This window comes from Gobio gobio (assembly GCF_949357685.1).
Source record: "Gobio gobio genome assembly, chromosome: 1".
Lineage (NCBI taxonomy): Eukaryota > Metazoa > Chordata > Actinopteri > Cypriniformes > Gobionidae > Gobio > Gobio gobio.
In genome coordinates, this window is record NC_137097.1 from 36169558 (window position 1) to 36232211 (window position 62654).

The 62654-nt window shown below is 38.4% G+C and overlaps 3 protein-coding genes across 5 annotated transcripts in view; all 3 read right to left on the reverse strand.

Moving 5' to 3' along the window:
- Positions 1-429: 429 nt before the first annotated feature.
- LOC307126969 (uncharacterized protein) lies at positions 430-26285 on the reverse strand. Of its 3 annotated transcripts, XM_079817867.1 has the most exons (3): positions 25130-25200; positions 24881-25031; positions 430-3293 (listed from the first exon to the last, which is right to left on the reverse strand). In XM_079817867.1, the coding sequence occupies exons 2-3, from the start codon at positions 24957-24959 to the stop codon at positions 1681-1683; spliced, it is 1692 nt and encodes a 563-aa protein (XP_079673993.1). In that variant the 5' UTR covers positions 24960-25031; positions 25130-25200; the 3' UTR covers positions 430-1680. The 3 variants fall into 3 exon arrangements, with proteins under 3 accessions (XP_079673993.1, XP_079673992.1, XP_079673994.1); XM_079817866.1 differs by having other exon boundaries at positions 24881-26285; XM_079817868.1 differs by lacking the exons at positions 24881-25031; positions 25130-25200 and adding an exon at positions 6578-7001 and having other exon boundaries at positions 436-3293.
- LOC307126990 (uncharacterized protein) lies at positions 26253-41573 on the reverse strand. The gene is made up of 2 exons (XM_079817909.1): positions 41254-41573; positions 26253-30035 (listed from the first exon to the last, which is right to left on the reverse strand). The coding sequence occupies exons 1-2, from the start codon at positions 41330-41332 to the stop codon at positions 29038-29040; spliced, it is 1077 nt and encodes a 358-aa protein (XP_079674035.1). The 5' UTR covers positions 41333-41573; the 3' UTR covers positions 26253-29037.
- A 10050-nt stretch (positions 41574-51623) lies between these two features.
- Positions 51624-62654, reverse strand: part of LOC307126983 (uncharacterized protein) — an 11805-nt gene continuing 774 nt past the window's right edge. Inside the window, exon 2 of the mRNA XM_079817897.1 lies at positions 51624-53788. Within this exon, the coding sequence (XP_079674023.1) occupies positions 52419-53788 (1370 nt within the window). The 3' untranslated portion in view covers positions 51624-52418. The remainder of the gene's footprint in view (positions 53789-62654) is intronic.

Here is a 62654-nt window from a genome sequence, read left to right on the forward strand (position 1 = left end):
TGGGAAATTGATGCTGGGCCTGGGTTGTGGCTAAAAGTCATCTGTAGTTGTTGTGTTTCTGCTTGTCTCTTTTCCATTTTCTGTTCTTGTTGTTCCTCTTTCATTATGCTTGTTAACAGCAGGCGTTCATCACTAATGTACAATCATCACTCAATTTATCCCGGAATTCTCTCATTAACTCAACACTCAGTCAGTGTTCGTTTTAACACACTGTAGTGTGCACACTGATCAGAGTTCATTTCAACTCATCTGGTCAAACCCATGTGGGGCCTGCATGGAAGCTGAGGACAAAACTATCTGGGTCCCCGTTAGAGAGGCCAGATGCAATCCATTTGGGCCCCACATAGCTTTGCTGGCTGGAAGATTGAACGGTAGGTAAAAGTTTACTCTGAAATGTCAATACTATACTAGACAGAGAAAGACACATTTGTATGAATACAGTACATTTATTTGTGTAGCAATATGTTACATGTAAAAAGAAAATTCACATTTGCATGTCTATTTTTACATGTTTCTTTCATGTGAAGTCGTATATATTGAATAGAAAATAACGTAAAACGTTATTATGCATTGATTATGTGCTTTGGCTCTTCTGAATGGATACATTTGATTGCCTGTGATCACTAGAGTTGATCTGTCTAGCTACCATTAGCTACTAACTAAAAAATGTTCTTCTCACCAGGGTGCTAAGTATGACACGACACATGACAACAATGTACTAAAAATGTAATGTTATTATTAAAAATTAACGTTTTTCACGTATCTGTGCAACAAACTAAAAACAGTGTATTATTCATGCCAGGCCAGTAGTTGGCGGTGTCACTTTGTAAAGCCTATAGACTGAACACGTAATACACATGAGCATGATGTCACTGTTTTCACAAATTCACATTTTTGTAGTTTACATGGAGAGTAGACGATTACAGAATAATAATAATAATCTTGACTTTGTCACTGAGGAAAAATGACATTAAGTTGATTCTGGCTCATATGATTTTTAGATGCCATTTCTATGGTAGCCCTAAATAGCAAAGTGGAAAATACCTTCAAGTCTGATTCTGTCATTGTTATTATTATAGAAAATATACATCTAAAAAGATGTCTTTGTATTTTTAATCACGTTTGTTGGCATATTTTCTGCCCGATTTAACAGAAACTAATGAATCAATTAATTCTATATGCTGTGAGAACAATGCTTTTCTCTATGATAGCGCAGATATGTTGCTGAGATGAAACAGTTCCCACAGGTGTTATGGCTTCTCTGCAGTATACAGTCTTTTTTTCATATTTCTACATGGGTAGAAATATGAAACACTCACAGCACACAATATTTCACACTAATGTATTTTCTGGTGCCTTTTTAGAGTCCACCCACATAAATATCCTTCCACAAACAGGACAGACATACAACTTTTCATTTATATGAACTTCCTGGTGTTTCTTCTGTAATGAAAAGCAAAGCAAACACAGTTTTTACACAGTTAAAGGTGCAGTAAGTGATTTCTGAGAAACACTGTTGATTTCTGAACCCAACACAAGCAAACAAACACACCCCTCCCTCCATTGCTCCGCCCCCAAAATGTACAAACACTCAATGCAAGAGTGAAGCTCCCAGTTGAAAAGCTTTATTCCAGCATGAATTAACATGTGATTCCCAATGGTTTCTTTCAAAGTCTTTTCTCACTGAGGGCAGGTGAAAGGCTTTTCTGGAGTGTGAATTAGTACATGCTTATTAAGTTGTCTTTTCTGTGTAAACCTCTTTCCACACTGAGAGCAGACGAAAGGCTTTATTCCAGCATGAATTAACATGTGATTTATAAGGTGTCCTTTCCGTGTGAAAGTCATTCTACACTGAGGGCAGGGGAAAGGTTTTTCTGAAGTGTGCATTAGCACATGCTCATTAAGGTGTGATTTCTGTGTAAAACACTTTCCACAGTGAGAGCAGGTGAAAGGCTTTTCCCCAGTATGAATTAACATGTGAGTCTTAAGGTATCCTTTCCGTGTGACAGACTTTCCACACTGAGGGCAGGTGAAAGGCTTTTCTTCAGTGTGAGTTACCAAATGATCCTTAAGGTGTGCTTTCTGTGTAAAACTCTTTCCACACTGAGAGCAGGTGAAAGGCTTTATTGCAGCATGAATTCTCATGTGATTCGTAAGGCTTCCTTTACATGTGAAAGTCTTTCCACACTGAGAGCACGTGAAAGGATTTTCTGAAGTGTGAGTTACCAAATGATCTTTAAGTTGTCTTTTCTGTATAAAACTCTTTCCACACTGAGAGCAGGTGAAAGGCTTTACTCCAGTATGAATTAACATGTGATTCTTAAGACTTTCTTTACATGAGAAAGACTTTCCACACTGGGAGCAGACAAAAGGTTTTTCTGAAGTGTGACTTGCCAAATGATGATTAAGTTGTCCTTTAAGTGTAAAACTCTTTCCACACTGAGAGCAGGTGAAAGGTTTTATCCCAGCATGAATTAACATGTGCTTCTTAAGGCTTCCTTTACGTGTGAAAGTCTTTCCACACTGAGAGCAGACAAAAGGTTTTTCTGAAGTGTGAGTTACCAAATGATGGTTAAGTTGTCCTTTAAGTGTAAAACTCTTTCCACACTGAGAGCAGGTGAAAGGTTTTATCCCAGCATGAATTCTCCTGTGATTCTGAAGGCTTCCTTTACGTGTGAAAGTCTTTCCACACTGAGAGCAGACAAAAGGTTTTTCTGAAGTGTGAGATACCAAATGATCCTTAAGGAGTCCTTTATGTGTAAAACTCTTTCCACAGTGAGAACAGACGAAGGGCTTTATTCCAGCATGAATTAACATGTGATTCTCAAGGCTTCTTTTTTGTTTAAAAGTGTTTCCACACTCAGAGCAGGTAAAAGGCTTTATTCCACTATGAACCACCATGTGAGTCTTAAGGTTTCTTTTGTATGTAAACCTCTTTCCACACTGAGAGCAAGTGAAAGGTTTTTTTCCAGTATGAATCATCATGTGATTCGTAAGGCTTTTTTTATAGTTATAAGTGTTTCCACACTGAGAGCAGGAGAACGGCTTTATTCCAGTATGAATCATCATGTGAATCCTAAGGCTTCTTTTATGTCTGAAAGTCTTTCCACACTGAGAGCAGGTTAAAGGTCTTTTGACTCCTGTATTTTGAATGTTGCTTTGTGAGCAACTGTTTTCAGTTTTGGAGCAACTCGATGATTTTTCTCCAGCATTGACATCATGAGCTTTCTGATGCTGATGTTTCTCCTCCACTTCATTCAGATCTAGTCTTTCCTCTTTCACTTCGATCAGGCCTAAAATGAAAACATTAAAATGATAATCAACTGGGACAATTTCATTAATTCTTTCTGTATTTAACCAGGTTTAAAAACTCATGAAACTAATTGAGATTAGAATCTCTTTTAAAAGAGTGACCTGGCCAAGAAGGCAAGTAACATAAGTAACAGTAACATAAACATACAAAAACACATAAAGACAGAAAAACATAATCAAGGATCACAACATCAGTTTGCCAAAGGAGAAAACACAATCTGTTAAAAGTAACTTAAATTTGTTTAGTGATGGAAGCATAGTCAGTTTTAAGATCTTTTGTAAATTATTCCAAGCAGAAGTATTATATTTAAAGCCTCTTTTCCCTAGCTCTGTTCGTACCCGAGGAACTTTAAAGCCGCGTTTCCACCGCAGGAACTTTACCCCGGAACCAGGAACTTTGGGGGGGAACTCGGTGTGTTTCGACCGCAGGAACCAGGGTCTAAATGAAGTTCCGGGTAAATATTTCCCCCTCCAAACGGCCCTGCTTGCGAGGTGGGACTTTTCAAAAGTTCCCGAACTTTCGGGGGTGGGACTTGGGCGCTGAACATGCTGATTGGTTGAGCTCTCGCAGCTATTTTTTTTCCACCGCCATATTTACAAGTCTTTTGCGAGGTGGGTTCCGTGGGTTTTGCGTTCAGTAAATATTTTTTTTGCAACAATGGAGTTCAACAAAAAATTCGACCGATGGACCGACGACGAGGTTCCGGTTTTATTGAGCATATATGCGGAGGAGGACATCCAGCGGGAACTGGAAACGGCGACCCGCAATGAAAAGGTATAACTGAAGATATCGACTCGGTTCCAGTCACACTGGAAAACAGTGCAGAGAGAATTTGAAGAAATTAGACAAGATTACAAGAAATTAAAGGATCATAACAACCGGAGCGGTTCCGACCGGCGTATCAACAAGTGGTATGACCGCCTGGACGCGTTGCTGCCGGGACACAGACCGTCCTTTTCTGGCGCAGCGGTAACGAAAGACTCGGCTAGTGAGTTGTTGGAAACCATCCAGGAATCCGAGTGGGTTGAAGGTAAGTTAAATATATCATCTTGGTATCATCTATTAAACTCGTTGCAGTGTTTAAACACGTTGTAGTAACTTTTTTCAACGTGCTTTTCCAGGTGTAACGAGTGGCCCTGATGAATCGCAGGCAACGGAGACCAGCGTGTTTTCCCCCGCGGTCACCAGTACGTTATAAAGCTGACAAAAATGTGTATATATTTAAAAACTGATGTGTAATCCTTAATGGTTTTGTTGTTTTTAATTGTAAAATTAAATTGCCCATGATAAAAATTGCACACTGGGCATTGTTCAAGCTGGGCAAACAATTGTTCATTATTTGTAGTGAAAACACTTTAAATAATTAATTGATGGTTTCTATTGTTTCATGGTTGCCTTGTGTATTAATTTCCATGTGTTTCTGTGCAATTTTTCTACTTAGAGAAAAGGAAAAGGGACTGTGACTTTCTTGATGCACTGAGGGACATGGAGGATGCTAACCCTGCAGCATGGACAAGAACTGACCAATATATGCAGCTGTTACTGGAGAGCCAGGCCGAGGAGAGATGAGGAGGCAAGAGTTGGCATTCCACCAGTCAGAAGCGGAAGAAAGCTGACGGCAGCAGAGGGACTTTCAGACCGGGTTTCTGTCTGTTCTTGGATAGTTTGTCCAGTCGTTCAAGAAGTAGCCACAACGACCAGCCGCTTGAATGAAGCATTTGCTCTACCACATTTGTACTTTATATATTGTACGTGTTGGCACAGCTCTTGGACAGGTTACTGAAAAATACACTTTTTTTATATTGTTGTTTTCACATTTTATATTTTCATTTTATTGTTCTAGTAATTTATTTGTCTTTGCGCACTTTTATTTTAATTTTGTAAGAACTAATCTGTCTAAAATAAAGTAAAATGTGTAAAATGTCACTGTGTCTTTAATTTCCACATTCTAACTATATAACCACATTCTAATTGTATTCATATAGTGTAGGAAGCAAATAAAAGGGCTGCTGCTCGCAAGTCTTTCTGAATATGCAGATAAACATATCTAGAAAACCCAAATATTATATTTTTAAATGTATAACTATGTGAATGTAGTATAATAACTTATAACCACAACTTAAGTGAAGCCATAAGTGTGGTCCTGCTTCATTTCAAATTTGAGGAAGAAGTCTCTAATATTATGCATTTAATGAAGCATATTGTGATACTAGTCATGTGATTTTTTTTTTTTTTTGTGAATGTTAAGAGATGTTATTGTGATAAAAAATAAAATACTTGCAGTCTAGTACCTAATCTTTCAACCGCTTAATTCAGTCTATTGTTTTCATTCAATTAACTTTTCACACATCTGTCATGAATGACTGAAACCTCATTATCCTTTTATAGAAAATGTTTTGTTTTGGAATTGAGCTATTACAACACATTCAGATTTTGGATTGCCCATCATCCCATTTTGCATTAAAATGGTCAAACCAGGTGAAAGTGCACGTTTAAATAAGCAGTGTTGGTAATGTGTGTACATAATCAGCAAAAGCAGCGCTGCTTGCATCTTCTCCACTTGTTATTGTTGCAGACAGTATCGCGCAAAAGTGATTACTGTCCGTCGGTGACTGGGAGGAGCAGTCGCGCGCATTCCCACGTCACCGGACTAATTTGCCTAATCTCCCCGGTACTTTAGACCGCGGTGGAAACGCAGATTGTAGCAGGTCTGGGGGAGAAAAAGTTCCTGGGAAAAAAGTTCCTGGTACAAATAGTTCCGGGTAATTTCGGTGGAAACGCGGCTAAAGATGCAACAAGTCATTTGAACGAAGATTGTAACAACAGACATTTATATTAGAAAAACTGAGAGACAAGAAAGATGGAATTAAACCACAAATAGATTTATAAATAAAACATTACCAATTAAAACTTATTTGAGTATACAAAGATGGCAACTCAGCTAGGGCTGCAAAAACTAGAAGATAAAATTGATAATGAAAATCATCGACAACGATTCTCATGATCAATTAGTCAGCGATGAATGGATGCAGCGATTAACCGGTTTCACGATAAACCACGCTTAAAAACGCCACAGTTAATGAATCATAAAGGCTCTATTACACCAAGTGTAGGCTACTACTTTACTAGATTAACTATGGCAGAAGGACCGAACAGCGAAGCTTTATATCCACCAAAGAAACGCCTGAAGTCAGCAATAAGGGAGCATTTTGGGTACACCAAGAATGACCAGGGTGTGACGGATAACCTGTTTGCAAAACTTACCGTAAAAAAGTTTCTGCTAAAGGATTGAATCCATCAAATTTGATGCAGCACCTGCGGGATAACCACCCAGGAGATTCGGCACTCTTTTCTGCTCTTTTCTAATAATTTTTTACTAAAACTGCAAACAGACAAACCAATATAATAGACATGCTTTTCTCAAGCCACATGTAAAATTAGATGAATTATTAAAAAGATTAAAATGAATACATATTAATGACAATAACAGATCAGTTTATTCCCCTCATTAGTAACAATTTCCCCTGAGGATAAACAAAGTTAATATTCGTTTTATATTAATAATAATACTTAAATGTTGTAGAAATATAAATGTTAATGTAATCAAATATTGAAAAACAACTAAAGTCATTACTGCAAGTCCAGTCAAAGTTAATCTTTGTATGGATTATTTATTTTCATTTTTCTTATGCTCTTTTAATTTAAGACTGGTGGTGCTGTAGCTGCAGTTCAACAACCAACTATTGCAGAATCCTTTGCAAAGTGTGGGACCTGTGCTCCCACTTCAAAACCAGCCCAAGATTTGAATAAAGCAGTGGCCCATTTCATCTTGGGTGAACAAAACACCCAAGATGGCGGCGCGAATACATTGCGAGGCTCTGGGTCTCTCCAGATTCTGCAATTTTGCTCTATTTTTCTTACTCATCTCGGGTCTGTTCGTGCAGAACAGTTGTGCCTTAACATCGTACACCCATGGTGAGATTTTGGATATTGGTTTGAGAATTTCCGACAGTTTTATGGACAATCTTCGACTCCTTCCTGAGATCGCTAGGACACCCGAGGCTATGCACTCTACCCGGCCGGGCGGAAGTGCTCAGAGGCGGCGTCGAGACCGTAAACAAAGGCGGGGGAAGCGCGGATGACTGAGAGCTAAGCTAAGGCTAACACCACACCGGCTCTCTTTACCCAGCATTTTCCTTGCCAATGTACGGTCGCTAGTGAACAAAATGGAGGAGATTCGACTCAGCATCACACACAGGAAGAAACTTTTGAACTGTAACGTCCTAATCTTCACGGAAACCTGGTTAAACAGCGGAATACCGGACACTGCTATTGAGCTAGCGGGATGCCACACGCCCCGGGCGAATAGAACATTAGATGGCTCCGGTAAGACCAGAGGTGGTGGATTGTGCATTTACATTAACAAAGCTTGGTGCACAAACTCTGCTATTGTTGGGAGTCATTGTTCAGAGTTGTCCTTGAGTTTCTCATGGTTAAATGTAGACCGTTTTATCTACCGCGGGAGTTCACTTCCACCAGTATAACTGCAGCCTATATTCCCCCGGATGCTGATGCCAAGCTTGCTATGAAAGAACTTCACGCAGCCATCAGTAAACAACAGACTGCAGTGTTTCCCCTAGAATTTTTTCCAGCAGCGGTGCTGTTATGTGCCGGAGGTTGTTACCAAGCAGCTCATCGGGCGCTGCGCATATAGAAGTTCACCAGGATAGCCGCGCATACAAATACATTGTAGGGGAAACACTGGACTGAGCACCCGGAAGCTGCTTTTATTGTTGCGGGTGACTTTAATCATTCAAACTTAAAGTCAGTGCTACCCAAGTTTCACCAGCATGTTTTCTGTCACACCAGAGGAAACAAAACCTTAGACCATGTTTACACAAACATGGCTGGAGCTTACGTTGCGGCACCCCTCCCCCACCGGGGACAGTCAGATCACCTCTCTTTGTTCCTCACCCCCAAATATGCACCCCCCCATCAACTGTGTGAAGCCATCAGTGAAGACCATCAAGGTGTGGCCTGCGGGAGCAGATTCCACACTCCAGGAAAGGTTTCTACACAGACTGGAGTATGTTTGCTTCTCAGGCCACCAGTGGCACTCACATGGACATTGACTCCTACACCTCCTCTGTATTGGATCATATCAATACCACCATTGACAGTGTTACAACCCAGAAAAAGATCACATACCCAAATCAGAAGCCATGGATGAACAGGGAAGTGCGGCTCTTGCTGAAGTAACGCAATACTGCCTTCAGATCAGGAGATGCACAAGCCTCCAGCACATCCAGAGAAAACCTGAAGAGGGGCATCAAAAAGGCCAAGCACTGCTACAAGCTAAAGATAGAGGGACACTTTTCCAACTCTGACCCTCGACTCATGTGGCAGGGGATTCAGGCCATCAGTGACTACAAACCCACCCACTGATGTCAACTTCCTGAACGAGCTAAATTACTTTTATGCTCGCTTTGAAAGAGAAAACAGAGAAACTCCCACCAAGCTCAAACCCTCATATGACCACCCACCAATCACACTCCAAGCACAAGGCTGCTGGACCAGACAACATCCCTGGTCGTGTTCTCAGGGCATGTGCGGAGCAGCTCGCTGGGTTTTTTACAGACATTTTCAACCTGTCTCTTGCCCAAGCAGCTGTGCCATCATGCTTTAAACGCACTTCCATTGTGCCAGTGCCAAAACACTCTAGCCCGAGGTGCCCTAATGACTACCGCCCTGTAGCACTCACACCCATTGTTATGAAGTGCTTTGAGCGGCTGGTCCTGGAACACCTAAAAGACTCTCTACCATCCACATTGGACTCACACCAGTTTGCCTACCGCAGCAATAGGAGCACAGAGGACCGTTTCCATGGCACTGCACTCTGTGCTCACTCACCTGGACAATAAGAACACTTACGCACATATGCCGTTTTTTGACTTCAGCTCAGCATTCAACACTGTGATCCCAACCAAGTTAATAGCCAAACTTGGAGACCTGGGCATCAACACCTCAATGTGTAACTGGATTTTGAACTTCCTAACTGACAGACCCCAGAATGTTTGATCAGGATTCACCGGTTCCACATCCATCACTCTTAACACTGGTGTACCACAGGGCTGTGTGCTAAGCCCGTTTCTCTACTCCCTCTTCACCTCCGACTGCAAGCCTGTGTATAGATCTAATTCCATCGTCAAGTTTGCGGACGACACTACGGTGATTGGTCTCATCAGCAACAACGATGAGACTGCCTATAGGGAGGAGATCCAGCACCTGGCCACATGGTTTACTGAAAATAACCTGCTCCTCAACACCACCAAAACGAAGGAGCTCATCGTGGACTTCAGGAAGGAGTCAAGAGGCACACACTAGAGGTCTTCACGGAGCCCCCGAGACCCGTGGACCCGGGTCTGTTTAACATTGTGTGTAATACCGGAGTCGATACGGACTCGGAGAACACCTGCCCGTGATCAGAGTCAGTCAGTCGTTATTATAGTTCAAAAAGGCAAACAGTCAAAGTTATTATGCGAGTTAACATTTGTCATCCGTCACCGTGACATAAAGTGGACTTTTAAAGCTGAAATGATGAGTGAATTAAGCATGCTTGGAATAACAAGAGAGGAATAACATGGATTTAACTTTTTGGCAAGGATGTAATGCATCACAAGTAAGTTAACGTTACAAGGAAGGGAGACGACGGCTAGGTAAGACAAAAAGTTATATTTTTCATAACTTGTTTATTGACTTGTTAATATCAGTTATTGTGGAATATGTGACAATCGGGTCCAGTCGGGTCTGTGTCTTCGCGCCGGGTTCGGTTTCAGCTTTTAAATAATAGACAGGTCCAGGTCTGTTCCGGGTACTACGTTTTACAGTTCCGTTAAGCACATTACAGGTCTCTTCGGGTTCGGGTATGAATTTTTGGACCCGTGAAGACCTCTAGCACACACGACACCATCCACATCAATGGAATGGCTGTTGAACGTGTCTCCAGTTTCAAGTTCCTGGGGATCCACATCTCGGCGGACATGTCGTGGACGACCAACACCTCCAGCCTGGTCAAGAAGGCTCCCCAGCGCCTCTTCTTCCTGAGGACACTGAGAAAGAATCAGCTCTCCTCGGCTATCCTGGTGAACTTCTATCGCTGCGCAATAGAAAGCATCCTGACCAACTGTGTCGCAGTATGGTATGGGAGCTGCTCTGTTGCGGAGCGCAAGGCACTGCAGCGGGTGGTGAAAACTGCCCAGCGCATCACAGGGTTGTGTGTTTTCTCTCCTGCCCTCCGGCAGCCGTTTCAGGTGCCACCGGACCAGGACCAGCAGACTAAAGAAATTTTTTTTCCCCAGAGCTGTCTATTTATAGAACTCCAACCCTTGTTGATCCACTCCCCTGATATACTGTTAACTCTCCTCTCCCCCCTCACATCTGCCTTCACTTGTTATTTGCACTACTGGAATGTCAATTTGCACTACCGACTGTTTATATAGTAACCAAACTGTTTACTTATGTATATTGCACTACCATACCTTAACTGTATTATGCTCATTTGCACTGCCGACTGTTATTTACAGTAACAACTGTTTACATATGCATTTTGCACCGTATTACATATTACTTCTAACTGTAATATGCAATCACTTTCCACTGCACTTTTACACTTTTTTCGGATAGCTTCTGTCCATAATTTATTGCACTACCTTAAAGGGATAGTTCACCCAAAAATGTTTATCTGCTTACCCCCAAGGCATCCAAGATGTAGGTGTCTTCGTTTCTTCAGTAGAACACAAATTAAGATTTTTAACTCCAACCGTTGCTGTGTGTCACTCATATAATGCTTGTCAATGGGGTCTAATTCTATTAGAGTAAAAAAAACATGGACAGACAACTTCAAATTAAACCCCGCGGCTCGTGACGAAATAGCGTCCGGGTCATAGATATATACATAGACACCTCATTAGTGCCTGCGTGGATCGCTCGAATGAGGAATCTACGTATACAACCCCAAATCAGAAAAAGTTGGGACAGTATGGAAAACGCAAAAAAAAAATAAATGAAGTGATTTCTAAATTTACTTTGACTTGTATTTCATTGCAGACAATATGAACACAAAATATTTCATGTTTTGTCTGGTCAACTTCATGTCATTTGTAAATATGCATCCTTTCCTGTCATTCAGACCTGCAACACATTTAAAAAAAAGTTGGGACAGTAAAGCATTTACCACTTTGTAATGTTGCCATTCCTTTTCACAACACTTAAAAGACGTTTAGGGACTGAAGACACCAAGTGATGAAGTATTTCAGGTGTAATTTTGTCCCATTCTTCCTGCAAACAAGTCTTAAGGTGGGCAACAGTACGGGATCTTCGTTGTCGCATTTTGCGCTTCAAAATGCGCCACACATTCTCTATTGGAGACAGGTCGGGACTGCAGGCAGGCCAGTCAAGTACCCGTACCCTCTTCCTCCGCAGCCAGGACTTTGTAATGTGTGCAGAATGTGGTTTTGCATTGTCTTGTTGAAATATGCATGGACGTCCCTGGAAAAGATGTCTTCTTGAAGGCAGCATATTATGCTCCAAAATCTCTATGTACTTTTCAGCATTAATGGTGCCTTCACAGAAGTGCAAGTTACCTTTGCCAAGGGCACTGACACAACCCCATACCATGACAGACCCTGGCTTTTGGACTTGTTGCTGGTAACAGTCTGGATGATCCTTTTCTTCTTTGGTCCGGAGCACACGGCGTCCATTCCTCCTAAAAAATACCTCAAATACTGATTCATCTGACCACAGTACACGTTTCCACTGTGTGATGGTCCATCCCAGATGCCTCCGAGCCCAGAGAAGTCGATGGCGCTTCTGGACACTGTTAACATAGGGCTTCCTTTTGGCACAGTACAGTTTTAACTGGCATTTGTGGATGTAACTACGTATTGTGGTACTTGACAAAGGTTTGCCAAAGTAGTCCTGAGCCCATGTGGTGATATCGCTTATAGATGAATGACGATTCTTGATGCAGTGCCGCCTGAGGGATCGGAGATCACGGTTGTTCAGCTTAGGCTTGCGCCCTTGTCCTTTACGCACTGAAATTCCTCCAGATTCCTTGAATCTTTTAATTTTGTTATGCACTGTTGAATGTGAAATATCCAAATCTCTTCCTATCTTTCTTTGAGGAACATTGTTTTTAAACATTTCAATAATTTTCTCACGTATTTGTTGGCAAACTGGTGATCCTCGGCCCATCTTTGCTCCTAAAGGATTAGACCTTTCTTGGATGCTGCTTTTGTACCAAATCATAATTACAATCACCTGTTGACATCATTTGTTTCAAATCACATCATTATTTAACCATTTTACCTCATTACTAGCCCTAAATTGCTCCTGTCCCAACTTTTTTTGAAATGTGTTGCAGGTCTGAATGACAGGAAAGGATGCATATTTACAAATGACATAAAGTTGACCAGACAAAGCATGAAATATTTTGTGCTCATATTGTCTGCAATGAAATACAAGTCAAAGTAAATTTAGAAATCACTTCTTTTTTTTTATTTATTTGCGTTTTCCATACTGTCCCAACTTTTTCTGATTTGGGGTTGTACATATCTATGACCCGGCCGCTATTTTGACCTCACTCACGGGAAGTGATGGCAGTCTGGAGAACTGAACACATACGTCTGATATGAGGTGAATTATCTCTCAGAAACCGATCGTTTCGTGTCTTAAGACATCAATGTGTCGTCACGAGCCGCGGGGTTTAATTTGAAGTTGTCTGTCCATGTTTTTTTACTCTAATAGAATTAGACCCCATTGACAAGCATTATATGAGTGACACACAGCAACGGTTGGAGTTAAAAATCTTCATTTGTGTTCTAATGAAGAAATGAAGACACCTACATCTTGGATGCCTTGGGGGTAAGCAGAAAAACATAAAATTTTCGTTTTTGGGTGAACTATCCCTTTAATCCACTGCTATATTCTTCATTTTAGCCTAACATATCATTGTATACCTCTATCTGTAAAATTCTGTTTATAGTAATAGCCATCTGTATATTTATTCACTGTACATATTCATCTGTAAATTATGTTTATAGTAATAACCATCTCTCCATATATATATATATATATATATATATATATATATATATACAGTACATATCCATGTCTTGCACTTATTGAACCATTGTATATCCTGCACTTGCTGCTATTACACTTCTGGTTAGACCTAAACTGCATTTCGTTGCCTTGTACCTGTACTTGTGTAATGACAATAAAGTTTAATCTAATCTAATCTCCAAAAATATGATGCCATTTCAGATTGTGGAAAAACCTGGATTTCTTCATCTGATGATGAAGTAATCCACAATAAAAAGTTCCAACCAGAAGCTACTTCTCCGCAAACAAAATCCCAGCCATGTACAAGGAGGTACGAGCAAGTGTGGAGGAACAGATGGCAGAGGGTGTGTGGTTTGGTGCAACCACAGACCTGTGGACCATACACTGGTGTTGGAGGAGAACCCTTTATGAGTTTTACAGTCCACTACCTCTCTACTGATTGGAAGCTCAAGTCACACTGTCTTGAAAGTCTTTATTTTTCAGAAGACCACACTACAGATCATATCACAGAAATTATGGAAAACATGCTCCTGGACTGGAAGATAAAGAAAGAAAATCTGTCTGAAATTACAACAGAATGCCAGTAACATGAGGAAAGCCTTTGCGTCATTCCCCTGGGAGTGGTTTCCTTGTTTTGGTCATAATTTAAATGTGGCCATTTCAATAGTCCTCAAGATGCCATGGGTGGAATCCGCTAACAGAACATGCAGACATTTGGTGCAAGGGTTTTCTCGAAGCTGGAAACGTGAGCTTCAAAAGAAGCAGGCAGAATTGAACATCCCTGAGCATTCACTGATACACGATTTGGTCACCAGATGGGGATCCACATTTTAAATGATTTTCAGGTTCTTGGAGCAGCAACAGGCCATCTGTGGGGTGCTAGCAGGAGACCTAAGCACCTGGCATCTTATGCCTAAAGACAATGACATCACCGTCCTGGAGAAAGTAAGCCAGCTCCTTTGTCCTCTCCGTGATTTCAGTGATGTCCTGGCCTCAGAGAAACAAGTCACACTTTCCTCCCTGAAGCCAGTCTTGCACATTAACAATGAGATACTTCAAGATCCAGAGGAAGATTGCACTCTCACTAAACACATTAAACATGTAATAAGAGAAGACCTGTTAATGCAGCTGAGGTACACAGATGAAATGAAGAATGTTCTGAACATATCCAGTTTTGTGGATCCCAGGTTCAAAGGAAGCTTTGCTGAGAATCTGGATGACATAATCAAGGCATGCAGTCATGAAGCAATGACACTTCCATCACATTCAGACTCAGACGATCCTCCAGCAGCCACCACACAGAGCACCTCCTCCACCACCACCACCAAAAAGAAAAAGAAGAGCCTGTCTGGGTTGTTACAGCACATCACCAGTGCAAAGAAGAACAGGTCACTAGCTTCAAGACATACAATGCCATCAATCCAACAAAAACTTGACTCAGGAGGTGAAACTGTACTTGTCCCTTCCTGCAATCAGTGCTGATGCTGACCAACTGGCTTGGTGGAAGGCACATGTGGAAGAAATGCCAATGCTTTCAAAAGTTGCCAGAAAGTATCTCTGTATCCCTGCAACAAGTGTACCCTCGGAAAGCGTGTTCAGTATAAGTGGCCATATCCCGTTTCCTCAGCGGTCAAAACTGAGAACTGAGAATGTGAACATGCTCACATTTCTGCACTTTAATATGAACTAAAAGTAGGGATGCACCGATATGAACATTTTGGCCGATACAGATAACCGATAATTCTTAATATTTGAAAGCCGATAACCGATATATTGGCCGATAAATCTAAATACAAATTTTAATAAACTCTGAGAGCCTGATTACAAAAACAAAAGGCTCACCATTAAAAGCCATGTCCCAAACACTTCAACATAAATCAAACCTATACACTACAGTAGCCTATTTGAACCAGTGTGAGATTCCTTACCTTTTCAAATTAATTTTACACTCCTATGGCCAATATTTTTTTTTTAACACTTTACAATAAGGTTTAATTTTTGTTAGTATTAGTTAACCAACAATGAATGAACAATACTTCAACAGGATTTATTCATTTTAGTTCATGTTAATCTCAACATATTCAGACCCAAAGTTGTGTCTTTTAACATTAGGTATGAACTGTGAATGGACTGTTACAAAACACAAACATTTTATTACTAAAAGAAACAAAGGTTATTGCTCTCTGTTTGTTCATGATAGTTAATGCATTAATAAAATGAGACCTTATTTGTAAAATGTTACCAAAAATTATATTGTCTAAAAAATAAAAATAATATACCTAAATAATGCAAACAAGTAATTGAACAGCATTACTTAGGCTGCATAATAAAGAATCAGAATGCAAGTGCATGAAATAACCTCCGCACAGACGATAAAGAAATGGTTTTAATCAAACCATATTGTTGATGGAAATGATACGAGAACAATAAAAGTGCTAATTATAAAAAATAATGCTTCTGTGTTTTTGAAAAAAAAAATATGTTTAATATTACAGTAATAGTAAACATCTGTAATAGTCTAGTCTATTAGGAATAATGTTGCTGTTTGAGAGCGCGCTGAAGCTGGAGAGAATGAACGAACAACCATAAACTGAAGCGCTTAGAAGTTTAATTAACAACTAAACGCATCATATATGAGAACAATCAGATATTTATACCAAATAAATATAATACTACAACTAATATTAGCACAAAATCACGCATAGGTGAAAGGTTATAACTCCTGTGGATGCTCTTCCCCTGTTTGAGAGCGTGCTGAAACTTAAGATGATCACCGGTACAGTGAAGCACTGCGGGTTATTGACTTAACGAAACACATCCTATATGACTTTAATCAGATGTTTATACTACAAAAACGTAATATTACGACTTACATATGCTTAAAATGACGCGAATGCACAAGCGAACTTGACTGTGCTGGTCAGAATGCGTTGTTGACGCTTCCCACAACAGCGCGCTGAAAAACAACTAAACCCAGAGAATTCACTACGTTTTATAACAGAAATATTCTCATTGCAGTGTTATGTATAGGACAGTCCCAGTAGTTATTAATGCTGTGCATTTCTGTTTGAAATGCGCGCGCCGGTACAATGAAGTGCTTTACTGCATCGTTAATTAACTCAACCAAACGCATCCTATATGGGATTATATACACAAAATAATAAATATAATATTACAACTTACAATGGCACAAAAGGCTGTGAATGCACAAGCAAACTTGACTGTGCTCATCATGAAGGTGTAACTCCGTGGGCGCGCGCTGAAGCTAAAGACCGGTACAATGAAGTGCTTTACTGCATCGTTTATTAACTCAACCAAACGCATCCTATATGATATTACATACACAGAATAATAATAAATATAATATTACAACTTACAATGGCACAAAAGGCTGTGAATGCACAAGCGAACTTGACTGTGCTCGTCATGAAGGTGTAACTCCGTGGGCGCGCTCTTCCCTCAACAAACGCGCTTCACAACGCTCTTTTACAGCCTATTCTATTCTCATTATCATTTTATGTAGATTATAGAAGACTTGCGCTGCACATGTTGCACATAACTGTATTTTCCTTTTCGAAGTGATTCCAAACATATTTAGAGCAATTCAAACCCATCATGGTGGACAGCGCGTCCGTCTCAGCTGAAGGAAATAATACATTATCTATCGGCTTGACTATATCGGTCAAATTTTCTTATTGGACCGATAACATCAAAAATAATCATTTATCGGCCGATAACGATATGTTGCCGATATATCGTGCATCCCTAACTAAAAGGACTGGAAATAAATGTGCATTTTGTAAAAAGGCCCTGATGTCCAGCAGCCATTGATTCCTTGTTTTGTTCCAAAAGGATATGCATAGCTAGCTCGTATTTAATTGCAGATATGTGCACCTTGTTTCTTTTTATTTATTTTCACTGTACTGTTTTATTTCTGTTTCAAAAGGCAGCTATCCTGTCCAAGTCAAAAGCCAGCAAGATATATATTTTTTTACACCATTGTTTCCAAGTTCTCTACCCCAGGTCCAAAAAGAATGTAGATTTTGATTATTATTTTGTGCTGAATTTTTTTTGGCTACTGTGCTCTTTCTGTTTCAAAAGGCAGCAATAAATAACACTTTAAAATCTAACGAGTGTTCATGTGGTTTTATTCATTAGTAGTTTTGTTAAATGAATGAATGCATAATAATCGTGAAACCGTGATTATTCCTCAGACTATAATTGTACCAGCACAATCGATAATCGTTGCATCCCTATTAGTAAATTACAGCACTGAATACCGCATTTCTATGGACAAAATGCATCTAAAAATAGTGGAGTGGAAACAGAGTGAGCTGCTGCGGGAAAGGTATGTGATCCAAGCGCCCAAAGCATGACAATTCTTTAAATTAAGCTTCAAGCTAATGCAATAGTATTTAGCATACCCTGTCCTGCGCTTTGACAGATTGTGTGCGTCCTCAGTGAAAAACGTTCATTTTACAGGTTATATCCACTGATCTATATAGAGAACAGTGGTTATATCCTTATCTGTAAATGTTATAAATACTTCTCGCAAGTATTTCCATTTTGCATGAAAGCGCGTCCTTACAGTCTGCATTAAGCTTCAAACTTCAATGAACGAGCACCGGGCGGCGGGCAAACAGACAGAACGCAGTAGAGAGGGAGACAATTAATATTCAGCGCTAAAACATTCCTTTAGCTGAAATATAAGTTTGCCAAAAGGCACCTGAAGGACTCTCAGACCATGAGAAACAAAATTCTCTGGTATGATGAAACAAAGATTGAACTCTTTGACCTGAATGGCAAGTGTCATGTCTGGAGGACACCAGGCACCGCTCATCACCTGGCCAATACCATCCCTACAGTGAAGCATGGTGGTGGCGACATCATGCTGTGGGGATGTTTTTCAGCAGCAGGAACTGGGAGACTAGCCAGGATTCAGGAAAAGATGAATGCAGCAATGTACAGAGACATCCTTGATGAAAACCTGGTTCAGAGAGCTCTGGACCTCAGACTGGAGCGAAGGTTCATCTTCCAACAGGAAAACGACCCTAAGCACACAGCCAAGATAACAAAGGAGTGGCTACAGGACAGCTCTGTGAATGTCCTTGAGTGGCCCAGCTAGAGCTTAGACTTGAACCTGATTGAACATCTCTGGAGAAATCTGAAAATGGCTGTGAACCGACGCTCCCCATCCAACCCGATGGAGCTTGAGAGGTCCTGCAAAGAAGAATGGGATAAACTGCCCAAAAATAAGTGTGCCAAACTTCATACTCAAAAAGACTTGAGGCTGTAATTGGTGCCAAAGGTGCTTCAACAAAGTATTGAGCAAAGGCTGTGAATACTTATGTACATGTGATTTTTTCCCCCCGTTTTTATTTTTAATACATTTGCAAAGATTACAAACAAACTTCATTCACTTTGTCATTATGCAGGGCTCTACATAGCGACCATTTTGGGCGCATTTGCACCTGAAAATTACTGCGTGCGACTGTGAAAAAATATTTAGGCGCACCGGTGCGAGTGACCCGATCGATTCTCATGAATAAATGTAGCCTATAATACAATCGGAATAAAAACTACAACTGCCAAAGTGCATTAACACTGACTGAGCAACAGTTGCATTTCGTTCTGCGATCGACTGCCCTTCATGCCTTCTGTCAGCAGAGCATGTGCAAAAAACGTGTGCAACGGACTACACTTCACAGATTGTTAACTAGGTGAAACGGGTGTGACGCGGCCATGCACACTTACCAGACCGCCTCGCGCTGATGTTTATTTGCAGCCAAATCCAAATTAACTAGAAATACCACATTTGGATTATCATAAACAAGGTCGGAAATTAACGGGGGCTTGGGGCAAAAATGCCACCAAAAATTAATTACTAAATCATTTTAAAAAGTCCCTGTATGAGTTCTTGATTTAATCTTTAGGCTATCAGCTTCAGTCCACGACTTTTCTCATGTTTAAAAAATGAGAGTACATCATGAATCCATTTTCCAAACCGCAGTGTTTCCCACACATAGACTAATTCGTGGCGGTGCGCCACAGAATCAACACCGGCCGCCACATATTGCGTGTCGTTATTCTTTTTTTTTCCTATTTAAAACACACAGCATATTCGTTCAGCTACACTTTCTTTCCCTGCTCTCCCTCCGTCTCTCTGTCACGCGCGTCTCTCGCTCTCAAACCTCAAACGCCAAACCTGTTTTTGTTATGAAGCAAATTCTAAGCTTTTACATTTTTTTAAAAGTTTTAATACGGAATTCAAACGATAAATAGCGTTTTGGCGCTAATGTGGCATAACAGTTAAGGCCAGAGGCGACATGCTCTCATCTCGGCGGCGCGCACGGTCACGTGGTTCACGGAGCTCTGGGTCTATACAATTGAATGGATAGACGACAGTTTCACTATTCAAGTATTTGCAGCAAGTTTTGGTAAACAGTACAGCATAGTGTGCATTGCTTATTACCTCAACCACATTTACATTATCATTTTATTATGGAGAGTGATGGAGATGCAACATCTTAACATTAATGTTAATGTTTTTCTTGTATTTAGCCCTCAGGTATTCCTCACTTATTGGTTACACTTGTACTCATTGGTGGTCAAATGTGACCCTACACCTTAACTATTTTTCAATTAAATAAATTTTCTACATTTTAGTTTAATAATATTTATTGAATATTTTGAGGAGATCTTTTGGTACTAAATAGGCCTATTATTTGTGCAATAATTATGGTCCATTAATGACCATTTAATGAATTAAATAAAAATAAATACTTCTAATATATGTTTTCTTATTTATATTACAATTAGTGTAGTAATTAATGTTAAAATGGAGTGCCATGGTTTTCCCACTATAGGTGTCTGTATGGCTCTTTAATCAATATACATGTATCTAGTCTAGTTGCTCAAAAAAAGTATTGCAGATCATAACTGCTTACTTATTTTTAGGTTTTGCATTTGAATAGATTTAGACATGATCAAACACTAGATTTCTTTAAATGTGAAATTTGAAAACATGAATAACTTGCATCCAAACATTTTTAATGATACTTACACAAGCACACACAAGTGAATATTAATGAATGTGAGCAAATATCATTTAAAATAGTTTGAAATAGTGCTAAAAAGGCAAACTTATTTTTCCTTATATGTACAGTAGGCTATATACATATAAATTGATACTGAATCAAGATCGAAATAAATCGAAATTTGTGCCAATCACCAACCCCAAATACCCCACCCTAATCCCCGCCGCCCGCCCACCACCACAAATTGGTTTCTAATCTGTGGGAAACACTGAACCGTGTTTTTATCTTACCCTGAATCACTACGGTACACATATAATAAGTGTTTATATTCTGACTATTTTATGCCAGTTTGGGTCGCAGCACTGCTGAGGAGCACAGTCCCTGTGTGACTCGCCATAGACATAAACAGAGAGAAGTAGATCCGGCTGCAACGCCAAAAGTTACTGACTGCTATTGCTCCGAGTTGGCATGATTGCAAATGTTATACTGACCTTGTACAGAAGTCCAATAGACAAGCTGATGTTAAGTAACAACGTTTTTGCCACAAAACTGTTTATTTCGTGAAAATCAAACCTACACCAGACCTGTTGCGCATCTCTAAGCGGTCCGATTCGAATGAATCTGCGTTTGAATGATTGAATGAATGACTCACACAAACTTGACACGCCACCTACTGGCGGTTTTATTTTCATATTTATACTTTGCATTAACTTTTTATTTAAAAGACATAACCCATTTCTAAATTCAAAAACTTATATTTAAAACATTCATACAACATTATTTACCCATGAGCTGCGCGCGTCCCGTCATCTTAAACAGTCTAAACACCACTTCAGATAGAGCTGCTGTGCCACTTCAACACGTCAGTCAGCTTAATGAGTGACGATGGCCAAGAGAACTACTACACAACAGTTTAGTCTGCTTAAACTTTAAGGATGTGCTGTGATATTAAATAATTTTATTTTCGATTTCGGCTTCCAATAATTATAAAAAGAAGATATGAGGTAAAACCTCATTATTCCTATAGCCGTGTTCGTCGAGCGCGACATCCTAACCTTCACAGCCTTGCGCTGTCATTTCTCCCTAAACCTAAACTTAACGTCAGAATCAGTGATTGTTGTAAACTGCAGTCTCTACTGTTGCCAAACTGCGGGATGTGTTTGATAATAAAGAGCTATTAAATGCACAATAATCCATGCAAGAGACGCTGTTTGCAACTTCAAGTCGGCTTATGCGTGTGCTGCGAAATAGACAGACTTGCACTTTAGACTTTGTGTGTGCGTCTAAACCATCAAATAAACAAATAGTCTGTGTCAAAATGTCAATTGGAGAGTAGTTACTTTAACAGTTTATATCTTAAATGGGCGTAAATAGTTTAGAGAAATAGGAGATTATTATATTATTAGTTCTGCATTCGGTCTTAAAGGGGCAGCGTCTAATAAACCTGCTGACGATTGAGCCATTAATTCGAATCAAACAAAAGGCAAAGAGAAAATATTCACATCTCTTGAATTAATAACTTTAGCTTAATCTATCTAATCTATCAATTTATACAGTGAAAACTATGCAGTGTTATTTTACATTTCATTACTCAATTAGATTTATTTGTAGGTTTGTTCTTTCTAAGTAATTTTAAAGGGGTGGTAAACCACGATTTCACTATTCTAACTTTAGCTAACGTGTAATGTTGCTGCTTGAGCATAAACAACATCTGCAAAGTCACAACGTTCAAAGTTTAAAGCAAAGGGAGATATTTGCTTTTAAAGAAATCAGTTTCTAAGGACTACAGCAAACGGCCAGTAGGCGACTACACACATTCTTCCAGGTTTTGCTGACATCAGCAGGCCCAATATTTACATAAACCCCTCCTCCGAGAATATTAACTAAGGGGGGGTGAGGCCATTTTGTATCGCGGCGCTGTTGTGGTATAAGTTAGTTAGGCTGGAGTGTTGTTGCCGCGATGCCAAGGAAACGCTGTTATTTTCATCCGGATTGCAGGTCTGGGGTACTTGCTCTGTTCAGCCTTCCTTGTGGGACGGGGGTTCGTTGCAGAGCGTTTAACATACAGCATGTTATATGCACGTGTGTTTGAGTCAGCGGGGAATCAGGCGCGCGCAGGGCTCTCTGCAGCACAACAGAGGAAAACATCTAAACATCCACCGTCTTCGCGATTTCAATGCCAGATTTGCACAACGTCAGCTGCGTGAGACAAACACTGCCGGTGCGTGGATGCACGACGCGCGCGCTGCACATTTCACGGAGGACAACACAAACTTCGCGAGTTCAATACAGGATATGCACAACGGCTTGTCCTGAAAGCTGGATTTACAAACAGAAGCTGTTCACGGGCCACAACCTGTAAGTCTGATTTATTTTTCATCGATGTGTTTTCCTGTAATATGTTGTAGCAAGGAAGTAAACAAATGACAACGCTGTTCTGCAAACCAGTCTGTTAAATGCTCATTCATACTTAACGTTATCCGACGAACTCCTAACGTTACAAACACTAACGTTTAAATCTCAACAGCGAACCTGGCATTAGTGTAAATGATTCTTTGATTAGAGCTTTTATGTATTGTTTATCTTCAGGCATGCTAAACATGGTTCTGTGTGTGATTTGGCTAACTTACTAGTTAAAGCCAGTGCTTAGTGTTCGTTTTGGGTTAGTTCTTGGGACAGATATTTGGCTATAATCGTTCTAAAAATACAAAAGTTAAAGTGCCATTCAGTAGCGATCATTATAGATCCGCAGTCTTTACTCTTGAGGACTGAACAGGTTCTGCTCGATCATCTTCACTCAAATGTTCTGGGTCTGATTCGGGCTCAGATTGGTATGGTTTTATTGACGCCGTTGTTTCTAACACTGACCAAAGAAAGCACAGTCTACCGGTGAAGGGAAGGGGCGTGACGTTTCCGACATACGTGCACTAGGCGTTTAGCGAATCACAACACACTGGGCCAGCTAACCAATCAGAGCCCACTGCGTATTTTTGAGGGACTGGCTTCATACAACCCGGAAAGCATCAGACCGTTTTACAAGGAGGGACAGAGCAGTGTAGAATAAAGGTCAAATATATGAAAAATAAGGCAATTTTTTTTTAAACGAAGCATGAACACATGTTACAGTGCACCCCACAAACACAGTCAAGCCTTCAAAAGAATGTGGTTAACCACCCCTTTAATGTTAGCAGACCTTCCGAATGCCTGCACACTGGTCCATTTACAAATAGATGTTTTATATTTTTGTTCAAACATTGCTGTTGCTTTTGCTATATATATTTTACTTTTCAGATTATAAAGCCATTATGTTAATTACGTTAATTATGTTCTTAATTATGTTTTTTTTTTTTTTTTTTCATAAAGAAAAAAACAGTATAATAAAAACAACCGATAAGAATACTGTTAAAGTACCGGATCGATAAGCAGTATGGGTTAGAGTAGTAATACCATTAAAACCTTAACGATACCCATCCCTATGAGTAATACAGTGAAAATTAGTAGATTTGGTTAGCATGTTGATTTACGGTGTGCGCCCCTAAAATTTCTGGTTGTGCCCCTAAAATTTTCAGTTGGGGGCCACTGTGCTCCTAGTGAAAAAAGTTAGTCTTGAGTCCTGTACACACGCACACACACATATACACACAGCCCGGCCAAATAAAAAGTAATGCTGTCCAATGACTTGTTTGAATTAGTATTTGGGTATCTTATTTTTATTTTTTGTAAGGCAATATCATTTTTGGTAACATTTTACAAATAAGGTCTCATTTGTTAATGCATTATGAACAAACAGAGCAATAACCTTTGTTAATGTTAGTAATAAAATGTTTGTGTTTATTAACAGTCCATTCACAGTGCATTACCTAATGTCAACAGACACAACTTTGGATCTGAAAATGATGAGATTAACATGATCTAAGATTATTAAATCTTGTAGAAGTATTGTTCATTCATTGTTGGTTAACTAATGCTAAAAATTAAACCTTATTGTAACGTGTTACCATTTTTTAAATAAAGTAAGTTGGCCATAGGAGTGTAAAATTTATTTAAAACGTTAAAGATTCTAACACTGGTTCAAACTAGGCTACTGTATAGGCTTAATTCATGTTGAAGTGTTTGGGACATGGTTTTTAATGCCTTTTGTTTTTGTAATCAGGCTCTCAAAGTTTATCAAAATGTTCAAATATTTTTTTTAAACTTAGTAAAAACAGCCTATCTGTATGTCGCTCCGAGTTCAACACAGTTCTGAGATTCCAAAAAACAACGAGCGAAAATCACATCTAAATGTTATCACTGCCTGTTCAGTTGCAGACATTTTAATGTTAATTAACGCCTTGTTTTTACATTAAGGAATTTAAGACTTAATGCACCACTACGTTACAGTAATTAACTATGAAGAATATATACCAACCTCCTTGTTCCTCGTGTTTTATTCTCCAGGTTTCTGGTTCACTGGTGTCCTGCTCACTCTCCTCTTTAACAAACTCCATCTTCACAGCAGCAGTTCTCAGTTCAGTTGATACTCCTCCAGATATTCCTGAAGCTTCAAAACTTAGTCACGTCTATGAGGATAGGAATATTACAGACACTTATTGACCCGATTTAAAATGTGTATCTTTCTTTTTAATACAAGTACAACAGTTTGTATTAAGAATCGTACACATGTATGTTAAGAATAGTAACACGAGAGCTGAGATCATGCTGAAAAAAAAAAAACATTCTTCTTCCTCTGAGGTTTAATGGTGGTTGGTAAACAAACGTATTTGCACCTTACCGCCACCGACTGGACTGGAGTGGGAACTTTCAATAGCCTAGCTTGGAAGAGGAAGAGAAAAGAGAGATTAATTTATTCCAGTCAAATATTTCAGTGAAAATCACAGAACGTTCCCTAATGGTTAAATATGTTTCATAATAATACTTTTTTTTTATTTATAATAATGAACTACTTTGACAACAAATGTAAAATGTTGGCTGTGCAATAATTTTATTTATTTTGTCTTATCATACCAACACAATGAAAAATAGGCTAAATCAAATACGACATCTGTCACTCAAAATGATAAGCCAAAATACAAAATAAATTGCACATAAAAAACTGTTGGCTTACCAGCTGTACTGCAAAATGAAGTTTTATATTAATGAATGAATGTTGCTCACTGACGAAGGTCCCAGTCTCTAACCTGACTAGCCTGGGAAAACCCAGACAACTTCCGGCAAATTTAGATTTGCTCTGCAAGTAGTCTGGCAAAGAGCACATTCAAGCCCATTTCTAAACCCAAGAAATCGCGGCACCAATCAGAAACGTTGGGGCGGGCTTTAGACGATGACGACAGCGCAGCGACATTGAAGTAGATTTGTGGAGCATCACTCGTTCGAATCTAGCCTGGCGTGGCCATACTCAATTCTAGTCAGAAGTTTACACTGTTGCTGTGGGTTGTTTAGTCAGCATTGTCTTTACTTTAGCAATATTTGGGTGTGTTTTGGCCACGATTCCGCTACTTTTGATTTGCAATTGGACGTATTTTGTTGTACAGACCTGGCAACCATGTCCCTCAGTTCGGCCTTCTTGCACTTCGAAGTTCTGGCCTGGGAAACTGCTATTCTTTGTTATCCTGGCCAAATTTGCCCATTGGCTTATGTCCATTATGGTCTCCTGATCATGCCCATATACTGACTGTATTGTCTTTTTAAACCCCTGAATCTTATTTAAGAAGAAACAACAATCTTCTTTAGAAAAAAGGGATTTATACAAATTACAATAAAAAGCTTTGTTTTTTTTTGTTGACTTCTTCTTGATTTTCAACAATATCATTGATATTTAACTTCTGATTTTTATTCTTCGTCTGTCTTTGTTTTTCCAGACTAAAAAAAGTTTTCCCCTTCTTCAATCCAATGAGCCCTTGAATGAATATATGCTCCCTTGTTCTTTTCCAGATATAAATTATCAAAATGGGACTGTTAATTGTTTAATTCAGTCTGCTCTTCCAGTGTCAAATCATCTTTATAGCACAGCGTATTAATGCGTCTAACGATGTACCTTTGTCTTATCTTTTTAAGTATTAATGATTGTTTACTTGTCTTAATAGCTGTTTAACTTTAAATTTGAACTATTCCCATTTACTCAGAAAACACATTTCCAATTAATTTATTTCTTTAACCAGTTGTTTAACTAAATTACAAAATTCAGTATCTTCCAAAAGGGTATTGTTAAATTTCCATATGGAGTTTATGTCATTCTCTCTTCCACCCGGAGAAAGAGTAAAAAATATTACACAATGATCAGCCAAAATTTTGTGTCCGCCTCAGCTGAGTGGGTTAAAACACAACTAGTCCTTTGCTCCTTATAGAAAAGAAAAATCTTTCAACCCCCTAGTATTTAAAGAAATAAAGGACATTTAGGTGATAAGTAACCTATAAACAATGCACAAAAGAGTGTAATGATACTCAGGAATAAGTAATTGGTCCTAAATCAACATGTTAAGTGCAACTAACCCTCTAAACACTGTAGAAGGAAAAAATGGAAAACTACAAACCGAACAGCTACTGTATCAAAGATCTATTTATATATGAAATCAACTTGGCCTACTTTGTTGTATTTGTCTTAATTTTGGCAGCTATTAAACAATAAAGCTATTGTTAGTAGACTACTAAAAAAAATATATCAAAGGATGACCAGTTTTTAGAACTTTTGAACAGGTAAACAAAGTAAACATTCAGTATCTGCCATATGCTGTTGTGCAAAAATATTTGGAGTCATCAACGTATCATTAACCATGCTCCTATCGTAACATCGGGTTATTTAACCGCTGATGTTTGGTGATGCATTAAACAAAGTGCTGGTATTGTTAATACTTGCATATCGGAGCGTTTATGTCAACCAAACAAATAACATTTCTCAGTCAAACGTGAGTGCAGGCTGGATTTCTGACAGCCATTGAGATGATAGCAAAGCAAGGGTTGAATTTGGGTCCACTCTCCGGTTATCGATCAGTGCGTACCTTTCCTTCCCACCCTGTGAACAGTGTCTCGCAGTCTCTCCACGGACATTGGAACAACTCTTGTCAATATCCCGATGACAACTTCTCTGGTGTCCTCTCTCCATCATTTTCAGGGAGACCAATCCTCCTCTGATTCCACCTTCTTTTGTATCGGGTTTGCTCTGCATATGCTTCTTTTAATTGGCTGTTTTCTCTCTGAAGGCCTCCTATTTTTTTTCTGAAGCACGCAGATTTCTTCACGGTTTTCTTTAGTTGTGGTTGTGTTATAGCTTCAATACGTCTGTCGAAACTTTTCAAAAGTTCCGTCTGCGCGTCCATTTTTCTGGTCAGAGCTTGTACTGCAGTACTGCATGTAGAATTGCAGTGCCAGTATTGCGTCCTCAATTTCACTTTGGTGTCTCTGTTTCTCTCGATTCATCGGTTTAATTGGTGCATGTTCTTTGTTAATTTTGTCATCTTTGGATGAATGTTGCTCCGCTTCCATTTCTTCCTCAGTGTCAAAATCGTCACATGCCTCGTGGAGAGCAGCCAATTTGTAGTTGTGGTTGGACATGATTCCAAAAAACAAAGAATAAAACCCCAGAATTTTGTGATAGCTTAGTTTTGTCACTTAATTTTGACACTACATTAAATATATTTTTATTAGAGGGGTTGTTTCACTTGTTCATCACATTTCAAGGACTAAAAAAAGTACTTTTTACCAGAGCCTGCAAAAGTGCTGTCACTCACTCCGCCACTTTGAAACCCCCCAAAACAAGAGTTTGTTGTCAATTCCCAGAAGGACAGCAGCTCGACATAGGGCTTGGCCATATGTCCAAAAAAATTACATCTCTGTATTTTTTTTGGCTAAATGGCGATATAGAGTAATATTTCTCTGTATTTTCTATATTTTTCTATTTGGTTAAAATATCTGTATTTATTTCACATCCTGCCCAATGATGTCCTATAAACAATGTTGATATTGAAGGCTATGAAAACAAATATAGTGAATGTAATGTCGGCTATGCAATATATAATGTGAAAAAAGGGAAATAAAATTACATTACATTCTAACATTGAAACTTAACTAAAGGTGAAAATAAAAAGTAATGTTACATTTAATTACCCCTTTATCATGGTCATTTTCATAAAAATATACTTACTTGTAGGTTTAATTCCACATATGGCACATTTATTGTCCAACAACAAATATTTTAGCAACATATTTTAGTATATATAATGGGCACACCCTTTACTGCTAATTGGCTATAAAGTGTGTTGTGCTGCTCGGTCCGATCAACTTTCAAGAAATCGCTTGCTGCTCCTTTAAATTGCCTCCCTGCAGAGTGAGAATAGTGTAGATGAGCTTTGAGACTCGTCTTCCATTTAAAACTCTTTTCACACAGATGACATGCGTAAGGCATCACTTCAGTATGAATTCTCATGTGACTATTAAAACCTTGTCTACAGGTGAAACTCTTTCCACACAGAGGTCAGCAGAAAGGCTTTATTCCAGCATGAATTAACATGTGATTCTCATGGGTTTCTTTCCATGTGACAGTCTTTCCACACGGAGAGCAGGTGAAAGGCCTTAAGTATGAATTAACATGTGATTCTTAAGGCTTCCTTTATGTCTGAAAGAGTTTCCACACTGAGAGCAGGAGAAAGGCTTTTCTGAAGTGTGAATTAACAAATGACCCTTAAGGTGTGCTTTCTGTATAAAACTCTTTCCACAGTGAAAGCAGGCGAAAGACTTTATTCCAGTATGAATTAACATGTGACTCTTAAGGCTTCCTTTACGTTTGAAAGTTTTTTCACACTGAGGGCAGGCAAATGGCTTTTCTGAATTGTGAATTAGCACATGACCATCAAGGTGTCCTTTCTGTTTAAAACTCTTTCCACAGTGAGAGCAGATGAAAGGCTTTTTCCCAGTATGAATTAACAAGTGAGTCTTAAGGTTTTCTTTACGTGTGAAAGTCTTTCCACACTGAGAGCAGGTGAAAGGCTTTTCTTCAGTGTGAGTTACCAAATGATCATCAAGTTGTCCTTTCTGTGTAAAACTCTTTCCACACTGAGAGCAGATATAAGGCTTTACTCCAGTATGAATTCTCATGTGATTCTTAAGGCTTCCTTTACCCATGAAAGTCTTTCCACACTGAGAGCAGGTGAAAGGCTTTGCTGAAGTGTGAATGACCAAATGATCATTAAAGTGTCCTTTATGCTTAAAACTCTTTCCACAGTGAGAGCAGCAGAAAGGCTTTATCCCAGCATGAACTAACATGTGCTTCTTCAGGTTTCCTTTACGTGTGAAAGTGTTTCCACACTGAGAGCAGGAGAAAGGCTTTATTCCATCATGAATCATCATGTGACTCTTAAGGCTTCTCTTATGTTTAAAAGCATTTCCACACTGAGAGCAGGTGAAAGGTCTTTGGACTTCTGTATTTTGAATGCTGCTTTGTGAGCAACTGTTTTCAGTTTTGGAGCAACTCAATGATTTTTCTCCAGCGTTGATATCATGAGCTTTCTGATGCTGATGTTTCTCCTCCACTTCATTCAGATCTTGTCTTTCCTCTTTCACTTTGATCAGGCCTAAAATGAAAACATTTAAAATTATTAAAAACATTTGGAAAATAAAAAGGAAATTGGGGCATGTTTACACGACAATGTATTAAAAACGGAAAGCGTTTTTGAAAAGTTTCAAGTACCGACGACAATATTTGTCAAAATGATCCCCGTTCACACAGATCCGTGACAACAATTAAAAACACTGTATTTATCAGGTCAGACCAGTAGTTGGTGATGTCTCTTTGTAAAGAATCATATCGATATATATTTTAGTATTTATATAGGTCATATAATTAGAATATCAGCGTCCAGAGATGGCTCCAGCCCCTGACCAGCATCCAGTGAGGGCTCCAGCCTGTGGCCAGAGTCCAGAGACGGCTCCAGCCCCGGCCGCAGCCTGTGGCCAGAGTCCAGAGAGGCCTTTGCCTCCTCCTGTCACGAGTCCAGAGAGGACTCCGCCTGCAGTAAGAGTAAGAGTCGACTCTGAGTCAATTGAAAGAATCGTTTTTCAAAAAAGTTTGTTGTGACATCAAGACAAAACATTAGCATATTGACAGTCCACTTATTGCGCGTGCATGCCGCGCAGAGACCAGGGAGACCTTGAACACTGCAGCGGATACTGGATAGCATCATGTCGAGAAGACGCTGTGCTCTACAATGTGTTTATTGTGTTTCATATTGTGCAAGTATCTGGCTAACTGACGTTATTACTGTCTTAGTGAAATACTACTGTAAATCAGCTGTGGGCTGCAGTATAACCTAAAACTGTGTCTATTAATGCAGGTCATTCTTGCTACTTTGAGTAAAGGGTAACACTTTACAATAAGGTTGTATTAGTTAGCATTAGTTAATGCATTAGTTAACATAAACAAAGGAGAGAACGGCGCACACTTCGACTTAACAAGCCGAAATCTCCGGAGTTTCTAAAAATCTTCACCCTGGGCGGAGTTTTCAAAAAAGTCTGATTTCAGTAACCGGATACTGCGTTTGCGTGTGGACGAACAGCCAAACCGTGTAGAAAAAGATTTGGTTTTGAAAATACCCGTGTTCGTGTGGACAGGGCCTTAATTTCCATGTGTTTCTCTACAATTGTTCTACTTAGGGAAAAGGAAAAGAGACTGTGACTTTCTTGATGCACTGAGGGACATGGAGGATGCTAACCGGGCCGTCCTGCAGCGTGGACAAGAACAGTGTGACCAATATATGTACCCTGAAGAAGGCTGTCTGTGCAGCTACGCGTGGGTTGTATTTCCAGCAGGAAAATGCACCATGTCACAAAGCTCGAATCATTTCAAATTGGTTTCTTGAACATGACAATGAGTTCACTGTACTAAAATGGCCCCCACAGTCACCAGATCTCAACCCAATAGAGCATCTTTGGGATGTGGTGGAACGGGAGCTTCGTGCCCTGGATGTGCATCCCACAAATCTCCATCAACTGCAAGATGCTATCCTATCAATATGGGCCAACATTTCTAAAGAATGCTTTCAGCACCTTGTTGAATCAATGCCACGTAGAATTAAGGCAGTTCTGAAGGCGAAAGGGGGTCAAACACAGTATTAGTATGGTGTTCCTAATAATCCTTTAGGTGAGTGTATATCGTTAAGTATATGCTACAATATGTAGTACAACATGTAAAAAGACACATACTGCTTGTTACCACATTCTAATTATATTCGTAGTGTAAAAAGCAAATAAAAGGGCTGCTGCTCGCAAGTCTTTCTGAATATACACATAAGAAACATATATCTAGAAAGCCAACGCTTAAGAGTTTACAATTAAAGACTCAGAAATACTCAGACAGTTATTAATATGGAGATATATAGGCTCAAACATTAAAACAAAAAAATATATATTTTTAAATGTATAAAATATTATGTGAATGTCGTATAATAACTTACAACCACAACTAAAGTGAAGCCATAAGTGTGGTCATGCTTCATTTCAAATTTGAGGAAGAAATCTCTAAAATGATGTATTTAATAAAGCATATTGTAATACTAGTCAGGTGATTTTTAAGTGAACGCTAAGAGATGCTATCATTATGTTATTGTGATAAGCATCTTATCTATAAAATACTTGCAGTCTAAACAAATCTTTCAACCGCTTAATTCAGTCTATTGTTTTCATTCAATGAACTTTTCACACATCTGTCATGAATGACTGAAACATTATCCTTTTATAGAAAATCTTTTGTTTTGGAATTGAGCTATTATAACACATTCGGATTTCTGGATTGCCCATCAACCCATTCATCCCATTTTGTATTAAAATGGTTAAATGGTTAAACCAGGTGAAAGCTCACGTTAAAATAAGCAGTGTTGGTAATGTGTTTAACAATCTGATAAGTCACTTATGATGTTTTATATTTATGACAAAGCCATGTAAAAAGAACAATGCAAAAAGATACAACTTGGCTTTAGCTTCATTATATACAAATATGTGTAATATTTATGTATTTGAACATTTCAATCATATAAACAGTCAGTCTACAATTCTGAGTCTGATACCTTGGTTATGTGTGTTGTCACAAGAACACATGAGCAGCAATCATTTTAAAAGCATATCATTTATGCTCTCTCTGCCCAAATGGGGGGTGACTGTTAACAGAATGATGTAAAGCGTGATGCAGCAGTAAACTTTTTTTTATTAAAATAAAATGGTACACTTTAATGTACAACAGGTGTATACAGCACAGAAAATGTCCATTGCAGCCTCTAAAGGTTCTTTTTCCCATTAAAAAAAACCAAACTTTTCATCTCTATAACTTGTGCCACTGATGCTTACTACATTGTAGTCAAAAACTTAATTAGACCTGTACGTGCGTCGAGACCCTCAGCTTCTACAGTGGATGACAGAGCTCCGTCAGGCTGGTTTAAAGTACTCGTAATCCATTCTTCTCTGAACTCATCACCATTCATTTCGCAGAGGTTATGCAGAACACAACATGCTATCACCAGGGACTTGACCTTGTGTGTACTGCAGTCAGTTCGTTTTAGCAATGCCCTCCATCTGCCCTTCAGTCTGCCAAAAGCATTCTCAACCACCACCCTGGCTCTGCTTGTTTTCTGATTGTACACAAGTTGTTGGGGTGTCAGTCGTCCGTTGTCAGTGAAAGGTTTCATCAACCAGCTTTTCAAAGGATAGGCTGCATCACCAAGGACATAGTACCCCACATCATGTCCACAAATGTTCTGTGTTACATCTGGTAGTAACAAACCCCTGTCCACTAGGTCCCACAAGCCTGACAAATGCAGCACTCTGGCATTATGCAGGCTCCCTGGCGCTCCAACAAAAATATTCCAAAAGAGACCCCTTCCATCCACAACAGCCTGCAGGATGATCCAATGCCAGCCCTTTCGGTACTCTGTGTGGTACTCCTCTGGTCCAAGAATGGGGATGTGTGACCCATCAATTGCACCTACACACTGTGGCAACCCCCATCTGCGCTCAAAATATGTCGCCATTTCTTTCAGCTTTTCAGTGTTTGGTAACTGAATAACTTCTTGCATGAGTACCTTCTCAACAGATGAGCAGAAATCGTGTACACAGTGACACACAGTAATTCCAATTCCAACTCAAAATAAATGAGAGAAGCTTCTGTACTCTGAGTTGGTTGCAAGTTTCCACAGTGCAATGGCAATTCTTTTTTGAATGGGTGCACAAATGTCGGTAGTTTGTGTCATGTCTCTCCAGTTGAGGTTGCAAGCAACGACAGAGGTACAGAAAAGTATCCTTAGACATCCGGAAATTCTTTATCCACTGTGCAGGGCTTGACATAAGCAATGGCCCGATGGCCCGGGGCCAGTAAAGGAGTATGTCGAGCTAGTTGAATGGCCGGGCCAGTGATTGGCCATCCGCAAAGGCAAAACAAACGTCATACCCAGTGGCGCAAAGAGTGTCAATGTTACTTCAATTTTTTTTATTACGTATTAAAATGGCAAAGAACTGTGAGACTGATAAGAGAAAGATAACTTTCCTTGTGTCATGGAAAAAACAGTACACTTGGGTGGATAAAAGCGACGAGGGCATGTACTGTTTAGTTTCTTCTCAAGAAGAATGGCGAAGACGTTGGCTCTCAGTACCTCACCGATGTAGCATGTCGAAGGTAAGTTACTCAACTAGCTAGCTAATATATCACCGTAACTTTGCTCATAAATGATAGATCCAAAGTGCGAGTGCTTGACTTGTGTCATGAGTGAATTTGGGTGTCATTCCAAAGGCAGCGTGCGCACTCCGAAACAGGCCGAGAAGAGACGAGTAAATTATACTTTCGGTTTCATGTGCACGTCAGGGATGGCTGACGCAAAACTGTAGTTCCGAAGCTTTGCACGATCCGAAGCGCAGATGTTTCGAGTCGAACGATCCGAAGCGTGATTCAAAACACCTATGTCACGTGACTACGGCTAAATGAAGCCAAAAATATATTATACAATGTGTATCTTTGTTAATTGTTTATCTTTTGTTTTATTTATTTATTTATTTATTTATTTATTTATTTATATATATATATAAACAAAAGATAAACAATTACCAAAGATACACATTATATAGGAAAACATTATATATATATATATATATATATATATATATATATATATATATATATATATATATATATATATATATATATATATATATATATATATATGTTTTCCTATATAATGTATATACATATATATATATATGTTTTCCTATATAATGTGTATCTTTGGTAATTGTTTATCTTTTGTTATATATATATATATATATATATATATATATATATATATATATATATATACAGTGAGGAAAATAAGTATTTGAACACCCTGCTATTTTGCAAGTTCTCCCACTTAGAAATCATGGAGGGGTCTGAAATTGTCATCGTAGGTGCATGTCCACTGTGAGAGACATAATCTAAAAAAAAAAAAATCCAGAAATCACAATGTATGATTTTTTTAAAACTAATTATTTGTATGATACAGCTGCATGTACATTGCATACAGTATATGAACACCTGTCTATCAGCTAGAATTCTGACCCTCAAAGACCTGTTAGTCTGCCTTTAAAATGTCCACCTCCACTCCATTTATTATCCTAAATTAGATGCACCTGTTTGAGGTCGTTAGCTGCATAAAGACACCTGTCCACCCCATACAATCAGTAAGATCCAACTACTAACATGGCCAAGACCAAAGAGCTGTTCAAAGACACTAGAGACAAAATTGTACACCTCCACAAGGCTGGAAAGGGCTACGGGGAAATTGCCAAGCAGCTTGGTGAAAAAAGGTCCACTGTTGGAGCAATCATTAGAAAATGTAAGAAGCTAAACATGACTGTCAATCTCCCTCGGACTGGGGCTCCATGCAAGATCTCACCTCGTGGGGTCTCAATGATCCTAAGAAAGGTGAGAAATCAGCCCAGAACTACACGGGAGGAGCTGGTCAATGACCTGAAAAGAGCTGGGACCACCGTTTCCAAGGTTACTGTTGGTAATACACTAAGACGTCATGGTTTGAAATCATGCATGGCACGGAAGGTTCCCCTGCTTAAACCAGCACATGTCCAGGCCCGTCTTAAGTTCGCCAATGACCATTTGGATGATCCAGAGGAGTCATGGGAGAAAATCATGTGGTCAGATGAGACCAAAATAGAACTTTTTGGTCATAATTCAACTAAACGTGTTTGGAGGAAGAAGAATGATGAGTACCATCCCAAGAACACCATCCCTACTGTGAAGCATGGGGGTGGTAGCATCATGCTTTGGGGGTGTTTTTCTGCACATGGGACAGGGCGACTGCACTATATTAAGGAGAGGATGACCGGAGCCATGTATTGCGAGATTTTGGGGAACAACCTCCTTCCCTCAGTTAGAGCATTGAAGATGGGTCGAGGCTGGGTCTTCCAACATGACAATGACCCGAAGCACACAGCCAGGATAACCAAGGAGTGGCTCTGTAAGAAGCATATCAAGGTTCTGCCGTGGCCTAGCCAGTCTCCAGCCTAAACCCAATAGAGAATCTTTGGAGGGAGCTCAAACTCCGTGTTTCTCAGCGACAGGCCAGAAACCTGACTGATCTAGAGAAGATCTGTGTGGAGGAGTGGGCCAAAATCCCTCCTGCAGTGCAAACCTGGTGAAAAACTACAGGTAACGTTTGACCTCTGTAATTGCGAACAAAGGCTACTGTACCAAATAATAACATTGATTTTCTCAGGTGTTCAAATACTTATTTGCAGCTGTATCATACAAATAAATAGTTAAAAAATCATACATTGTGATTTCTGGATTTTTTTTTTGACTATGTCTCTCACAGTGGACATGCTCCTACGATGACAATTTCAGACCCCTCCATGATTTCTAAGTGGGATAACTTGCAAAATAGCAGGGTGTTCAAATACTTATTTGCCTCACTTTATATATATGTATGTATGTATGTATGTATGTATGTATGTATGTATGTATGTATGTATGTATGTATGTATGTATGTATGTATGTATGTATGTATGTATGTATGTATGTATATATATATATATATATATATATATATATATATATATATATACATACATATATATATATATATATACATACATATATATATATATACACATACACATATATATATATATATATATATATATATATATATATAGAGAGAGAGAGAGATAACCCTAATATTGTAGTTGTCCTAACTTTTCTTTCTCTCTAGCTCTTAATTCATGTACTCCATTTGCTGTATTGATTAATCCTAATGTATACAATACATACAGCTTAATGGAAAAGTTTTCCTTATATTTCTTTCAGGGCCAATAAAAATATACAAGGGGCCAGCGGGATTTTTTTTTTAATGTTGAGCCCTGCACTGTGCTTCGGTGAAAGTTGGAACCACGCTGTCCCACCATTCCGTTGTTCTATTGTGTACCCAAACCAATGGCGAAACACGACGCATTCGATAGTAGTCGCATGTCTAAAACACATAAAGGTGGCAAAAAACAAGTTGATGCTATCTATAATAACATTATTCACAACTCTGGTTTATTTTGATGTATTAGTTTCTTACCAGTCTTGCCGATGGCGCGCGTTCGTCTCAGCCATCTCACGGTCAATGTTCGTAATAGCTGATAACATACGTGGTCTTATTTTAAATCTAGCTTTACGAGCTTTCAGAATACGCTTTAGTATCAGTGCTCGTCTCTTTTCCCCCGTTTTGTTAATTACCTCTTTAGAAAACCAATACATAATCAGCAAAAGCAGCGTTGCTTGCATCTCCTCCATACTTGTTATTGTTGCAGACAGTGTCGCGCAAAAATGATTGCTGTCCGTCGCTGTCCGTCTTCACGGTACTTTAGACCGCAGTGGAAACGCAGACAGTAGCAGGTCTCGGGGAGAAAAAGTTCCTGGGAAAAAAGTTCCTGGTACAAATTGTTCCGGGTAATAACGGTGGAAACAGGGATCTAGACTTTGAAAACCCCTGGTTTAGATAAATCGTTCAGAGGGGTTTGACCTGTGATGCAGTGACTAGGTTTTGTACAAATCATCCAAGCACCCTGTTACATTCCATGTAGGGATGCAAATTATAGATTAATTCATTAATTGATAGTTGATTGACCTTATAGATCAATTAACGATTAACTGATAAGCGGCTATTTTCCTGAGAATGTAAATTTCTCACGCTATCAATAGTGTCTTTAACATACATAAAAAGCTAAATATTGCTTATATACTGAATAAAAATGCATGTTATATTGCTCAATTGATGTTTTTTTGTAACAGTTGGGATACGGTACAGATAATGGAATTTTTGTAGTTTAACAAAATAAATTATGCACAGAAAATTAAAATACATTAAAAAAAATTTGTGCACTGGCTCACCTGCTGCATGTGAAACAATAAGCAACATAAAATACATTTTAAATAAAAATCTATATATATGGGTAGGCTTGGCCTACACTATATTAAGCCTACATATAATAATCTGGTAAATTACTTATATGAAAAACTTGAACATTAGCAGCAGCACTTATAATCCCCCTTGGTCTGAGAAAGGTAACAGTAAGATTACTAGACCTGAATATTTCAAATATAGAACTGAACACAACTTAAATCATCCCTGAGGAAGGTGACAGTAAAATTAGAGGGCATCCCTTAGAACAGTCAAATGCCGTCCAACAATCCGTCGTCAGAGCCACATTAGCCGCGGCTAACTGTGTTTTTAGCTCAGCCTTCTTGTTTTTGTAGCGTGCTTCCAAGTGGGTAGCTATGGTCGCTCGAGAAGGGATATTATATCCTGGCTCTATGAAGTGTATTAACTCCCGAAATCCCTTATCAGTGGTGCTAACTGGCATCATATCTTTTTCGATCATGCCGCAAATTGTCTGAGAAATGCCCTCCGCTTTTCTGTGGTCACATACTCGCCTTCCTACCACAGCAGCGATTGTAGGTTGTGAAGGCGACAGACTTCCTCCCTGCAACCCGGCTGCATGCAAGTTAAGAAGGTGGTATCTTAGCGAACTCGTAGAGCTGTTGTACTTTATCGTAATACCGCAAAAGTTTACAATGTTGCGTCTTTGTCATCATTAATTAATTTGAAATGCTCCCACACTCCACTCCATTTTTACCGCCTCATGTTTGGTTTCTTTTTTGCCGCCTCAAGTTTGTATCGGGTCTCTCGCCAATGTTCAATCAACCAACCGACAATTAATTTAATTTTTATTGAGTAAATTCTTGTCGACAATTAATCGATAATCGATTAACCGTTTACATCCCTAATTCCATGTATGTTTTGTATTGTTTTTGGGTTTGTTGTTTCTTTTTTCCTGTTTCCTTAGTTATTCTCGAAAGCATCGGACCAACATGTCAATTATAGCGTCATCACACTATACACAAACAGTGACGAGCAACTTAATGAGTGACATGTGAAGCATCACAAGTGATGAGCGACCAATCCGAGGAAATGCCGGCATGTTAAAAGGCCCCAGCTGTTATGAATCGGCAGTGAGCAGTTTGGTGCGAGCTCTCACTCATTTCTTGTGCTTCCGAAATGGCCAGTTAAGTCTAGAGTACCATGATTAACTGTTAACGGTCATTTTGATATTTCCGAGTTTGTTTTCCTTTGGGTTTGTTTGATAGTCTATCACTATACCAGTTCTGTCTGAGAGTATGAGTGTTTTCGCTAGAGTTGTAGGTTATTGTGTGCACAGGTGTTTTGAAATCAAAGTGTCACACAACGAGGTACAGAGACAAACACAGTGTTAGAGACCCGGTAAAGTTGAGAACCATGTTTAACGTTCGTTGTTATTTTGAGTTTGTTTATTCTGTACTATTTATGTAGTGAGTTTTTTCCTTGTTAGTTAGAGAGAGAGAGATCGCCCTTAATTGTATTTTGTTTTGGCAGTCAGCATAGTTTATTTAAAGCGTAGAATACGCTGAAGATCTCGGTTTTGTCTCAACATTTATCTTTGTCAGTTAGCTTAAAAGGTTGGGTTAATAATTATGGGGTTTTCATTTTGATTATTTCATTGATTTGGGTGACTCTTGTTATCATTGCATTTGGTTCCTTTATATTCTTGTGTCTTTATTGTTGGTTTGTGTTAATTTTCTACACTTCCTTTAATAATAGATAATTTAAAAAGCATTATTTTCGTTTAATTTAAAAAGCATTATTTATGTTTTGTGGGTTGTTCATCCGCCCGCACACCTCAACATTCACATCTCACGTAAATGTTGCATTCTCATCCCCTTTTCCATCTTTTAAACACGTAACAACCCCATTCTGGGTCATTTCTACAATACATTTGACAGGTTTGCCAACTTTCACGCATTTGGTGTGAGACACACGCTCTGTCTCACGCTCTCACTCTGCCCAAGTAAATCTTTTGAGGAGATCTTTTGGTACTAAATACTATTTGTACAATAATTATGGACCATTAGTGACCACTTAAAATAATATTTTTTGTATTATTTATATTACAATTAGTGTAGTATTTAAGGTTAAAAGGGAAAAGGGTTGTAAATTCTAATGCAAAGAGGCAAATTAGAGTCATTTTGTGAATGGAAAAATAATAATTTTCATTTGTAATGCCATGGTTTACTAGACTGGGTAAACCCAGCCTGATCTGCCAGCGATTTGATTTCACCCTGCAGGTCAGACTGGAAACTTGTACATTTTTCTATACTGCTTCCGTTACAAATCTGCAGGGACCACAAACTGGCTTATCCATCTGGCACGCTATTGGCAGGTTTAGCACAATGATGATAGAGAAGCGACAGCAAGCAGCTTTCTGTTTACATTCAACATGGCGGCCACTGAAGTGCAGCAACCAGTGGATGTGGCAAGTTTTCTTTGAAAATGGAACAGCAACTTGCCCTGGAACAATTCCTGCAAAAGAAGGATGTGTTTGCCTTACTATCGACCGCTCTGCAAAATAAGTCACCCGGATCGTTAGTCTAATTGGTTGAAGGACTATCCAATTGCGTACAGAGTCATTTGAACTATGCCCGTTGATCATGCCTCTTTTGCAGTAGAAAATACAGAGCAGACTCCCCAGACTAATGTTCAATAAATATAGATGTATCCACTAGTCTGTTCATGAGTTTTGCAGGTCACAACTGCTTACTTATTTTTAGGTTTTGCATTTGAATAAATATTTAGATATGATCAAACACTAGATTTTTTAAATGTGAAATTTAAGAAAGTTAATAACTTGCATTCTATTTTTTTCTAATGATACTCGTACAAGCATACACAAGTGAATATTAATGAATGCAAGCAAATACTGAATTTAACCCAAGAAAAGTTTAAAATAATAAATCTAAAAAGGGCAATGTGCATTCAACAAATGGTTTCCCCCTTATATGTACAGTAGGCTATATAAATATGAATTGATACTGAATCAAGATCAAAATCGAAACCTGTCAATATCACACGCAATATCTGAGCGAGGGGAGAAGCAGTTCATAAGAGAGCAACATAATATTGCTGAGTGCCCGTCCGTACAGTTTTGTGGTCGAAAACAAAAAAACAAACAAAAAAAAAAACAGTCTGAATGAGTCGCACGGGCTCCGAGTTCAACACTGTTTTCCGATTCCAAAAACTCGTATTGCTGCCTGTTCGGTTGCATTTTTAAGACCTTTGAAATGTGTATTTGATACTTTTTAATGGCAATTAACGCTTTGTTTTACATTAAATAATTTAAGACTTAAATGTAAGTTAGGCTACCACAACGGTCATTAAAATGAATGAAGAATAGACACCAACCTCCTTGTTCCTCGTGTTTTATTCTCCAGGTTTCTGGTTCACTGGTGTCCTGCTCACTCTCCTCTTTAACAAACACCATCTTCACAGCAGATCTCAGGTCAGTTGATACTCCTCCAGATATTCCTGAAGCTTCAAAACTTGGTCACGTCTATGAGGATGGGAATATTACAGGCATTTACTGACCGAATGCAAACATTTTATCTTTCTATACACTAAAAGTACATTATAACAGTTTGTATTAAGCCAGTAAATCGACAAAACACCAGAGATCATTCTGAAAACTAATCTTCTTCCTCTGAGGTTTAATGGTGGTTGGTAAACAAACGTATGCGCCTTACCGCCACCCACTGGACTGGAGTGGGAAGCGTCGAGGGGAGGGAGATAAATGGAAAAAAATTACTTGCTTAGCACAAGTATGTAGTGCACAGATTTAATTTTCCCCTTTTAAAAAAAAATTGAAAAAAGAAATTTAAAGGACTTTGGGAAATTTTGTTAAAACGACAGCATATCTCACACAGAATTTGAGTTACAGGGAAAACCAGTAAAAATAGATTCAGTACGTCCCAAATAGTATGTTGAAATGAGTATTCCAAAGATATCCGGATGGCATACTTTTTAGGCAAATTGGGACGCAGCAATAGAATACATTACTGGGAACGGCCACAAAAACGTCATATGCCATGAGGGAAAAAGGCAAAGCATGCCTTAACCCAATAAAAAAAAAAATTAATAATAAAAAAAACATGCCTTAACTCAGATGCTAATTTGCACTGGTAGATTGCATTGTTCATTATGGAAATGATCCGGCTGTGTCTGTGCTCTATTTTTTTAATCAAAAATATTCTAAGGTTGATTTCAGTGTTTAAAAACTTGTAAAAGGCAATAGCATTAATCGCAAATAATATTTAATTTTAAATATAAAAAAAGCCCAAACATACCCTGAAGATACTTTAAATTGGACAAAGCTCAAATCAACATAACACACCTCAGAATATAAACAAGTAGGCTACAACAAGTGATGGTCTCATTCAGAGATCCTGGAACAGAATTCTCAATTATAAAACAGCTTTGATAGGGATGAGAACCATAAAACTGTGCTTTTTATATTTACAAATAACTATAGCCACTAAACTACTTAACTCATCTTCAGTAAGACCCCAGAAGGACATACAGATGTTTGGACAAAAGACAAGAGAAACCTGAAGATTCCAGATTGTGCAGCTGGAGACTGGAGAGAAGATGCAGAATAATCAAATGGATCAAGTGGACTCTGGTTCTCGGGTCAGAGGAGAATCTGCAGCACCGGTAGGTCCATCTCCTTTTTGTGTACTCGTTTTTGAAGGTCAATTCATCTGTCACAAATGTAAAGGCTTTGTTAAATACATAAATGACTAATGATTATGAATGATCACGATGTTAAATATATGCTTTCTTAAAACAGGTTGTTACCGAAAACCCTTAGATCCTTCAGGGTTTTCAATTTCAGGTTTTTCAGGTGTCTACTCTGTCGTCCTGTGGTATCCGGCACCAAGATCTTAGCAGCAGAACCTTCAAATCCTGAAGGTTGTGAGGTTGAGCCGTCCTGGATCGAACTTGTTGGTCCAGCACATCTCACAAATGCTCAATTGGATTGAAATCTGGGAAATTTGAAGGCCAGGGCAAACGGCGCACACGTATATGGCTATCCACGTGAAAGAAACGGGAAAAGAAAACGGGACTCATCGGACCAGGCGATCATCTTCCACTGCTCCAAGGTCCAATTCAGACACTCACATGCCCATTGAGCTTTTGACGGTGTTCAGTGGTCATCATAGGCACTATGATTGGTCTGTGTCTACACAGCCCCCTACAATGTGATGCACTGTGTGCTGTGACACATTTCTCCCATATCCATCATTAAAGTTTTGGTGACTTGTGCCACAGTAGACTTTCTGTTGGCTCAGATCAGACGGGATAGCCTTCCTTGCTCTTGTGCATGGATGAGCCTTGCGTACCCAACACCCTGTCGCCGGTTTGCGGTTTGTCCCTCCTCGGACCACTGTTGGTAAATTCTCATCACTGCTGACCAGGAGCAACCCACAAGCTTTGCCGTTTCGTAGATGCTCTGACCCAGTCGCCTTGCCATAACAATATGGCCCTTGTCTAAGTTGCTCAGATCTTTATTCCTGCTCATTCGGGGGTGAACATTTTTTTTTATTTCAAGATCAAGGTAAATTTTACTTAATTTTTCTTCCAGGAAACATGTATCTTCTGTTGCTTACAAAGAGCAGTACTAAATTGAAATTAAAATATTTGGACATCTTCAACCTGTTCAAAAGTTTTCACCCCCAGCTCTTAATGCATCGTGTTGCCTTCTGGAGCATCAGTGAACGTTTGAACCTTTTTTTTTTTTTTTAAATAGTTGTGTTTGAGTCCCCCAGTTGTCCTCAGTGTGAAAAGATGGATCTCAAGATCATACAGCCACAGAAAGGGTTCAAATATGCAAAAGATAATGTTTTGCTATTTTTTGTCTTGTGGATTATATGTAAACATCTTTTATGTATAATATCATACTCAGGACAGTACTAAATATAAAATATGCATTTTGTACAATCCATCTTATTTTGTTAAAATAATTAACATTTTCAGATTCTGCAAGAGGTATGTAAACTTTTGAGCACAACTGAGGAAAACAGAGGGGACTCAAGGACAGGCTAAACACAACCTAGAGAGCCTTAGGACTACACAGAATACCATGTGAATTCACTCAATTCATGCAAAACGTTACCTGTTCCCTAAACTCTCGCAGTTTCAGTTTAACCCACCCTTACTATCACCCTCTGTATTTAAAAGAAGCACAACTTATATAATTTATTAGAACTAGAAGACGACTTAAAACCACTTTTAAGTGGACGATATTGTTTCTATATCGTCATAAATATCATTATGGCAAATATTCTTGACACATCATGATATGATTTTGAGGCTGTATCACCCACCTCTACTGACAACAGTACTGGATGAAAAATTCTCTCATGCCTCCTACAAGAGACTGAAGACTATGTATCCTGTGGTGCACGTTGCCTGTTAAAGGGGTAATAGGCCTTTATCACACTTCCTATTTCCGGTAAGTGAAGCAGTGCACCTCTACTTCCGGTCCCATCGCGACTCAATCAAAATGCGGGTGTAACTGCAGCGATCCCGTGCTCTAATACTAATTAATGACATCCTTACCTCATATTTGACCATTTCCTGACACTAAAAGAATAGAGGAGAGCACGGGTGAGACTGATATGGTGGGATGAAGTTGTATGTTTGTGTGTTGTAGGCCTATGCATTTCCAAACTGTGGATGTTTACGTCTCATATCGTCAGCCTGCTGAAATGTTCCCATCCAAATTTGCATTCTGAATAATAAATACATTAACCTGCCGCAGTCCAGTGATTGTCTTCTCATTAACAGTGTTTCTCTTGCTAATCATATTTCATACCTTTTGTTACATTTTTTTAAATAATTTGACTGATAAACACCCTTACGAAAGTTAACCATGGTTTTATTATAGTAAGAATGTAGTAACCATGTTTTTTTTCGTGGATTGACTACCATTTGTATTAGTTTTACTACAAATACCATGATAAACTACAATAACCATGTTTTATTTTATTTGTAATAAAAACCATGGTTCATTTTCATGTAATAAATAGATGAATGAATGCGCGGTAACTGAACATTGTTAAGCATTTAATTAATCTTAAACAGTAATACGTTAACAGCGTGACTGAATTTTGGCATAAATGTGTGAATTACATATACTGTAGGCTACAGAACAATGACTAAATATTAATACAAATCAATATGTTTATTCAGATCTTATTCGTCAGGTCTCACACACTTAATCGCGGACACTATTTAGACGTGCACTGACACCGTGTGGTGAAATAATCACGTATGTTTACGACTCTCGGCTTGTGTCGGATTAAAAAACTACAAGTTCAACAGAGTTTGGAAAATCCTGTACACAGTAATGATCAGTTTATCTCTTCTCCTGTCTCGGAAAATGTCCGGATTTTTAAATCATCCTCCAGATGCTTATTTTAATTGTCGTTTGTTCAGCTAGGTGTTCACAGCACATTGAAAACATGCATAACCGGAAGAATCAGCACACTGCTTCGACGCGCACTTCCGGTATTCAATTCCTCTGTGATAAAGGCCTATACTTCTGGCGCTGTGTCAATACATTTGAATGGCTTGATACACAACAGTTCCACTTTACAGGTGTTTGCAGCAAGTTTTGGTAAACAGTACAGCATAGTGTGCATTGATTATTACCAGAGGTGGACAAAGTACACAACTCCATTACTCGAGTGAAAGTAAAAGTATTACTGGTCAAATATTACTCTGTTACAAGTGAAAGTTGTTAAAAACAATTTTTACTTAAGTAAAAGTACAGAAGTACTTGCTTTTAAAAGTACTTAAGTATCAAAAGTAAATTTCCTTTTTTATGTCAATGCATTATTTTATTATTATTATTTTTTGTATAAATGCACGCTATGCCATGGTAGTTTAAGCCAGTTAGTGATGCTCCATATGACTACCTTGAACTAATTTAAATGCTTAAAAGTTAGAAAGCTTTTTACAAAGCTGCTGTCACTTTAAGGCAGAATGCACAAATCCTACACACTGATACACATCCGATATTCCCCCAACTGTTTACGTTCACTTAAGACATAATCAACTTTGTTTACGTGAATACTTTCCAAAATGAAAATGTTTACATTTTGTGTGTATTGGTCTGTTTAAGTGCGAAAAAAACACAAAAGAAAGCTCTATTCAGTACTCGTGCTCTGGCATTTGAGAGGCACAAAAAAACAGACTGAACTGAGCTCTTTCATCATGCTTTTTCAGATTCATCCATATGTCTATGCTTCTCTTTCTCCCAGACATTTACATTTTGCAAAAAAAAAAAAAAAAACTTTTAAAGAAGAAACAAAATCATCCACTGACTTGCAAAGCTGCTACAGAAACGACTTTTGACTTTGAGGACCTTGATAGAAATGTAGTGGAGTAAAAAGTACGATATTTGTCTTTCAAATGTAGTGAAGTTAAAGTAAAAGTTTCCCTAAAAAATAATACTTCAGTAAAGTACAGATACTCAAAAAGTGTACTTAAGTACAGTACTCAAGTAAATGTACTTCGTTACTGTCCACCTCTGATTATTACGTAAACCATACAGGATCATTTTATAATGGAGAGTGATGGAGATGCAACAATGTTAACATTAATGTTAATGTTTTTTATTGTATTTGGCCTCAGGTATTCCTTACTAATTGGTCACACTCATTGATGGTCAAATGTGACCATACACCTTAACTATTTTTCTATTGAATAAATGTTCTATTTTTTAGTTCAATCATATTTATTGAATATTTTGAGATATTTTGGTACTACTATTTGTGCAATAATTATGGTGCATTAATGACAACTTAAAATATTTGTCTTCTAATATTTTTATTATTTATATTACAATTAGTATAGTAATTAAGGTTAAATTAGAGAATTCTTATTCAAAGAGGCAAATTAGAGTCATGTTTAGAGTCATTTTGTGACTCGAAAAATAATAATTTCCATTTGTGATGCCATTACCCACTGGTGCCTTTATGGCTCTTTAATCAACATGTATCTAATCTAATGCTCAAAAAAGTATTGCAGTTTTGCATTTAAATAAATATTTAGATATGATCAAACACTAGATTTCTTTAAATGTGAAATTTTAAAATGTTAATAACATATATCCTTATTTCCTTATTATGTACAGCAGGCTATGAATTGATACTGAAATCGAAATCGATATACCGTCGTATACCGTCAGACCCTCAACCCCATTTGGTCTTAACCCATTTTCATCTGATCTGTCTTCTCTTCTAACCTCGCCTAATGCTTCGTTTGTGTCCTGAGTTTTTAAACTGAGGTGTTTGTCCAACCCTTAATCGAAGTTCTACCAATCAGATGCTGTCTTTAGTTCAGGGTGTGACTTTCTCATCCCCTTATACAAATTACATGTTCTTAGCATGTATTGCTTAAAAATAAAGTAACAAAAGGAACGTTGCCCAGTGTAACAAAGTAAAAGTACAGTTTTTTTGTACTTGAGTTAAAGTAAAAGTACCCACATTTAAATCTACTCTTCTAAGTACAATTTTTCCAAAAAAAATTGCTCAAGTAAATGTAACCGAGTAAATGTACTTCATTACTACCCACCTCTGTGGATTCTTTGGTGTGGTATCAAGGCTGTATTAAAGATTTTCCCACACTCACAGCACATACGTTTTCACACTATCGTGTTTTATTTATTTATTTTTTTACACTCCCACACTTTATTTTCTGGTGTCTTTTAAAATTGTCAACCCTTAGAAATCTCCTTCCACAAACAGGACAGGAGTACGGCTTCTCACTTGTATGAACTTTCTGGTGGTTCTTCAGTAGCGATGGTAGAGCAAACGTTTTACTGCATTGATCACAGTTAAATTGCTTTACGGCAGAATGAGAGTGGTGCAGATGAACTTTGAGACTTGTGTTCCATTTAAAACTCTTCTCACACAGATGACATGCGTAAGGCATCACTTCAGTATGTTTTCTCATGTGACAGTTAAATCCTTGTTTACTGGTGAAACTCTTTCCACACTCGGAGCAGCAGAAAGACTTTATTCCAGCATGAATTAACATGTGATTCTCAAGGGTTTCTTTACGTGTGACAGTCTTTCCACACTGAAGGCAGGTGAAAGGCCTTAAAGGTCCCATGGCATGGCATTTTTCTATTATTTTATAATGTTTCCTGAGGTGTACTTATATTGTTAGTATGACTTTTACATCATAAAATGTCATAATTTAGAAATAAAAGGCATTTTGTCTATACTGCTGTTTGCCCTGTGGCTGAATGCCCTGCTTCAAGAGGCGTGTCTGCTGTGAGACTTCAGTAAAAACGCCCACTGTTGCGATTGGCTGACATCTTTGCATTTTAAATGAGCGGAGGGGGCGTGGTTTAACGAGGTCTACGAGGCACGAGCAGGCACGAGCTGCTGCCAGAGAGACGGATGGACCTGAGTTCACTTCACATCAGTTCTCAGCATGTCTGAACTGTTGTAGTTACAGCATATACTTCAGGTTATTAGTCTATTTCTAGTCGGAGGGGCTGTCAGTCATGTCAGAAAGTTAGTAACTTTAGTAAATTATGGATCAGCGCTGACTGGAGACGCGAACCGTTTAGAACGATTCAGTCCGATTTGGTGAACTGATTCGGTTCACTAAAAAGAACTGGTTCAAAAGAATGATTCGTTCGCGAACCGGACATCACGGAGACGGAGCTCAGCGATTGCTAACAAAGTTATTTATAGTAACTACTGAGTTATGAGAGCGCTGTCAGTCAGCGCGAGTTTATTTTGTTTGTATCTGAGAGTTCTGAATAAACACGAGTCCCAGTCACACCGAGTCCGTCTTCATCATTATTACCAACTTTGTAACACATGCAAAGTACCATTACAGCTGTCGAGATGAACGAGTTAAAAGTAAGTGTTGATAATAGCATTATTTTTAAAATAAAATAAAAGCATCAGTGACGCGCGTTGAGTACACAGCGCAAACAAAGACACAACAGCAGTAATCGAATGTAATCCAGTTTATTGTGGGGCTAGGCTGGCTACAGATACCCTCACGCTTACCCCCCTTCTGCTTAATCTCACGCCGCGTTTGGTGCCTCCGCTGTGGGCCAGATGCAGTACTGGGGGTCGGGGATGATGAAGGCCGACCGGTCAGCCCGAGCCTCGGCGTGTGTGAGGTTTATCTGGATGTGTCTCTGCCGATGTTGAGCAGAAACTCATGACTGTATGCACATTTTAGAACCGATAGACGCAACGAGGACGTACAAAAACACTGACTCACAAGATAGAAAACACGAAAACACCGTTCTGTCGGGAGAGAGAGAAGCTGCTGCGTGTGCAGAATAATAAATAATTAGCCTACACATCAGAAATCACTGATCACAGATCAGAAGGAACTGAAAAAAGACTTCTGTTTTCAATTGTACATCCAAACACTGAGAAACTGCCAGCGTTCACTCGTTCACAAGCCATGAGCGTTTGCATGGGCGTGCCAGATTCTCTGGGCGGAGGAAAGGGAGGTAACCGTTCCTGCTTGGACGTCAAACCAGGAGACTTCAGGATTGGCTCGTCTGGCCTGTCATTTTCTCAAAGGCAGAGAAAGACAGCCAGAACTCAGGTTTACACTGATCAACATTTCTATCCACTTGGGGACAATATTCAGGCTAGGGGAACTCATATTAATGTTGAAAAACCTCATAAAATGAAAATTTCATGCCATGGGACCTTTAAGTATGAATTAACATGTGATTCTCAAGGGTTTCTTTACGTGTGACAGTCTTTCCACACTGAAGGAAGATGAAAGGTTTTTCTTCAGTGTGAGTTACCAAATGATCCTTAAGATTTCCTTTATATGTAAAACTCTTTCCACACTGAGAGCAGGTGAAAGGTTTTACTCCAGTATGAATTAACATGTGATTCTTCAGGCTTCCTTTACGTGTAAAAGAGTGTCCACACTGAGAGCAGGAGAAAGGTTTTTCTGAAGTGTGAATTAGCACATGCTCATTAAGGTGTCCTTTATGTGTAAAACTCTTTCCACAGTGAGAACAGATGAACGGCTTTGTTCCAGCATGAATTAACATGTGACTCTTTAGGCTCCCTTTATGTTTGAAAGAGTTTCCACACTGAGAGCAGGTGAAAGGCTTTATTCCAGCATGAATTAACATGTGATTTTCAAGGGTTTCTTTACGCGAGAAAGTGTTTCCACACTGAGGGCAGGAGAAAGGCTTTTCTTTAGTGTGAGTTACCAAATGATCATTAAGTTGTCCTTTAAGTGTAAAACACTTTCCACACTGAGAGCAGGTGAAAGGCTTTATTCCAGCATGAACTCTCATGTGATTCTTCAGGCTTCCTTTACGTGTGAAAGTCTTTCCACACTGAGAGCAGGAGAAAGGCTTTTCTTCAGAGTGAATTAGCACATGCTCATTAAGGTGTCCTTTATGTGTAAAACTCTTTCCACAGTGAGAGCAGATGAACGGCTTTATTCCAGCATGAATTAACATGTGACTCTTCAGGGTTCCTTTATGTCTGAAAGTCTTTCCACACTGAGAGCAGGTGAAAGGTCTTTGGACTTCTGTATTTTGAATGCTGCTTTGTGAGCAACTGTTTTCAGTTTTGAAGCAACTCAATGATTTTTCTCCAGTGTTGACATCGTGAACTTTCTGATGCTGATGTTTCTCCTCCACTTCATTCAGATCTTGTCTTTCCTCTTTCACTTCGATCAGGCCTAAAATGAAAACATTAAAATGATGGAAATCAATTGGGGACAATTTGGAAATAAAATGAAATGAGGGTTTCATTCAAGTTTACACAACAACAAATGTACTAAAACATTAAATTATTTTCCTTTGGATTTTTGAAAAGAATAATGTACAGACGACCAAGTTGTCAAAATGATCCTCGTCCTCAAGGATCCGTGAAAAAGACAAAAAATGCTGTATTATTCATATCAGACCAGTAGTTGGTGATGTCACTTTGTAAAGAAACACTACGTGCTTATAGACTGAACCTGTAATACACATGCACATGACGTCACAACTTTCACAAATTCACATTTTTGTTTGAAAACTGAAACTTGCAACCCATTTTTAAAAGTTTTTGATTTCAGGCCCCCAAATGTAAATGAACGAACAAAACACATAAAAAGTTTTCAGTTTTTAGTTGAAAACAGTGTGGTGTAAACACTAGGGGTGTAATGGTGAGATGGTGGTCCAGTGAGTTAAACCATGGAACTGATATGCAGAAGGTTGCTGGTTCAATCCCAGCGGTCACCACCAGTGTGTCCTTGAGCAAGGCACTTTACTCCATGTTGCTCCAGGGAGATTGTCCCTGTAATAAAGGCACTGTAAGTCGCTTTGGATAAAAGCGTCTGCCAAATGCATAAATGTAAATGTAATGGTACACAAAACCGACGGTTTGGTACGTATCTCGGTTTTTGAAGCAATGGTTCGGTACAGCAGGGGAGAGACAACTAAATATAAAATTGCTCTTTTTTTAAAAATTAAACAGTGGTTACTGAACAAATTGTGTCTGTCCTTAAATTAATTCAATAACAACTAAAAGTTTCTTAAAGATAAAAAAAAATTATCTCTGCTAATGCAGTAAACTATATAGGGAGCCCTTACTTACACATTACTATAATATTAAAGGTTAACAACAGAGGCCAAACTATTAGCCTAAATTCAGATGCTATTTATTTTAGATAGAATAATTAACACTCAAATAACACGTATGCAAACATGTAAACTTGGCTGTCATTTTCATGGCATTTATTTAAACATACATTAAATCATCAAGACATCACTAACAGGTTCAGTAGAATATAATGAATATATAGGCTAATATAGTGCATATATTTAGTGAAAGAGTTAATTTCTCTAGTAAACTAACCAGCTGTGGACAGTGAATTACTTGCCTGAGGTAAATGTAATGCTACGTGACATTGTTCTCAAGCTGTTTTTTGACATCTTTCCAGCGTTGAAACACTGATTGAGCGATTACACGACATATATGTTTCAGCAAATTGTAATATATCCTCAACATACCTTTAGATGTTAATTCACGTTTATTTTTTGACAAGGAAAAGATGTGACCATACACCTTAACTATTTTTCAATTGAATAAATGTTCTATTTTTTAGTTCAATCATATTTATTGAATATTGTGAGATATTTTGGTACTACTATTTGTGCAATAATTATGGTGCATTAATGACCACTTAAAACATTTGTCTTCAAATATTTGTATTATTTATATTACAATTATTATAGTAATTAAGGTTAAATTAGAGAATTCTTATTCAAAGAGGCAAAATAATAATTTCCATTTGTAATGCCATTACCCACTGGTGCCTTTATGGCTCTTTAATCAATATACATGTATCTAATCTAGTTGCTCAAAAAAGTATTGCAGTTTTGCATTTAAATAAATATTTAGATATAATCAAACACTAGATTTCTTTAAATGTGAAATTTTAAAATGTTAATAACATATATCCTTATTTCCTTTTCCCACACTCACAGCACATACGTTTTCACACTATCGTGTTTTATTTTTTATTTTTTTTACACTCCCACACTTTATTTTCTGGTGTCTTTTAAAATTGTCAACCCTTAGAAATCTCCTTCCACAAACAGGACAGGAGTACGGCTTCTCACTTGTATGAACTTTCTGGTGGTTCTTCAGTAGCGATGGTAGAGCAAATGTTTTACTGCATTGATCACAGTTAAATTGCTTTACGGCAGAATGAGAGTGGTGCAGATGAACTTTGAGACTTGTGTTCCATTTAAAACTCTTCTCACACAGATGACATGCGTAAGGCATCACTTCAGTATGTTTTCTCATGTGACAGTTAAATCCTTGTTTACTGGTGAAACTCTTTCCACACTCGGAGCAGCAGAAAGACTTTATTCCAGCATGAATTAACATGTGATTCTCAAGGGTTTCTTTACGTGTGACAGTCTTTCCACACTGAAGGCAGATGAAAGGCTTTTCTTCAGTGTGAGTTACCAAATGATCCTTAAGATTTCCTTTATATGTAAAACTCTTTCCACACTGAGAGCAGGTGAAAGGTTTTACTCCAGTATGAATTAACATGTGATTCTTCAGGCTTCCTTTACGTGTAAAAGAGTGTCCACACTGAGAGCAGGAGAAAGGTTTTTCTGAAGTGTGAATTAGCACATGCTCATTAAGGTGTCCTTTATGTGTAAAACTCTTTCCACAGTGAGAACAGATGAACGGCTTTGTTCCAGCATGAATTAACATGTGACTCTTTAGGCTCCCTTTATGTTTGAAAGAGTTTCCACACTGAGAGCAGGTGAAAGGCTTTATTCCAGCATGAATTAACATGTGATTTTCAAGGGTTTCTTTACGCGAGAAAGTGTTTCCACACTGAGGGCAGGAGAAAGGCTTTTCTTTAGTGTGAGTTACCAAATGATCATTAAGTTGTCCTTTAAGTGTAAAACTCTTTCCACACTGAGAGCAGGTGAAAGGATTTATTCCAGCATGAACTCTCATGTGGTTCTTCAGGCTTCCTTTACGTGCGAAAGTCTTTCCACACTGAGAGCAGGAGAAAGGCTTTTCTTCAGAGTGAATTAGCACATGCTCATTAAGGTGTCCTTTATGTGTAAAACTCTTTCCACAGTGAGAGCAGATGAACGGCTTTATTCCAGCATGAATTAACATGTGACTCTTCAGGGTTCCTTTATGTCTGAAAGTCTTTCCACACTGAGAGCAGGTGAAAGGTCTTTGGACTTCTGTATTTTGAATGCTGCTTTGTGAGCAACTGTTTTCAGTTTTGAAGCAACTCAATGATTTTTCTCCAGTGTTGACATCGTGAACTTTCTGATGCTGATGTTTCTCCTCCACTTCATTCAGATCTTGTCTTTCCTCTTTCACTTCGATCAGGCCTAAAATGAAAACATTAAAATGATGGAAATCAATTGGGGACAATTTGGAAATAAAATGAAATTAGGGTTTCATTCAAGTTTACACAACAACAAATGTACTAAACATGAAATTATTTTCCTTTGGATTTTTGAAAAGAATAATGTACAGACGACCAAGTTGTCAAAATGATCCTCGTCCTCAAGGATCCGTGAAAAAGACAAAAAATACTGTATTATTCATATCAGACCAATAGTTGATGATGTCACTTTGTAAAGAAACACTACGTGCTTATAGACTGAACCTGTAATACACATGCACATGACGTCACAACTTTCACAAATTCACATTTTTGTTTGAAAACTGAAACTTGCAACCCATTTTTAAAAGTTTTTGATTTCAGGCCCCCAAATGTAAATGAACGAACAAAACAAAAAGTTTTCAGTTTTTAGTTGAAAACAGTGTGGTGTAAACACTAGGGGTGTAATGGTACACAAAACCGACGGTTTGGTACGCATCTCGGTTTTTGAAGCAATGGTTCGGTACAGCAGGGGAGAGACAACTAAATATAAATTTGCTCTTTTTTTTTATTAAACAGTGGTTACTGAACAAATTGTGTCTGTCCTTAAATGAATTCAATAATAACTAAAAGTTTCTTAAAGATAAAAAAAATTATCTCTGCTAATGCAGTAAACTATATAGGGAGCCCTAACTTACACATTACTATAATATTAAAGGTTAACAACAGAGGCCAAACTATTAGCCTAAATTCAGATGCTATTTATTTTAGATAGAATAATTAACACTCAAATAACACGTATGCCAACATGTAAACTTCACTTAAGGCAGTTTTTGCATTAACTAATTAAATAAAATTAGGTTTTTACTCCAATTCGTTGTTGAAATATAATAATTTATACACAGAGGCTGACATTTTCATGGCATTTATTTAAACATACATTAAATCATCAAGACATCACTAACAGGTTCAGTAGAATATAATGAATATATAGGCTAATATAGTGCATATATTTAGTGAAAGAGTTAATTTCTCTAGTAAACTAACCAGCTGTGGACAGTAGGGGTGTAACGGTACACGTATTCTTATTGAACCGTTTCGGTACAGGGCTTCCGGTACGGTGCACGCGTGTACCGAACGGTTATGAATGTAATGTTTAACAGTTAACAGTCGGCTTGTTGTAAGCGCGGAACACACTTCAATCCGAGTTCCCACACGAACATATTAAGTATTCTGTCCATATTATCATGAAATTCAAACTATAAATGACGTTTTGATGCTCTTTAATGTGCGTGACTGATCAGTGATCACTAAACACAGTTCAAGTGACCGCGCGGCGTGCGCGCGTGACCATGATCATTTGTGAACGGTGCACGCGTCGAACGGTTATGAATGTAATCTTTAACAGTTCACTGTCGGCTTGTTGTAAGCGCGGAACACACTTCAATCCGAGTTCCCACATGAACATATTAAGTATTCAGTCCATTTTATCACGAAATTCAAACGATAAATGCCGTTTTGATGCTCTATGTGGCGTGACTGGTCACTGATCACAGTTCAAGCGGCCGCGCGTGAACGCGATCATCTGTGAAGGCGATCGATCATCTGTTACTAAAGATTCAAGAATAAACATGAATGACGATCTGAAGGTATGCTGAGGATACATTACAATTTACTGTCATGTATATATGTGGTGTAATCGCTAAATCAGTGTTTCAACTGCGGAAAGATGTCAATATAACTGCTTGTGAACTAAACAATGTCATGTAACGTTAGCATCACATTTACCTCAGGCAGTCATTCAGTGTCCACAGAATTTTATTCACTAGAGAAATCAACTCTTTCGCTAAATATATGCTCTATATTAGCCGTTATATTCATTATATTCTACTTAACCTGTTAGTGATGTCTTGATTATTTCATGCATGTTAAATAAACCTGTCATGAAAATGACAGACACTGTATATAAATTATTATATTTCAACAACGATTTGGAGAAAAAAACTATTTTATAATTAGATTTAGAAGTTAATGCAAAAACTGCCTTATGTGAAGTCTACATATTTGCACACAATGTGTTATTTGAGTGTTGATTATTATACCTAAAAATAAATAGCAACTGAATTTAGGCTAATAGTTTGGGCTCTGTTGTGAACCTTTAATATTAATGTACAAGTAAGGGCTCCCTATATAATTTACGGAAATATCTTAAATAAACTTTTAGATATAATTTAATTCATTCAAGGACACTTTTTTCTCCAGTAAACCACTGTTAAATATAAAAAATAAATAAAAAGCAATTTTGTAAATCTGCTGTACCGAACTCGTACCGAACCGTGACTTCAAAACCGAGGTACGTACCGAACCGTCAGTTTTGTGTACCGTTACACCCCTAGTGGACAGTGAATTACTTGCCTGAGGTAAATGTAATGCTACGTGACATTGTTCTCAAGCTGTTTTTTGACATCTTTCCAGCGTTGAAACACTGATTGAGCGATTACACGACATATATGTTTCAGCAAATTGTAATATATCCTCAACATACCTTTAGATGTTAATTCACGTTTATTTTTTGACAAGGAAAAGATGATTGTGTTCACTGGCACGCCATGTTGTCACGTGTTGTGATTTGTTACATCACATTTAAGAGTGTCAAAACGGTAGTCTGACAAGCCAGACCCACATCAAGATGTTGGGTCTGGAAACTCACCATTGGCAGGGCTCAATCCGAGGGGCGGGTTAAACGGTTGTCTTTCAAATTTCCTCTGCACGCAATTGGACAGCGCCATGAGCGCCACAACCAACCAAAGCAAAGAAGAAGGTGAAGCCGAGCTAACATTAGTTGATAGACTTTCGCCGTATCCGGTCGGCAAAACTCCGAACACATCTCCTTTTCTTAAAAATGACTTCAGTGCCGTTCTTTGTTCTTTTCTCAAAGAAAAGCTTAACTCCAAGTCTTCGAGAATCCCGGCCAAAGCCGATTCAAAAGACCGCTGTTCGTCAGCTTCTTTGTTTACGAGTAGCACGCAGAACCTCCGCAACTCTGCCGTGACGGGCCGTCATTATGTTAAGCCTGCCCACCGACTCTACACACGCTGTGATTGGCCTGACCAGAGTTTGTTTTTTCCAGCTCGCAGGTCTACCGAGAGTTGCTAGACTACACTCGCGGCAGATTAGATTTGCTGCCGCTAGGGTGCGTCTAGATTTCTAGGCTAAAAGACTTGAACAAATCTCTTGCATGAATGATTCAATGACAAATACTTTTTTTAACCATCATTTATTGCCACCTACTGGTGTAACTATATACAATTTTGCTAGACTACACTCGCTGCAAAATAAATATTCTGCCGCCAGGGTGCGTCTAGATTTCTAGTAGTGATGCACCAATCATGATTTTACATGGCCGATTCCGATACCGATTTTTATCAAGAAAACTGGCCGATTCCGATACCGATTCCCGTTTTTATTTTTTTTTACACAATAAAAGAATGAAAGTATACATGAACAAGATGTTTATTTGGTATTTAACAGGCTAAATTGGCTTTTAGCTAATGAAAACAAGTCCGCAATCTGAAATTAACGGGAAATTGAATTGGAAATTAAAAGGCTGAAAGGTGAAATTAAAGGCAACAACTGCATATTCTGCAATCCAAACAAAGATGTTACTTAAATCAGCATTTGTTTTTAAATTCAGTGTAAAGAAAAAAAGTCTTTACCAGTGAAATTAAATAAAACCAAAGTATATAATTGTTCCAAAATGTTAAATCAAATAATGTTTAGTGCAACGAAAAAAACTAAGATGCTACAGCAGGTGCTTTTTTTAATCAAATGAAGTCAATATAATTTTAAGGTAAATTAAAAATGATCATCCTATACAGAACTGATAGTATTTCCTTTCAAAAGTGCATGCATGTTCTTCTTTAGGCTACAAAAAGAAGTATTTCGGCTTTGTCACAAGTTAGTCTGTTTCGTTCTCATCCGATCCAACACGTGAGAAGCTGAGCTGAACAAAAGCTCACTATCTACGCTTGTGCAGGGCGTGGAGATGCAAGCTCGCGCAGGAAAGCGGCTCTTCATTCCCTTCAGTGTGTCTCTTCTCTTCCCTCAGTTCTCTATTTTCTCTATTTTTTATTTGTAACACACAAGTGACATGTTCGCGAATGATTGCAATATAGGCGCATGTGCACATGGGCGCACTTCTGGAAAAATTGGCAGAAAAATACAAAAACCGTTCGGATTTTTGGCCGGTCAACCGGTGCATCCCTAATTTCTAGGCTATCAAAACGCCATTTATCAGTTGAATTTCATGATAAAATGGACATAATACTTCACATGTTTGTGTGAGAACTCCGATTTGAAGTATGTTCCACACGTAAAACAAGCCTACTGTTAACTGTTAACCCTCTGAGGTCGATGATCACGCCAGCGCGACCACCTTGATTTTATTCTTATCAGTGCCAAAGAGACTCAAATAAAGTTGATTTTTATCTTTCAGGCAAGTGTTATACATCATTATAATCTGTTATGTATCTACTCTTATTTGTGTTTACTCAAATAAAGAAAACAAACATGATGCTGCAGCCTCTCTGTCAATGAATTCCATTCTGATACTCTTCAGAAAATTAACTGTAACTTAGTGAATACTTGTGTAACGACTGAGACAAATCAGACACACTTATTTGTTATATTTAACAAATAATTTTAGAAACTTGCTCTGGGGTCCCATGCCCCCACGCCCCACACAATATACCACTAAGGAGGGCCTCAGTTACCATGGATACTAACTGATAAGACAGTTTATGGCTCTAAAAATGTAGCCACGTGGAAAAGGAAAAGGCCACATTTAAGACACAAAGCCTGTAAAAACACTCTTTTGCCTCAAGTTATAGACAGACCGTTCTATAAAATTAACATACACCCCAGGACATTGTGTACGAATATAACTTTCTAAATATTCATAATTAATCATAATGTATAATCATAATGAGTAACTATCAAATTCAGTTCACATCAACGAAAGCAAAAGATTCGAGCTGCATTTTATTTGTCATCAGCTCATTTCAAGATCAAATGCCACAATATGACAGAGCGACCTAATAGCATTTAGTCTCATTAGTTTTAATTAAGATGATTGTGTTTTTGAGAATCTGAGACTTAGGCTACTTTCAGTTTCACTGCCGGTCGTTTGCGTGTTTTTCGTGCATTTTCTTGTGGTGCTCCCCGATCACTTGGTGCCCTACGCGCAGCAAGTGATGCGCGTGGTGGGAGAGGCGGCTCTGGTTTGAGTGATCGGATTTAAATTTGCCTCTAAAGAATTTCGGAAGACATTTACTCCTTATCTCTTCACAATATTATAGATATCTGATCAGAGAAAACAAATGAAGTGACCAGGTGTAAACACTTGCACTCTTCTTCTTAGCCTAAGTGTTCCCTGCAAGGAGTATTTTCTTTCTAGAGCGCACAACTGCATGAGCTTGCATTTTGGGTTAAGCTGCATTCGTTTGACATTGTGGAAAATAGAATAATAGAATCAAAATGTATTAGCCTTTTTACCCGTTAGGGATGTGACTGTGAAATTGACCTATCGGTAAGCCCCGCCCCCCTTAGTTACTGTTGCTAACTCGGACAAACAAACGGAGTTGCTATATTTTACAATGACAGCTGTCAGTGTGAAAACCTTATCCCAAGATGTTTTTGGACACAGAATGTAGCATATATCCCGTCCAACTGATGGCCAAACTTTACTGTTGGTTTATCAAGTTTATTATGTCCTTTTTCACTCCAAAAAAATCATCGTAACAGCTGAACAAACAAAGCATAAGAAGTGCGCATTAACCTCTCTTTCACAAACTTGCTCTCTCCGTTGCATTACCATTAACATACACAGCAAATTACACAAAAACACTCATTCAACTAACAGTAAACAAACATACACAGACCGTATGCCTTTCCGAGGGTGCAGTTAATTACTGGTAAACTTTGTATCTGCAAAACAACTCCGATAAACTGTGCGAGCTACGTTACCCGTAGACTATAATACCCATCAAAATAGGAGTCCTCCTTAGTAGGACAGATAATGTAGACCTTAAACATATCTAAAATTAAATTATTTACATATAACCAGTTTAATATGGAGAGGCACTGAAATGTAGACCTTCGTGTTTTTGACCTACAGTGTTACATGACGTGAGAACAGTTAGTTATTACGGTTTGTATGTTAGCAGGGACTTTAATCGTAACTTAACGAGAGTGTGACAAACAGAAAATCCTCTCAGGATACCTGGAATCAGTGTTACAGTACCTTAGGCACGACATTTTAACATTTTTGTAGCATAAACACCATCAAACCGAAAAGAGCTTCGGATTTTCCAATGTTTCTCTATGGCGCTGAGTCTGACACCTAAAGATGTCCGAGTTCCGGTCCCAGTAGGGCTGGGCGATATGGAGCAAAAAATATATCTCGATATATTTTGCTATATCTCGATATACGATATATATCTCGATATCTTTACAGGAAAAATAACCCAAAAACTACTGCAAAAACAAATATGCCAAATACCGCAAAGTCTTTTTTTTTATTGAAGTGCAAAGAGGTAGGCAGTTCATGTAGGAACAAAGTAGGGATGCAACAATACAGTTAGTCCACAGTTCAATACATACCTCGTTTTTTTTTACCACGGTTTTCGGTTCGGTTCGGATGGCTAATCGCATCAGATCTTTTCTTAGCCGAACAGCAAGAGCTGAAAAAATACTAGTTTTTTTATTGCAATACTCTTTCTTTATTTTACTTAAAAGACTTGAAAAACCTTACTTAAACTTAAAACTTTACTTTTAAAAAACCTTGTACACATTCCTAGTGTACTGTATAATATAAAATAAATATATATATATATTTATAAAGATTTACACTGGCAGCTCAGAGCTGTACAGCAGCATTTAAGTATGAAATTGAATTAATAAATGTAAAAATAAAACACTACATAGACTTCCCTATAAAATATACATTGATTCTAATTAAAGCTACTATAGTTTTTCAGTCAAGAGCCGTGAGTGATTTTGTCTTTGTTTTTTGTTATTTTATTAACCACTAAAGGAATAGTTCACTCAAAAATGAAAAATCTGTCATTGATTACTCGCGCTCAAGTTGTTTTAAACCTGAATAAAGTTCTTTCTTCTGTTGGACATAACATATATTTTGAAGAATATTGGAAACCAAACAGTTGCTGGTCCCCATTGTAGGAAATAATATGAATGTCAATCGCTACTATTAGCTGTCTGTGTTCAACAGAAGAAATTAATACAGGTTTGGAACAACATTAGAGTGAGTAAATAATGACATCATTTTAGAGGTGAACTGTCCCTTTAAGGACAAGCAGCAGCGTGTTCACTAGGCTGCCCTGCTGTCAATTTAAGACTTTCACGCATCTAATATACAGACACACGCCGATTTTACTTTCACTTTAGACATAACCGACTGTGTTTATGTTAACCTTGTGTGTATTTGACAGTATTAGCGCAGTAAGATTTAGTCCAGTAATCACTTGTTTGACAGGCTTTTAGTGCGCGCGCTCGGGAAAGCGCATGGTGCCCTACGCGCAAGGCTTTAAAACGCATGCAAATAATGAATTTTCATTCAAAAATAAAACAACTCAAATCAAGGGCATAGTAAGTAACCTTCTCCAGCAAGCAAGCTGCTCTCTCTCCGTAGTGTACAGTCGCGGGAGTGCTTGTCTCGCAAAGTAATGCTGCCTAGGTAAACTGTATCTTGGATCAAGTGTTTGACAACCAACTGTCGGCATTCATGGCAGTAGACATCTGTCTGCTGTTCGTCCGACGCCTTAAAACCGAAGTATCTCCATATAATGGAGCCAGTTGTTTTTAAGACGAGTTCTCTAGCCTCCGAGCTGGTTGCGGACGCCGCAATGACAACACGCGAGGGGAGGGGGAACAAAAGCAAGGAGGCGGGGGGCGAGCGAGCGGGGGCGAGCACAGCACAGAGAAGGCAAACAAGCAAAGTGGCGGAATCAGAATTAAATATAAACAATATATCGATATATACGATATATCAAAATTCATATCGTGTTTAAAAAATATCTCGATATATTTTAAATATCGAGATATCGCCCACCCCTAGGTCCCAGCACAACTGATACTCCACTGCTATTGGCTCATCTGCGTTCGAGGGGAGGGGCTTACCGATAGGTCAATTGTTCTCCCCGTTTCATCGTGAACGAATGACAGTGCAGCCACGGCATTTTACTTTCGGTTTAGAATTAGTGCCAATTCAGGGGAGGGTTGCTTGAATCGTGGGTTCATTAGCCTATTATTCTTAATGAAAAACAAAATAACAAAACAGTACAATGACAAACTCACTTAAATAGGCGCTTTTACATTCTAAGTTTAGTTAGAGTTTACATTTAGTTAGAAATTCCAGTATCGTGACAACACAAGTCACGTGAGAGGGGGCAATGGCTCCATTGCGCTATGATTGGATGTGATAGGTTATGATTGGATATATACGATAAATCCTGCCTCTTGTTTTCATGAGCGTTCACGGATCGGCCTGAAGATAATGATGTCGTTAAAGGAAAGACTAATTAAAGTAAGTAAACAACACAGCCATTTAGATAACACCGCTTTATGTCACGTCAAAATCAAACTTGAAATGACCTGAAAATGATGACTGTGAGGGTTTTAGTGAGCAATCAGTTTGGGGAAATTAACATCTTCGTGTCTGTGACCAGTGTGTACAAACTTGAGGATGACTGATGAAAATAAGTTGAATTATAGTTACAATTGTTACTGCCTTAGTTGTAATTTTGGAATAAATGTAAAAATACTAAATTTGATTAAATGTATACCTGGTTAAA

Bases quoted from the DNA above. Each gene is read 5' to 3' on its own strand.
- LOC307126990 (XM_079817909.1), bottom strand. From the start codon at position 41,332: ATGGTGTTTGTTAAAGAGGAGAGTGAGCAGGACACCAGTGAACCAGAA. The intron at 30,036-41,253 runs GTTGGTGTCTAT...TTTTCATTTTAG, and splicing joins AAAACACGAGGAACAAGGAG to GCCTGATCAAAGTGAAAGAG.
- LOC307126969 (XM_079817866.1), bottom strand. From the start codon at position 24,959: ATGGAGTTTGTTAAAGAGGAGAGTGAGCAGGACACCAGTGAACCAGAA. The intron at 3,294-24,880 runs GTTGGTATATAT...TTTTCATTTTAG, and splicing joins AAAACACGAGGAACAAGGAG to GCCTGATCGAAGTGAAAGAG.